This window comes from Cygnus olor, chromosome 7 (genome assembly GCF_009769625.2).
Source record: "Cygnus olor isolate bCygOlo1 chromosome 7, bCygOlo1.pri.v2, whole genome shotgun sequence".
Classification (NCBI taxonomy): Eukaryota; Metazoa; Chordata; class Aves; order Anseriformes; family Anatidae; genus Cygnus; species Cygnus olor.
Genome location: NC_049175.1, coordinates 18,151,590 through 18,214,511, shown reverse-complemented (window position 1 = coordinate 18,214,511; position 62,922 = coordinate 18,151,590). Strand labels below are relative to the sequence as shown.

Below are 62,922 nucleotides of genomic sequence, written 5' to 3'. Positions count from 1 at the left end.
GATGTATGTAGTTATAGTTCTGGAGACTACAACACAGCCACTTACTCATCTGTTTATCACAAGGAGAGCTGACCAGTTCCCTCCACCTCCACCCCTACCATGACAGGAAAGGGTTTGCTCTCTTGGATGCAGCCTCAGGCAAGCTCAAACTGTGGTGCAGCTGTGAGAAGAAAAGGAGGTGAGAGGGGAGCAGATAGGGGCCCAAGTGCCCATTTCAGAGGTGACACACTAAAGACACTCAGCAGTCTGTACGTGTGTCTCAGTTATAAAATATCCCCTTCATCTCAGGGCTACTTTGATGGGGGTGGGAATTCAGACCTAGGGCAAGCTGAGGTCCCACCAGAGCAAGAGTATTCATGCCAAGCAAGAATCTGGCAGTTCAAAAACTGAAAAAAAAATATCTTGGCCTATTCTCAGGAAAAGCTGAAACACTTCTACTCCAGACACAAGCCACCAGCTGTATGCACAAAGTTCCTGTTAACACAAGGACCTTGCCCCAGGTCTCCCTTGCATCTCTGGCAGCAGTTCCTCCACCACCTTGCCCTGCTCCCTGGGGTGGGGACACATCCTTGGGCAGGAAAGCAAAGAGCTGCAGAGAGCCTGTCACCTAGCAGAGGAAAGCTCCAGCACAGGCTAGCTTGAGGACAACCGCAAGGCAGAGGACAGCTTCTACCCGCTGTCCCTCTGTGCTCCCCCACTCCACAGCCAGCTTCAAAAGCAAGAAAAGGGGAAGCTGTGGAAGCTGTTTCCTTCCCTCCCCTGCGTGTGCTATTGCCCCACACAAGTGCCCTGTGAAGACTGTGGCGCAGGCCAGGATGCGCCCACCGGGCAGGGTGATGCCTGTTGGCGAAGGGGAACAGCGTCCCCATCCTTCCCCAGGCCTGCTGGAGCGAGGGGGCACACAGGGAGCATTAGTAGCAGGGGCCCCACCGCCGCATGCTTCTTTCTCTGGGACAAAATGGCGACACCGCAGCTGCAAAATGTGCTGACCTCAGCAGCGGGTCGGGGCCCGGAGGGGTCCCCCTCCCCAGCAAAAGCAGCCCTAGGCAGTAAAGGCACTGCTGCCATTGTGTGGCAGGATTGGATGCTTCCATGTATTCATTTCGCTTTAATGAAGGCGCATTCCTCAGAGGAGAAATATTTACATTCAGCTTCCCAGGTGGTCACCTTCGCCCAGATGACACACAAACAGGCAGCCCCCCTCTCCCTTTTCCAATCCAAACCTCTTTAGACGGCTCAAGGAGGAGGGGAGCAAGGGGAGGGGGGCTGCTGGGGGAGCAGAAAAGAGAAGGGAACAAAATGCTAATAAATCAGCCAGCCAGCCCTATTCCCCTCCCCTCTGTGGAGTCAATGGAAAGTGTCATTTCACATGCTAATCCCCCTCCGCTCTCTTCACAACACCTTTTCCGAAAAGTGTTTGGGAAAAGTCCTTGTGGCCCGTTTACAGCTCCCTGCCGCTTCGGATTCCTTCTTGTCTAAGGCCGCGGCCCCCGTGTGGGTCTCTCCCTCCAGCAGGGCTCCTTACAAAAAAAATCTCAACAAAGACTTTGGAGTTCATCAGCCTCCCACTGAAATTCACAGCTGCTGAACAAACTAATCCCCTCTCTTGGCCTTTCTTCCTTTCAATGGGTTCTTGGCTTCAAAGACACTTTGGGAAAGGACTTTGTGGGGACTCACACTGCTCCCTCAATAGAAGTTAGTGCAAGCATTATCTTCAGAGCAAGTGGCTTTACAAACAAATACTGCCTAACAATCTCTGCCCCTCCAGCTCCCCCAAACACACACAAGCCTAGCCTACAGACATGATGTTATCTGCAACGGGATTAGAGCTCTGTTCTCCATGCCCAGGGATCCCTTCCTCCTGCCCCCCAGTTCTTTGTCAAACCGAAGGCCTTCTCACCCAACAGAAACAGCAGCGCAGGGATGCTGCAGCAGCATGTGCCCACATGGGAGGAGGCACGGCCGACGGGCTGCTGTCTGTAAACCAGAAGCTGTTAGCAGCCAGACAGTGCCGTACCTGGAGCAGTGCTTTCCAACTGCACCTCCGAGGCAGCAAACAGCACTAGGGCCACAGAGACTGAGGCCTGGCCTCCAGCCTCTCCGAGCCCCTCGAGTAGGTCCCCTCACTACCACCTGCTTGGTTTCCATACCAAGAGTTTTAGGGACAGTGCTCACTGGAATAAACCTGAAACAGAACTGAGCAACGGGGGGACAAAGGGGACAAGCAGGAAGGACTTAGAGCAAAAGCATGGTAAGTAGGCAGTCTCTGCATGAACCCAGGGATAGCAGGTGCAGTGCGTGCTGGAGGAAACTGAAGTCAAACGCATCTGAGAAATAGATGGAAAAAATCCTCATTTCTCAGTGGTACAAGTGGCCTGAGTTAAAGCAAATAGGCTGGACTGCACAGGGTACCACAACTAGATCCAGAAAAGCAGAATCCAAGGGTCACAACACAAATGCAACCCTTGAAGATCAGCTTGCATCTCCCCCGATGAAGCAGAGCTGGGAGGCCACAGTGGTTGCTAACTGCTCGCACAGCACTGCAAGGCTCCCCTACACCTGGCATTTGCCCCTGCAAGCAGAATTTAAAAAGGCTGTTTTTCCCTGAATGTGTGTATTGTGTCCCTAATAGCCCAGAACCCTCATAAACCATGGTCCCTTCCCAACAGTGGCCAAATCTTCCCCCAACCAACCAGTGTTTCTCAACCTTTATTTCCTCCCAAGTCATCCCAATCCCAAGACAGGTAATACAGTCTTTCGTACTTCAGTTTCATGTCTTCTGACTGGCTGGCCTGTACAAACATAATAGCTAGCCAGCTGGCAACAATTTTTTATTTTGTTTTTGATTCTTCCCTCTTTATCTCAGTACCGTCCCACCTCAGCCTTCCTACCTTCTTAAAAACTTAGGTGAAATCAGCTAACAGATTGAGAAGTTATTAACTGATGGCAAGAACTGCCAATTCAACGGTATAAATTTGATTTCCACAAAGAAGGTCAGATCCTCCTGCTAGTTCAAGTGGCATAACATTGGCTTCTAACAGAAAAGGATCTCATCAAGGGCTCTCTTTACTTCCTTCCTTCCAACTTCTGATGCCAAGTGTAAAATCCCCAACACCACTGTGATTCCCTAGGGGAACCCCAGCATCCCAGGGACCTTCTTGTATGTGATGCGGAAGGATAGTAACAACTGAGGAAGGTGTCTTGAAGAACAGTTCTCTGATCCTGCAGCCTGGTGGAGCAGGTAAGACCTGAAGTCTCAAACCAGGATGCTTGCTGCCCACACCTGCAGAGCCCATGATCTGGTTTGCCATCATTTTTTGAGCTGAGAACTCAGTGGTAGGCCCTGAAGACTGAGAGAAGTCCCCCTGTAACCAGACATGACAGGCAACTGTCTTTAGGCCCAAGCCTATGAAAAACGCTGGAAGCATCACAAAACACAGCTTTTATTTCACTGTTCTGTAATCTCTCAGTGCATCAAAGTGCAGCAATAGAAACAGAACACAGCAGCAACAAGGAGGCACTTTGACCTGGAAAGGAGAGGATGAGACATATCCTCTCCCTCCCTTCTCTGATTCCCCTCCCTCCTAAGTCCCATGGTAGAGCAGGCTGATCCGTGTAAGTCACTGAACCACAGACCCACGATGGCATTACCACTCAAGCAGCAAGCAGAGGAAAGCAGGGGCTGGCTGCAGCCAAACATTGGGAAGAAGCCTCGCTCCCATCTAGGGTCCAAGGATTGCGCTGCCCAGCTAGCATGAAAGAGGATGAGAGAGGAAGACAAGGGAGGAGGAACAGAGGGAAAGACACAAATGTGCCCTAAAATTCCATCTACCTTCCCAGATTTCTTCTGCAGGACAGATATGCTTCATTCATTTATTTTACCCCCAGAGGAAATGCCACAGTGAGGAGAAGCTTCAGTACAGCCACGTCCTTGGGACCTGACAATGCCTCCTCCTGCAGCACATTTCTACCAGCATGGTGCCAAGAGGCCTTTGAGAACAACCTTCACAAATACCCATTGCCAGAGGCAGAATGAACACACCACGCTTGGAACAACGAGCTGTCTCCTCCTGCTTGCATTTGGGTCAGTCTGAGTAGCTCAAGGGGATACTTAAAGGGACCTGTACAACCCCTGCTGCTTCTAAAGCCCTTAGACTGCCCAGAAATCCCAATGTAGGAAGCCTTTAGATAACACCAGCTGGCAACAAGCCAACCGTGCCAGCATAAAGGAAGTGAAAAAGGCCAGCCAGCCAGTGCAGCTTTTAGCCCAGACACACAATGCTGCTGGCTCAGGGGAGGAGCACACAGGGCAGCCCAACTTGTCAGCATTCCTGAATGGGAGTCCCAGGAGCTGGAAGGGTGAAACCAGTCCTGGGTCTGAAACAAAGGCTCAAGCCTACAGCTTAAGGGGGGAAAAGGGATACTGGATAGTGTGGGGACAGTTGGGTTTCCTGTTTACCCTCTAGAAGAGAGGGCTGGGTGAAGAAGAAAGAGAGAACCAAAGCTAGCCCAGAGCAGGCTTGTAGTAAGCCGTAGTTGTAGCAGGTATGGGAACAGAGGGGCAAGAGGTAAGTCAAAGATTAGAATGAAGTTAAAGGAGGAACCAGAGGAGAGATCCTGACTGCAGCCCAATGGAGCAGGGACACCACAGCTTATGTCCCAAGGGAGCCCAGCTGTCACTGAGGCAGCAGGGAATAGAGCCCGAGGTTGCCAGCCCTGTTTGTTTCTTATTGAAAAGCAGCGCCAACCTGGGAAGGAGGAAGTTTCCCCTTCGTGCTGGGGGAACAGGGAAGAGGAGACTACACAGAGCAGTTCTGGGGGGAATCTGTGTAACCTGGAAAACCTGAAATTGAGAGCCCTGGGTTGGAAAGTAGCTTTGGGGGAATAGCAGGGAGAGAACAGCCTCCAGGAGACCCACAGTCCAGTGGGCTGTCTGGAGAGCAAATGGGGCCAGGCATGCTGGCTCAGCACAGTTCCAGGCGCTGGCACAGACTTATTTCTCCAGAGTCAGAAGGAGAGTCCACAACCTGCAGCACATCGACAGGTGAGGGAGTCCACCAGCTCTCATTGTGCACTGCACCAGCTGCTTCGCACCTTATACATTCAGCTTGCCAGCAATGGTCATGAGGACTTTCAGGATGGGCATGAAACCAGACACCTCACTGAAACTGCTGCTGCTCACCACCTGGGTGTGAACCAGGAGACCCTGTTGGTAGTTCCTAGCTTCAATGCAGTGGGCAATCTCATGGAGACCCATGAGGATGGTTGGAGAGAGCTGTGGGAAGGGAGTAGAAATGAGTCAGAATGCCCAACACTGTTACACAGGCCCCCACCTCCCTCCATACCCTTCCCTCCTGCTCTCTACCTAATCCTCGCGAAACGCAGCACCTACACAGCCAAGCACAGGCAGGAGGAATAGCCTGCTCCCTCCCTCAGTTTCCCAGCCCATAACAAACATTAAACCAATACCCAGGCTGGGTTACAGTGAATGCAAGTCCTAAGTAATGACATTTCAGCATTAACTGAATATCTGATGTATTTGTGGAGGTCAAAGGTCCATCTAGCACAGAATCCTGTCTCTGTTCAGGCATAATATGGACACTCAGGGAAAGAATATATGTTATATGGATTCTTCCCTTGACTGATAACCCTCCAGCAATTGGCATCAGCTGTTTCAGTTTTTCAAGCTGGAGGTTACACTAGATTCACACTTAATAACCACCGCCAAAACATTCCTTTACAACTGCCCATTCCCATCTGGAACCTGTCTATTTATCAGTATACTTCCTGAGGGAAAAGCACCCTGCAAATACCTCCCCAGCTTTTCCTTACATTATCTCTGGGCCACGGTTGAGGAAAAAAAATGTATAAAGCAGGCTGGATTAAAGGAACATTGTAAGGTTCGGCAACCCCTAGCTTTCTTAAGAGGATATGTGCTGGAAATACTGAGGCGGACACCAAGGCCCACAGCCCAGTACAGAGGTGGGATCAGGAAACCAATTCAATCACAGGGAATGGTGGCACCTACTTACCGCCTGCTCGCGGAGCTTCTCGTACAAAGTCTCCAGCCGCTGCAATGCATCCTCCAGCTTTCTTCGAGTTTTCTAAAGTGAAATAGGCAATGCTAGCTCTGCCAGGGATTAAAACCCACTGCTTCCAGTATCAGTTTGCTCTTACTCAGCCCTCCCCTCTATTCTTCGTACAGCACCTTGCATTTCAGCAGCATCACAACCTCTGCCAGACAGATCACAGCCAGAGACTTTGATACAACCAGCCACGACCTCACTGTGCACATATTTATGCACATGTTCTCTTTCCAAGACAGGAATTTGTTCCCATTTCTCATCTCCCAGCCTAGACATTTCTCCCTTTTAACAGTGTTTGCAGACTACAGGACAGAGCAACTATTAGAAAGGAGGGAATATACTTTCTACTCCAGGCAGCCACCAACAAAAGGATCTGAGTACTGACAAGAGTACTGAAGATCTGGTGGGACTGACCACACTGGGGTCTCACCGTGGATAATCCACTCACAGGTACGTTATCATTATACTGTGGATAGAAATACCTGTCTCTGGGCAATGCTGGGACAGGCCTGGCACGCTTAGGAGCTCAGGTGCATTGTATTGCTGTACCAATCCAGCCACACAACTTCCATGTCAACTTAGAGCTAGAGAATATTAAGCCCAAACCACAGGTCTTTCCATCCCTACAGGGAACCTTTAGGTTATCTCCCAGAAATTGCTACACACACTGCACTCCCAGGATGCACACAGCAAACATGCTGAAACTACTGTTACACACAAGCTGTCTGACTCCAGGGCAGTTTGATAGTCAGGGCTCAGTGCTTTTCCCAACACCTACTAAGTAAAGTCACCTGGAAGGCTTCACGGTAGCCCCAAGGTCTGGGAAGACCTTACAGCCTAACATAACATGATGTGTTAAACACTGTTTTGCTTCTGAACACAGCCTGGCCTGACACATTCATGCTATGCAGCACACGTGCCAACAGCCTTCCAGGAGCTGGGATGGAGAAATTTCAGTGACTCAGACACAAAGATTGTCTGGCTTTCTCTCTCAGCCAGGATATCTCAGCCTTTCCCTTTAAGCTCTGAGGATGGCTGGCAATACCAGCTCTGCAGAAACTATCTGCAGATCAAGCCAGTGAAAAAGGAAGCTGAATTAGCTGGGTCATTCCTTCTGCTTTCCTCAGAGAAAAGAGCCAGGAGGACAGAACCATTGTTCCAAAGAGGCAATGAGAAGTACTGGATAAACACTAGAGAATACATCTCAGATCCCATGAGATGGACAATCCTATGGCCTAAGTGAAGGAGGCAGATAGAGATTAACTGGCTAAATGGAAAAGACTCTCCCTCTCTTACTGTGACCAAAGAAGAAAGTACATAGCAGTCAAACGTCAGTGAGGACAAAAAAACCGAAGGCCAGAAAAGGGAGGACTTACTGGATCAGTGGCAACAGCCGAGCAGCGTTGCACCAGCCCTTCAAAGGTGGTCTTCAGTCCCTGGTGCTCAGGAGGCAACTCCTTCCTCTCAACTCTCTCCGCAGGTAGCTGGTGATACTGCCAGAGACAGAAGCAGCTGAATGAATACAACAGGAGCATGAAAGGCTGGAGCAGACAGATTCCCCTTCTGCAACTATGAACAAAAAGGATTTCACCCCTTGGCAAATCCAGAGAATACCTGGAAGCACTGAGTTATATCATCATCTTCAGACTGCAGTGCAACTTCAGGCCCCTGAGGATTCCCAACTCTCAGCAGGCTGACAGCCTGTCTGGCCTCCCTCCCTCCCAGCCATACCCAGGTGTCATTTTCCACCCTGGCAGCAATTCTAACTATTCCTCTAACACTCAGGCAGAGATACGTTACAAGGACAAAGGAGCAAGCATAAGCCCTGCAGCTGCCAAGCAACAAGAATCTCAAAAGCCAAGTTGCTTTTCTACTTGACAAGGAGCTGGTGGCTGGGGAACACCACGCTTTCCCTGGATACCTGCAGGCTGCCTTCCTTCGGTGCTCCTGGAGGTGACTGGCCAGATTCCTGCAACCTGGAGAGCGAAGGATGGATCCCTTGGGGCTCAGTGGGAAGGCTCATTACTGGAGCTGTGATGGGGGCTGGAGGAGTAAATTTCTCAGGCAACTGTCAGCAAAAAAAGAAAGATTAAAAAAGAAAGAAAAAAAATCACACAAAAAAACAAATCCAAGGAAGAAGGGTTGATTACACTCTCAACAGTCAAATTCAACATCCTTTCTAACTTGCAGAGAGCCCAGTTCTCAAGATGTGTAACACATCCCTGTTCTTTCAAGCCCCCGACTCAAGAGCATGGGGCCCTTCCTCTTGCATCCTAGATGAACAGCCAAAGCAACAGCAAGAAAACCCCTCTGGAATTGTTCAATCAAAGAGATCCGTTGCCCCTGAAAGCACTGGTCCTCAGAAAGCCGCCTTGGCTCTGCGATGGCACGAGTCCTGAATGTAGAGATTAGCAGCAGTAAAGTGTCCAACAGAGCAAGTGTTGAAGAAAATCCCACGACATGGGGGGAGAATCCTCTTGCAAACACTTCATCATGCCCCTGCTAAGCCAGAGAGTCAGGATAGATTCACTCTGACAGGGCTAGATCAAAAGGAGATGGCTTTAACTAGAGGCTAATCCTGTTGTAGTGAGCACAGCCTGAAGCAGGTTCCCAGCTATGCTGCCAGAAAAAGGGCGAGAAGTCTCTTCCAAGCTAAAGAAGAGGAGTGGGGGGCGGGAATGGTGCCAAAGAAGCTTCTCATTGCACCTGCCAGCAGGCAGCAGTAATAGAAATGGGGTATTGAGAGCATTTGTTGCAAAATAGCTCAGCTTGCATTCACTACAAGGTGGAGAGCAGCAAGGCAAACGTGGCACACAGCTCAAAGCTACACCTGTCCCAATTTCTTTCAGAAGGTGCCATCTCAGCACCTAAGGAAATTCACTGTGGGTCTCACCATGCTGAGGGGGAATGCTGCCCCCAACAGTCAGGTGTTAATTTAGCATGATCTTTCAAGCTGCATCAAAAAAGGTGTGTGGGCAAGGGGATATGATTAAATCTGTATTTCTAGCAACAGGTGACTGTAGTCAGCCTGGGAAGTACTGAGAGAAGATGCAGCACCACAGACAACATAATCATGCTACTAAACAGCCACCCTGGATAATGGTATGTGATTTTGGATGGCAAAGAGTCAAGGTGATTTAGACTGCAATCCGAGTACTGCGTATCGTGCAGGACTGGGCAGATCAACATGGAATGAGAGGTGCTGAGTGTGACAAGGAGCAGTTATAGGAATGCATCTTTTGCATGCAGCTCCCTGGCTAAAAGACAACCAACACACATTCTAGTTGAAAGCTTACCTTTTTCTTCTGAAGGCCTCCTCTTACAGATGGATCGGTCCAAGATTCCTGAGCTGTCAAGAGAGAACAATACACAGATGTCACACTTGGAGAAGATGGCCACAGCTGCAATTCATGGTTCGGAACTCCCATCAGCAAAGGGCCCATGTCTCTAACTCCCCCATCACTGCACCTTCAGACCATTTCAGCTGAGGTATTTGAGGTTCAGCTCACAGACCCAAGAACTGCTCTGGATTTCCTTTTGCTTTCTTAATGACATTCTGAGCATCTGAATATGTGCACAGGCTTCATGAGGTGACATCTGATCAGATTGTCCTGGTACACCTCTACACCCACACAGAAAGCCTTTTCTTCAACTACCTGAAGACTTCCACATTCTGCATAGGCTGCAGAAGTCAGCCTCAGAGTCAGGGCTGGACGTTGGTCAGGACCAGCATGTGGGATCAGGGATTTCCTGGGGTTCCCCAAACAGAGAATCTAGTGCTGTGGTTATGTAGCAAAGGCTACTCTATGGGTGAAAGGGTTTCTCATGAACACTTACAGGAGTGCCTCACTGTGGAAGTCCACAGTGGTGCAGGTTACTGCGATAGGGGAAGACTTTAGAGGTGGGTTGAAATTTTCCCTTTCCAAAAGGATACACAGAAACACAGCTTACCAAAATTTGCTGGCTTCCCACCTAGAAAGGAACAGACTTGGCCAGCAAATTTTTTGGGAGCAGAAGGGTGTCTCAGCAGAGAGTCAGTGGTACCTAGCCCTGAACCTCACACTAGGTGATTAGAAATCCATCATACCACACAACATCAGAAGACCTTCAACCACGCTTCATTTTGCTACAGCCAAATTCCAACTACCTTGTCTATGGCTGTCTTGTAAGGGTACCTGGATCTCTAGACAAAACCCCAGTGCTTCTTTTGTCACACCAGTATTAATAACCTCAGGCCCACAAGACGGGAAGAACCTGTGAGAAAGTGGCATAATTCTATGGGGCAATATCAAAATTGCTGGAGCTCAGTGCCACGCTTAATGAGCCACTGATCCTCAACTGAGCTTTAAAAAAATCACAGGGGAAAGATGCAAAAGGTGCTTCATTACTTTAATTACCTTTATTATTAAAACTCTGGCAGCCTCTTTTTGCCCTCCCTTTTCCCATGATTTCAAGACTCACTCTCTGATGAGTTTGGATCAGTAGTTTAATTAAGTTGGCACTTATTTCTAGCTTGGGGATTCTGTGCCCTAGAACTCTGCTGGCCCCCACCGAGCTTGTGGCCTAGCAGTCCCTGGCACTATGCCAGCCCAGTGGCACTTTGAATCCTCACAGGAAACAGCTATTTAAATTATAGTCTTTAAGCCAGGCACTTAATCATCAGACACGAGACAACAGGAACCTGCTGCATTTTGGTGGGATAAAACCCTGGCTATCTTGCCTCTGCTACTTGTGAAAGACAATTTCTCAGCAACCCTGAAAAGAACACTCCATAGCAGCAGTCTCCAGCAATGCCTGTCCTAGAAAAAAAACAACTGTCACAAGATGAAGTCAGGGATTATCCTAGCCAGACAGGAGATCAGCCAACACGTTACTGTCCTTCACCCTGCCCTTGATGCTCACCGAGAGCATGGGATTTCTACAAGCAAAGATCTCTCTTCACTGTGCTAGTGAGAATTTCTCGACAAGCTTATGTTCAGGAGTTTCCAAATGAAGTAAGTCTGGCTAGATTGAGTGATCCTACAGTCCCTTTCCAGGCTAAAACCAGTACCCATCAAAACCAGGGCAATAGCAGGCAGGAAAGCACTCTCAGGGAAGCCTATTTGCACTGATGATCCAGGCACGCCATATACTCCTCATGAAAACTAACTGAGGCTAAACGGTGCCAGGAGAAGCAAACTTCCCAGCAGTGCATTCCCACAGGGCATCTTCAGCCTGAGGAAGTGTTTGATATCCTTGCCTTGGAATATGCTTTAACAAGCATTGAGGCCTTTTGTTTCCCTGCTGAATGGACAACTCCCTTTCTGGAGTCCTATTCTACACAGTGAGGCTTGCTAGGTGGTAGAAGTGGGTACCCAGTATTCAGATTTCCTAAACAAAGCTGAGACTCCCTGGGTACTATTTTGTGCCTGGCAGATGGTCTTTGGCACAAGCAGCCACTGTGCAGAGCCACCCCACTAAGACATCAAGCCTTACCCACTGACAGCACAGACTGGCAGATGCCTATTTTCTGCCATCAGTGAACCCCAAGGAGATACATCAGTACAAAGCACCAGTCTGAAAAGCTCTACGGTCCAACTTCTCCCCAGAAGATGGTGATTGACACTCAAACCTTGTCCTGTAACAAAAGCCAAGAGGACTTTCTATTTCCCCTTGGAATAGAGCCCCCAGATTCTGCTTGGGAAACTCTGTTCCATCACTGCCCATGTGGGAGCCTCACCTCTTCCAGCCTACCTGGGGAGAGCACAAGCACAAGTAAAGCCATGCACAAGGCTGGGAGTGTAACAGGGAAAAAACATGAGATGAGTTACAGCCACTGGCTTGTTCCTTGTCCAAAGAAGCAAGAAAAGAGCAGGGGCTGCTCCCCTATCCTGCTGGCCCAGCAGCTGTGCAAAGGGACACAGAGACTGAGAATACTCTAATCCTTCCAGGACTGGAGGCAAGTAGAGAAGGAAGAAGTCTCTGTCTTCTGTACCCAAACTCATCGGTAATAGCACAGTGTTTTCATTTCACTTGCAACATCCTCAACTGTCACTAGTCCTCAGGACAAGTATATCCACTACCCTAGTTGCACAGCTCTCCAGACATGCAAGGAAACAACAAACAGCAAGGAGCAGGCATGCATGCATGCATACTAAACATGCACACACACCCCACATTTCACTGGAAGCAGCAACATTGCCTCCCCCACAGCTCTGGAGGCTTCTCTGTGTACTACCTGCATGATCCATGCGGGGATCTAGCCAAGGGAAGAAACCTGAAAATCAAGGCAGGGTGGGAGTCATCATCACCAACAGCTTTTACTCAGCAAGTAACATCCCTGGACTACTATCCCTGATAGCTTTTCAGAAGGAACTTGCACAGCCTTAGTACACTGTAGAGAGGAAACCAGAAGAGATTCCCTGGCAAACATTTTATCGCAACAGGAAACAATGAGGAGAATCAGAGCGCAGCACACAGGAATTTTATCTTGAAGCTAGGCAAGCGGCATCCTATGGACAAAGAAGAACCGCCTTGCTACCCCAGCATTTCAAATGTACTTTTCATTTAAGTTACATAAGCAAGGATAAGATCGACAAGCCTTCCGCCAATAATTCCCCAGGAACTACCACCCTTTCAGTCAGATCAGATGCCTCTAGAGTGAATGATGACTCAAGGCTGCACTGGGAACCTGAAGAGACAGCATCTTGTAACCACAACCTGGGGGACAGAGAAGCTGAACAGCCTGACTGAAACTGTCATCACTGCTGTATTCCACCACCACCGCAATCCTCAGCACAATGAGCCTGTAAGGTTAGCCTGAGAGAATCCCACATCTAGCCTTTAAGGCAACAGACCAGAGCTCAGAAGGCCTGTGTCCATTATGTACCACAAACTGCCTCCAGGAGTGTTCTGGACACGCAAGTCACCCAAGCAGTACTTACCTGTGGGAGGAGGAGGAAGGCTGGCTGCTGGCAGGGGCTTAGTAGATGGAGCTCCAGGACCACCCTGAGGGTAACCCATGTTCATGGGGCAGCTGAACGGTGCTGAAGAGAAACCTAGAGGAGACTGGCTTGCCACAGGGAAAGGAGAAGCTGCAGGAAGCTGAGACGATGGGACCGAGGCTGGAGTGAAGAGGGCAGGTCCAGGTGGTAGAACACCAGGAGGTGTCATGGGCATGGACTGTCCTGACAGAGGAGGCTGGCTGGGGAAGGAAACAGGACCACCAGGTCTGGCTGCCGCTGGGCTGTATGGCTGAGACTGTGACAGAGCTACAAATAAGAAAGAGTGCATCAGCATCACTCGTTCCGTGTTCAGTCTACTCCTGGTGCTCTCCTTCATCCTAGTAAGTCTTCCCTTCTCCAAGCCATGCCCTAGTGTATCCCCCATAACCCAGGCTACATCAGTAAAACCCTGCCAAAAAGTTAGCAGTGGCTCCTGGATCCCTATATATGCTTAACAACAGTGGCAGTGCAGCAACAGTTACTAGAACTAGGTACGCCAGAAGCACTGAGAAGCTTCTCTGACAGCTGACTTGTTCTTTTTAAATACAACAGACCTGTGAGAAAGAGGTAAAGCAGCCATCTCTGCTGAAGGTTTTGGTCTATGAAAGTCTACAGAACACCTGGAGAACAGACACAACTATCAGACAATGCTTACCTGGCCCTGAAGCTGTCGCTGGAACCATGCCCAAGTTGTACTGTGGGTACGGGGGCCCTCTGGAATAGACTCCTGTTTGCAGACCAGCGCTGGCCTGGGGGGCGGCAGCATGATGAGGTGTCACGGACAACGCTGGCACTGGCTGAGGCGCGAAGAGGGAAGGCACTGAAGGCTGAGGAGGTGCCGAAGGGGTAAGTGACTGATAGCTGGGCTGCAGTTACAAAACAAAGGACTTTGAAATGGCTAAAGGACATATAGGACACATACATAAAACAGATGTACTTTCTATCCCTGTCACTTCTCAGGCAAGAGATGCTGTTGCTTCTGTTAGTGCTCTGGATGGACTGGATCAAAGGCCTGACTGCTACCTGGACCACAAAGGACCTCCCTCAAACCGTCACTGTGTTTGGCAGGAGAAGGCAAAGAGCACAAGTCTGGGTGCTTCCTTCTCTGCCGGCACACGACTTGATGACCCTCTCTTCCTTTCCCATCACATAGCTTGCTCTGGAAGCTGGGAAACACACTCTTCAGAGTATTCCCAGGCTTTCACAAGGATTTGCCCTCGGGAACCAACTTCCACATAGTCACTTCCTGGAAGCAAAACCAGAGGAAATAATGAAGAAATAATGAAGTAAAGGAAACTGGATGCAAAACTTCTTGAACACAGTTTTCTTGAGCAAGGAACTGAGACGAAGCCATACTGCACTAATTTTACTGACATCTGAGGGTGAGGTGGCACAGGAGAGTGAATGACAGCCCTGTTTTCCCTCAGTATGTGAGATCTCAGACTCCATTAGAAGTTGCAGTGGATCACTGCACTTGTAGCAGTCTCCCTCAGTGACTAGATGTGGGTCAGGACTTTGTGAAAAGAAGCCATACAGCCCACTTTTGCATTATCAAAGAGCCTGTGTTTGCTTCAGGGAAGAATATCACTGATGAGATCCTCAACGCCTGCAGTCTGCACCATCTCATATTACTTCACATGCCTTCGCCAACCCAGCAGCCTTCCTCCCTCTCCCCAAGCCATGAGCACTTGAATTTAAGGCCTACCTTCTCTGGATGTTTGGGACCTGTTTTGCGGGCCACTCCTTCAGGGGTGGAACCCCTCTTGGCTGCTGGAGATGTTTGTTTAATGACACCTACATTGACACGAGTGTAGGGGAAAGGGGGTGGCTGCTGATCACCCACATTCCCTCCTTGAGCGTGGAAGAGACGGTCTCGGAGCTGTTCGATCAGGAGCTGGAACAAACTATGCATTAGGAGAAGTGCCTTTAGAGCCTCAAATGGAAGCTACTGGGGTGGTATTCAAAGCAGACCCTGATCCAAAGCACTGAGCATCAGCCTGCAAAGCTAGCCATTTCCACAGTAGCCACCAGGAAAAAAACCCGCAAGTGACAAATTCTGGGACTTATCCCCTCACAGATGAGGTCTCCCTGTTCCTTCTCACAATCTTTAGGGTGTTCTCTCCCCAACCCCCACTCTCATTTGACCACTGGACAGATTTGCTTCAAACTACAAGCTGGCCTCCCCATTCCCTTCTACCAGCTAGTATCAGAAATAGACACAGCTTCCCTGGAAAGCTACTTCCCACCAGTGCTCTCCAGGAACCTTATTACATTTTTTAAGTTTCCTTCCTTTTCCCCAAATCAAAGGCACTACAAAGAAACAAACAAAAGATGTCAAATGCCATGGTCTTAGACAAAAAAACAAAAAAAAACAAACCTCTACTGTCAAGTTACCATAATGAAGGTAAAACCCTAAGTCCTGATGCAAGCCAAACCCCAAAGCTCTCTTGTGGAAAGTATCATTTTTCCCCTTATAGTAACCTTTCACACAACCTGTTTCTCACTTACCTCTTTAGAGCTGTTGGGTAGGTAATCCATTGCGGCTGCCAAGCATCCTTGTGACGCCAGAAGACTTGCATACTGGGTGATTCGCTCTGCCAAGACAGGGCCTGGCGCTGGTCCTGCTGTGCCTCGGAGCATCTCAATGGACCTGCTCAGCACCATCACCTTCTCCACGAGATCCTGAACAGGCAGGGGGAGGGGGAGAAATGGACCATTCAGAATCCGGTTTGCTTTACTGGCCATTTCACACTGAGACAATGCCAGATGGCTCTTCCCTTTCAGCTGAAATCGGGTCCAACATGAACAGAAATTACTCCGTTTGGCACCAGACACTACCACTGATGACCATTTCTTCAGGTGCACTTTATGGAGAAAAACACGATCCAGAACACAAATCCTGACACAGCTACTTTTACAGTAAGGGAAAAAAGAAAATCAGAAACCACAAGGAAGTTCCAATCAGCTGTGATCTTTTTACTAAGAAATTATTCCTGTAACTCTAGGAGTTACGAGATATCAGCTTGGAAGAGAAAGGATTAAAACCATACCAGAAGAAATTCACTAGAAAAAACTACTACTGCTGACAAACAGACCAGAATGTTTTCAGTTATTCAAAGCTCCTCCAACTCCTAGAAATCAAAGTAATGGTTGTATCTATACAAGGATATATGCATTGCTGGCTGATGACTGGGAGGAGCCAGCTACTTCTTTCGGAAGCCAGCTACTCCGCACTTGATGTGATGATGCAAACAGATTAGGGTTACCAGACTGGCCTAGAGAGAAGTCAAACCAACATCATAGCACCTGTACCTGCAGGGCAAGGGGTGACGAAGTCTCATGGTTTTTTACCCAGCATTCCACCAACCTCTCCACATTTCCTGATGAGATATAGCAGAGGCAGGCATCATTGGACAGGGCTGCATCTCCCTCTGACTCTAGGCGGGCACCCAGCATGTCTACAAAGGAAGAAACACAGCCAACATTTAACACTTAGTTTTTGAAGAGCTCATAAACACCAAGGCTCCTCTCTTACTCTGGCTTGGCATGAAAAGACGTTGCCAGCTTTTGATCTGAACCTAATTCTGGGTTAACACAGAAAAATTGGCATCATTAAGGAATACCAAAGTCAATTGGTTTGAAAAGAGAAGTTATTTCTTATACATCTATCAATTCTTGTATGTCTGAGCTATAAAAGGGAAAACCCTTAAAAATAACAGATTAAATTGCCAAATCTCCAACGCTCTTTTTCCAGTAAGGTGTGGATAACTCCCAGCAAGAGTTGTGTCCAGTATCAGAGACCACAAGTAATCTGTTAGTTATCAATGTTCAGCAAAAGCTAGGAGATAAGGGTGATCTGGAGCTATCTCACTATCGCCACTGCCAGGGCAACTTTCCTGCCCTATACTTTGGTCTGTACTAGATGACCTGTTTTCTTGCATTTCAAGTTATGTCATCTTACTCGTATGAAGTGCTGGCACTTCTCCAACAGAGCTTAGCCATTCCTGTCAGCCAGGTGCTAGTTGCCAGCTAAGTAACATTTCTTCAGGTTCAGTCACTAGATTGCCCCTTAACTTTACCTTATCAGAACAACCCGCTGCTGAGCATGTTTGGCTTTTAACAGGTTTGAGAAAACTACTGAAGCTGTCAGTCATTAACCCATCTCTGAGCTTAAAAGGGATGGGAACCTGCTGGACAGAAAAACCCCTTCCAGATGGAGTGAAGCCACCTGACCTTCTACTGTCAAGGAAACCCCTGTCTCCACAGAATAAAATAATAAATATGACGCTCTTAGTAACTCAGTCTGTTGCCTGTTCTGTTTTTTTTCCAAGTTATGGATTGAGGTGACAGGAAATACCAGCACGTATCATTTTAAACCATGACTGTCAGCTACAGTGTACATAATTCATTCTTCTAACTTAACAGTCCACACTTTAGACTTCCAGCTAGTTGTAATGAGTAAGAAGTGCTTTCCTTCCTCAAACGTGTCTGCTTCTTACGGTAAGCAGTCCAGAAATGCCTTCCCCTAAGGAATGTCTTATCAAAAGATAGCAACACTGCATACCACAGAGCTGGGTATAGTCCTCATGCTTTGCGTATGTTAACAAGATGGCCAGTGCCTCCTTCCAGCTCTGTAGATCACACGTGCAAACGATATCTTGCCACTTCTGCTGCACAATGGAGGACAGCAGCTGTGAGGAAAAAAGAAGGCCTGTCAGTGACTGAAGACCAAGATATACTGACTGCTCAAACAAGTGTATTCACAGGGATAATTCACTTCCAGACACACTTCCCAGTATGCAGCAACCACCTCACTGCACATTAAGTTCCACCAATCCCAGCACTCCAGTGTTAACAGAAATTGATACCTGATGCCTCCAAAGAAAGAAAAAAGCCCAACAAAGCACTGAAGATGAAAGCATTCACACTAGGCAAGACTAAAGATCTGCATGCCCTGTTTCAGAGCAGCTAGTATTGATGATTGGGAATACAGTGCTGGACTTTGGCAACCCTTATTACTCCTTTTCCAATCCCATTAGGCTATTAATAAGCCAGGACTCTCCTAGCTGAGCTAGGGGAGTAAAGGGGCAATATGCTCAACAGGTTACAGGCATGGGGAGCTGAGGCAGAAACTGGTAAATGAAAAGAAAGGAACAGAGAACAGACATTCTAGGTGGGTAACAAGACAATGTCATAAAAACTATCGAGAGATCAGAGTAAATGTCTAGCCAAGAGGAGATAAACAGATTCTGCTGACATTCCACTTCCTGCCAAAGCATTTCCATATATATTCAGACAAACATCTGCCACAGTATCACACACCTTCCCCTGCTCAGTGGGTAAACAAAACTGTCACTAACCAGGGAGAGTTTTGTCTTCCGCTTGGCAAAATAGCGCTTCTGGGTCTCCTTTAGGAGGTTCTCCCCACCAGCTATAGCTAAGATGATGGCGTCAGCAAAGCGCTCTGCCCGCATGCACAGCTCAACCGCACCCTCAAAGTTCCCCAACAAAAGAGCTTGGCTGATGAGTCCATCTGTATCTACAGAGGCGAGAAAGCAGAGTCAACCCACAGGGGCACCATCCAGATGAATTGATCATGCATTTTAAAGAGCAGACAGTAAAAAACAATAAAACATATGGAAGTCCAGCTAAAGGAAGATCTGGAAACACAAATCAGGTTTTGCAGTTAAACAAACAAACAGACCCACTGACTTGACAGTAACTCTTCCATCATCTAGACAATTCTCCTCCACTTTTAACAGGTCTCTTATCTGTGAAAAGTATTTGTTTGCACAATGCTGAGAGATGTTGCATGACAGTAGGGCGCATCATGTGTTTTAAAGGTATCCATCTGCTGGAGTGGACCAAATTCTTCCTGGTCCCTAGAGAATTTTATGGTTTACCCTCCTCCCATTATCTAAAGACAGCAGAAAAAAACCTTCATATAGTATACCTTCTGTGACAGGAATCTCCAATGCGCTCATATTCTGTGGGATGAGGTTGTCAAAAAAGGCTGAAGAGGAGGAAACAGCAGCTACATCATCACCGGTATTTATCAAAAGCTGTGCGAAGAGTGCAAGAGGTTACTTTATTCACTGAACACAGATTCTGCCCAAAACATTTTAATGGTTTACAGGGTGGGGTGGGGCTGCTCTTCATTTGGTTGACAACGCTCATATAAATCTGATTTCAACTTGGAAATCCTTCATGCCTCCTGTCAATGCACTACCAACAGGCACAGTTTCACTGAGGTAGCAACAAGAGAAGCGTGGCTATTGACAAAGCTTAGAAGACTTGATAGTGTAAGACAAGCAATGACAACAGTATTGCTGGCCAGCATTCGTCTACTCAACTGCCAGCAAGCTGTACAATTTTACATGGAGCAGGGACAAGCCCAACAAGGGACACCTGTAATTAATAGGCAGGATCACAGACATGCTTGGTGCTTGATGGGAATGCATGATACAAGTGTTACCACTAGAATACTTCAACAAGTGTTTAAGGCTTGTGAAGACTACTAATTTGAGGATAGCAGCTTTAGATTCCTTAGAAGAACAAAATTACAGAAGATGCTGAACCAGGCCTCGGAAGGCATGTGAAGCTGGACATCCCGAAATCATGAAAATACATTTCAAAGGATAGAGGTGAAAAGGAAAGAAATGCAAAAGAAATACCACAGCAGAAGCTTCACAGAGGAAATCCAGAACTGTAGCATGAAGTTAAGCTGGGCTGAGGCTAAGTCTATCACTGAAGAAATCAGCACTGGTGAAGCAAGCCTTCTTGCAGGGTTAACAGCCGGGAGTCCGTCTTCATCATTCGCTGATTTGTTTTAAAGCCAGAAGGGACCACTATGATCGCTTAGTCTGACCCTGTGAGGGTCAGACAGGCCTGTGAACTGCCCTCTGCGATTCCTGCATTGAGCCCAACAACTTGTGGTTGGAATTAAACTTTCCTGTTCATTCTGCCCTCCGCTGCTCTCCAAGACTGGCAAGATGTACAGGACATACCTGATCTGACTGTGCAGTGTTTGCCTCATCGGCCTCAGGAAGGGGCTGTTTTTCTGGGATCCCATTGCTCAAACATGAGGCGATCTAGAAAAGTAACAGACATTCACTGGGTGAAGCCCCTGTAAAAGTTAAAATGAGTAGCAAAGCCACCAAGTGACTGACAAGTCCCAGACAACTCCCCTGGCTCTTTCACCTGTTTGAAACGTTCCACCTCTCCCTATTCCTCGCTGGCCACCCAGCAGAGGTCATTTATCCTTTTCAGAGCATTGCCCGTGGTGCTGCAAGAGTCACCCCCTGCAGTTCCAACAGCACTATGCCAGACTATCTTCATTTGTCATCTTCTTTCTGGCTGAGGAACTCTGAGACGCAGAGAGCTGGATACTAGAAGCAGCTCTCACAACTGTGCTGCTGTTATACGCTCCTTTGAGCACCAGTGACTGGCAGTAAGATAACAGGGCTCAAGATCCCTTTGGTCTGATCCAGTGAAGCTACTGTTATACTCTTACAAGTTCCCACATTCACTTTTTAATGGGGACTTCAGGTGCCCCTCAGCTGAAATTTCATACATTTTGGTTCTTTGTGTGCTGCGAGAGCACTCACTCAGTTCCAGCAGTGACCCTACAACCTTCCTGAAGCAGCTTTAGTCCTGTAAAGGTTTCTCTGTATTGAAAGACTCCCTTACCTTTTTTTGCAGATCCTCTTTACTGTAGCCCAGCAGCTTGAGGAGTTTAGTCCTGGATTCCTGCTCCAGGTTCACCTGAGTCACAAAGGACAAAGAAAAACGCAAGGAAAAAGTGTAAAATCCGAGACATCTACACACTGCCAATGGTTGGCTACTTCTAGCAGCAAAGTCTACAGCTCAGTTTATAGATAAAGAACTCAACTATGACAAGTACACCCAGTGAATACCGTGAGCAAGTCTATAGAATTTAAGGTGACAAAAAGGGTGAAATTCAAGTTCTGTCATGTAGTTACAGTTAGGTGCAACCAAGAGTCAGGGCTATGCCTTTGCGCATATTTAGTACACTTTGTCATTAATTCTCTGGATGGTCCAGGATTTGCTAGGCTAATCTCTGTGCAGAGTCAACGGACTGATCTGAGTCTTGATGAAACTGAGTGGTTGCCTGAACTCCTAGCTGGCTTCACACAAAAAAAAGTAGTTAACTATTTGTTACAGAAGGTCTCTGGGTGGGGATTTCAGACAGTCCCAGAGTTACCCACAAGCTGTACACAGCCCGCTTCATACACACTACTTGTATGCTTTAATGAGTGATTAATGTCTTGTAAGAACCTGGCTGTTTCATTAAGTCTTCCAGGCAGTTCCTACTATAGAACTGAACAATCTGCACATAGATAAGACACTTGTAAACAGTTGGTAGAAACTGTTCCTGCAGATGCAGAAATGTTCACGCAGGACAATCTTTTGTACAGAATTAAGGTGTTTTGTTTGTAGTTTAAGAAACTCAATAGCAGTGGGTCTTGCCTGTCCTGGAATTGTCTCGTAGGACCACGGGCATTCTGAATTATAAGAATTCAGCAGAATGACGGTTTGAGGTCTCTCATCCAATGCTGATGAAGACATTGTTGGAAAGACCCTTGCGACCACCTAAACAGCAACTGCACCCCCTATTCAAGGGCCCAGATTCTCCATCCAAATGTTATGCTATGGAAAAGATCCCAGTATTTCCACAAAGACAAGCAGGCTGCCTGTGAGTGTCTGTAAAAAAAACTACTAAGGATAAGCCCAGCCTCTCTAGAAAGATGGTAATTCCTCACCACCAAACTCTTTCATAAGTAAGAAATTGCCAATGAAACCATCATCCTATGTAGTGCTACAGGTAGTCCTCATGCTGCCACAGATCTTTGCCTCATTACTGGGGAATATCATTACCCATCTGGACTTTGCCTTGAGAAATAGTAATGGTAGAACCCCACGAGTAGTAGATATAACTTGGACTTGGGTCGAGACGAGAAAATTCTGTTTAGCATCTTGACAAGAAGCCCAAACCAATCCACTGAAAAGACCATTCCTACGGGAAAATAATGCAACCTACAAAACCTCAACTGCCAAAATTTCTTTTAGACAAGTAATTAACTAGCCAATTCAGTTTGATTTTATATCTTAAAGAACAGGAATATAAAAGACTAGAGAGGAGCATAACCAGCACATTTCACCGAAGGAATGTGGAAGAAATAACCTCTGTGCTTCACCCACAGTCATTCTACCTTCAAGAAGTTCCATAGGTTCTCATCAAACTGCAACTTTGCTGTCTGGATCTTGCCCTTGCAGTAATCAAGGAGATTTCCTGACTGCAGAGCCATCTGCAGTTCTCTGGATCGGAGCAGGAATTCAGTTTCAGTAGTGACTTGACTGATGAAAACCTGGTGTGGGTAAGTCTGCTGCATTTGCTGCCCAGGAGCTTTGGTAAGACCAAAGGTAATCAGTTTTCCTCCAAACTGAGAAAGAGAGACAGACAAAGTAAATTTTTTATAAACAAAGGTAAAAACACCTCTCTTAGCTCTTCATTTAGCAAGGCAGACTCAAACTCCAGCTGTGATCACAGGAACCCAAAGTTTCACTTGCATAGATAGCAGGAACACAGAGGGAGTTCCCATCAGAAGCCCTTCAAGCTGAAGAAGCCGTAGTTCCCACTGATAATGAAGACACTTGTGTATGTGCTGTCAGGCACAGCCAATTGCAAATGCCAGAAAGGCAGAGGAAAAAGTACAATTTGGAACTGTTTGTTCTTTTCTGACATGGAGAGGCAGGCTGCAATGATGAAAGCCATCATGCAAATAGCACGTACTAGACGGACAGAAAACAAGTAAAGACAGGCTAAAAGAAAAATCCAGAGTTTTGAGGGGAGAGGGGAAGAAAATTAAATACTTGGATAGAGAGGAGAAAGACAGGAGAATGGAAATGTATGCCACAGCTTATAAGGCCAGTATGAGTCTCTTAGCTCTGTTAACTCCTCCTTATAACCTCGCATTCTCTGCTACAGGACTCTTTCATGTTGGATATGTACCTGAATGTTGAGCAAAAAAGCTCCCCTATATGGGAAACCACACAGTGCCTCAAACAGGCATTAAAACAACTAGCAGCAGGAAGATCACAAGTTTTCACAGAGAAAGAAAGGGACTGCATTACTAGAAGACAGTCTATTGCACTTTCAGCTAAGCATGTTCTATTCACTTACTGCAAATGAAACACCCACAGGTCTGCGAATCCACTTTGGTGGCTTTTTTAATGGTGGAATCAAAGTGGTCTGAGCTACTTGCTCAGGCACCTGCAAAGGAGGAAGGATCTGTCCTGTGCCAAAGGGATCCAGGTTGTTGAAGGAGGAAGAGATCTAGAATCAGATGGAGAAAGTGATAAGATACAATTCAATTCTGGTCTGTATGGAGCAAGCACAAAAAAATACTGCTAATAGTTACGCACCATGCTGATGAAGAAAGAGACTATTACAGCATCTCTTCCTGAAATATTACCAAGCCCAATGTAAGACAACGGAATTTCCAAACAGTCCTAGAAATGATTTCTCAAGAAAACTTCACCTTGAGAGACTTTCAAGCAAGTTTCCTTAGCAAGACAAAAATTCCCTAACAAATAGTGCTTGGCTTAGCACTCAACTCATAAAAACAGGAATTACAAAATTACTTGTTTTATGCAAGACAGTGACAAAATATGGTCAAAAGTTGTCAACTTATTTCTTGTATTGCTCATAAAGGAATGCTGACTCCTTTTCTGTTGCTTGAATCTTTCAAATTAGTTAGTTTTAAGGACTGTCTCAAGCTTTTATAGGACTTTAGTGAGGCTGGTGAAATAACCTCTCCAGACTTTATTGCCTAGACAAGAGTATGTCAGAAGTAGCCTCTGATCTGGATTTCTGATGTTTAGGGAGTTGGTGAGCATATACACAATGCTGTTCACAAGCATTCTTTATTTTTAACATTATTGGCATAGATTTGGTGTTAGCCAAGGATAACCCTGTTCAAGCTTGACAGGATCACATGGCATAGCTCCAAAAGACCTCTGACTGGCATACCTGAAAGGAAGCAACACAAGGCTGGGCTAGCTAAGGTTGCCAAACAAAGCATCCCATGCAAGACCTACATGTTTTGTCTTTTAAGTCAAAACGTGAAACTAATTCCAAAGAAAAAGTATTTCCTGAGAGAACAGCCTAAACTTACAGATCAATCATCCTAAACCTTAAAACAAACAAGCCAACCACACCACAAAACTAACAAGGTACTAGTACCATCAACCTCCAGGTCTTCAGAGTTTCTGCCCTGATACCATGGAATCCAGAGGAAAAATACCACCTCTTAGTCGTGAACTTCCAGCCTCCATAACTATCATCATCTCCTACTTTTGTTCATCTATGAGTTATGCTACCCTACTATTCTCCAATTGTGAAGTGTGGAAGTGTGATGCATGCACATGGAAAATGCACAGAAAGAAAATTTGCCATGGGTTAAATAAACCCTTAATCTCCTACTGCTGTTGCTTTGTAAAGTATTCTTTGCTTCTTGCAAATCCTATGAAACTGAACTCAATCGGCTGTAAATGACTATATAAATAAAATTAATCCAGCTCATAGGTATTCTCTTAAAACCTGTATTGCAATGAATTTGTTGGCTGGGAGAGAGGGTGGGAATTGAAAGACTAGACACCAGATTAAAAATAAAATTTCAGGCTACTGACATTTAATTCGTTCAGAGTTTGCCCATCAATTCAATGTCTAAATAACGGGTTTCAGTATCAAAACATTAACCTGCTCCATGTTATAGTTAATTGACTTAAGGAGAGTTGCTAACTGTGGTTTAAAAGCCACTTTTAGAAATTCTCTTATGAACTAATAAAGAATAATGTTCTGTATTAATTAGTATCAATGTATTTAATTTTAACCTAGTGACAAGCTTGTTGCTCTAACAGTTGTGCTGATTTTTATTCTAGCAATAATAATCATTATATATATATATATATATATATATATATAACATCAAAACTATATTTGATCTTTGTTTTCTTTACACACTAATGAATTTTACTAGACACACTGAGATACCTCTTTGTCAGAAGGCAACACAGTCCATTTGTGTCTAGGTGGGTATTAAATCCTCATAACAGGCAGCTTCTGATTCCCATACCATACAGCTATATGTCCCAGTGGGTGTGACTGACTGCATTCCTTAAAAATCATACTGTTACAATGGTGTGCTTCTAATGCTCTCAGAAGTCAGGAGAGTAACTGCCAATCCCTCAAGACAAAATACATTCACGGGACTTTACCTTGTCAGCCTGTGTCTTCTGCTGAGCTTCTAAGCTCCCACCCATAACAGAATAAATGTTGATCCATCCATCAAAAGTGGCAGCAGAGAAGATTGAAGGATTCCTAGGACACCACTGGACATCAAAGCACCACTGACTCTGAATAGGTAACTCATAAACCATCTATCACAAAAAGAGAAGACAGAAACACACAATATAAGAATAGCCCTCTGCTTTCCCCAAATTACTTGCCCACAACAAGCATGTTAGACTTATTTACATACCACCATTGTATACAAGTCTTATATTTTAGCTTGAAGGATGCATTTGCAACAGAGTTGTAACGCACAGAGCCCAAACAACAGAAGGCCCCAGAAAGCTGCTGAACAATAGGGTTCTAATTGTAGAGCAAAACTGACTTGTTACATTGGGATTTTGTTCTGCTTTTTAAGTACTACTGTATCAGAGTGCAACAGCATTGTCGCACCTGCTGTTAACCACAGGAGACACACCAGAAAACAATGCAAGAAAACCAGAAGCCAATAGGCAAGAAGGTGTCGTGATCAAGAATGTGTAAACAGAAAGGATGGTCTAGAAGAACACATTTGACAGGGAAAATAAAAGCCTACAGAAAAGAAGTAGAATGAAAAAAAGAGGGCTGTAATAGCTACAGACAAACTATGAAGGCTATTGCAGACAAATCAAACACTCAAAAATCTGAAGTTCAATTCATGGCCAGTCACAGACTTTTTGCCTGATTTGGGGCAGCTCACTAACACAACCTTGACTTTGAGCCTCCAGTTTGTAAAACGAATAGATTTGCTTTATGCCTCACAGGCACAATGCTTTCCAGCACACAGAATCACTGCTTCATTCTGTGTGAGAACATGATCTGCTCTCTATTCCTAGGTATAAAACCTTGCATTTACCTCTAATAAAACGTATGTATTTATTTTTAAGCAGTTTAACAAATAATCCTCCCCAAAAGAAAATCTCCTCCAAACCAAACCATTCCCCCCAAATTACCAGATCAGCATTGTAAATGCCCTTTTGTTACTATTGAAAACTCTCCTAAGTCTTGTATCACTTGAAAATTTTCTAATCACTGGCACTAAGTCAAGAAAACCTCCTAAAAATAATACGTGCATAGATGCCCAACTTGAATTTGAACTCTGCAAATCTACATCAGCATGCATAAAGATAAACCAGCTGCAGTAAATTTGGCTTTTAAATTCTTCCTCTAAAATATAGTGAAAAGGCTTTAGTAAAAATCAGTCATCAGGAACATTTCAGAGTCTGATTCTCTTCTAACCACTACACATTTGTACACAGTGAGCTTCAAATCCCCTGAAACCACAACAGCATTTCATGTCTTTTACAAAAATAGTTTAATTTACTTTCTTTTTTTGTCTCCAAGGCAAAGGTGGTCAGCTAGGCAAATTGCCCCATAAGATGAATCCAGCCTGGGAGTCACAGCTGGACTTTGCTCCGTATGGTAAGAGTACTTTCCCTGTGCTATCATCAAGATCAACACAGTGAAATTTGTTCAAAGTTCAAAATTCAGTTTTATACAGAAACTCGTAATTGAACAAGTAGGTGTGCAGAGAAATTTTTACATAGTCCCATTTGAAATGTTTAAAACCATTGTGATATTTACGTATTTCAAAGATGGTAACTTTGAGATATGTGACTATGTAAGCAACTACATGTGAAAACACTGTACTACAAATAAAGTTTGCAGGCATATTGTTCTCCTCTCAATGACTCTAACAAATGATCCTCATTCTCATTCAAGTTGGACCCCCACTACTTTTTTTTCAGTACTCTACGAGGAAGAGGAAGAAGAGACAAAAACAGAGAACACTACATGGGTGAACACAGAGGGAGTAATTATAATTAGTTGAAACTAAGTTTATAGTTAAAGCTTTCTTCCTTGTACAACTTCTGCACGCAGATATGTCAGAGGAAATCTCTGCTCATCCCTGTTGTTTTTAGTCTCATTAAGCCTCTCACAACATTCTCATTTTCTCCAGACAGAAAGAATGCAGAAGACATACTACAAAAATGATATTGACACTCCACATGGATACAAAAAAGGGACACACACGTAGCATAGCACACAGCTCTGTATAAAGCAGATAACGTGTACTTATAGCTGCTGTTATGTACCTCCCCTGTACTGGGGTTCCAGCACAAGATCCGGTTGTCTTTGGCACTGCTCAACAGCAATTCAGGGTCAGCCTGGCACCAAGAGACGGACAGAACTCCCCTAAAACAGATGAGAAAGAAAACAGATTTCACGCCCTGCTCTCTCTCTCACCCTATCAACAAGAGGTGCTGGTACACGCTGCTTTAAGTTCAGAACACTGGTTTTCATCCCAGCTAAAACCAGAGTCAACTGTGAAACAAAACAGCCTGAAATAAATAAATAGTTGTAGTTCTCTAAATTCCAGCCTCCCAGATGTTGGCCTTTTAAAAATGGAGATCCTTGAAAATGCAACATGACAAGCGGGTCCTCACCTAGCGTGCCCTTCCAGCTGGCTCAGAGGCGAGGTAGCAAAACGTAAGTCCCATATTTGGATCACTGGCAAGCGGTCGTCCTCAGAGGAAAGGACTAGCTGGGTTGCAACTTCTGGGTGCCAGGCCATTCCTGAGCAATGCATCTAGGGACAAAAATAGCACAGAATGAAAATTCAGCAATGCAACCTTGCAACGATGCAAATGGCCCGGAGCCACATCATTCTGTAATTAACTTGCTTAGAATACTTGACACAAAGCAAGCATAGCAATGTCTTGCTGTGGAAAGCAAGTATTTCTACCTTCTCTACACAGCCAAAAAACTCTAACCATACAGAAGTTGAAGGACTCGTTCAAAGTTGATCTAGGAAGACAGGATTAAAACACAGGAGGCTTCTCATAAATGAGCTGTGAAGACAGAAATGTAAAACAAGGGTGCCCTGTACTTTAGGAATAGGTAAGGGTATTGTTTTTGCAATTCATTAAGAAAAAAAAAAAAAAAGAGAGATGTTTTGATGCTGTAGCTCCAAGAAAACCAGTCACAACAGCTCCCACACTATGAGCATTTGATCTCAAGAGCCTGTGCCACTGCTTTGCATTTATGGTGGCGGCATGTCGTAAGCAAGTCAGAATGATGGTCTTCACTCACTCTGTTGCTGTGGTCACTGACTTTGATGATAGGCTCATTCTTCCTGAGGTCCCAAACCACGGCCTTGCCACTGGGGTGAGCAGAGGACAGGATATGCTGCACTTGTCGATTCCAGGACACCACACTGATGTCTTCATGAGGCTGCCAAGATAGGAAAGGCCATAGTTCCATTATCCCTGTGTTGAGGAAAACACCGATCACAGGATTCTGACATTAGCTTGACTAACGTCAGGGATTTGAGAATATATAGATTCCTCTCTTCCATCACTGATCAAGCAACTGTAAATATTAGCAGCACAGTCCAGAATCACTAGGGAGCAGGCAAAGTTCTTTCCACAGAGAGTACAGTGGAAAATCAAACTCTGTGGGGGAATGTCACTCGGAAAAGCACCTTTGCATTTTGGGAGCAGGTGCTGGATTCTGTATTGGCCGTGTGTATCATAAATCATGGGTCCAATAAGCGTCCTTAATCCATCACACATGCCACAGCTGGATCACGAGATAAACTGGTCAGGTATTTGATTCAAATCCTCAAAGATCTTACCCATCCACACAATGTGCATTCTACTGCAACTTGCCAGCCTATCTTCCCTCCCTCCCCTTACAACTCTCTTTCCATATCCCAGAATGAAACCCATCATTCAGTTATGTTTCATCTTTCTCCTGACAAAAGTCAAGATCGTTCTCTCTTCAGGGTGTTTAGACCAGGATGACTCCACACACTCACACCTTTTGCTTTGCCTACTGATATATTAAAACTGCATGGGTATTGCCTGGAAGAAAACTCAATTTACCTGTGATTTAGCCCCTGGAGTCATAGGCACGCTGAAGTTATTCAAGTCCCAGATGAAAATTTCAGAATCATTGGCTCCAGAAGCCAAGAGATTATTCTGCAGGAAAAACAGAAGCTCAGCTGAAACTCCTACTTACTGGGAAAGAGGACAGATTTCTTAAAAATAAATGTAAGTTTAAAAAAAACCCAAAGCTTCCAAAGTCAGATAAGACCTGCATTTCACAGCCAATGCTAAGAAGATACTAACAGGATTATAAACCGAGCATGTTTCTGGCCTCCCATGTCTTCAGCTGTGCCATGGCAGAAACCTGTTTAAAATCTGTCTAGCAAGCTAGATTTGTCATCAGCTAGTGTTACTCATCATGAAACTCTACCACAGGTCTGAAAGCCAGCCTCTGGCTATTTGAGCCTTTGCCCTGCATCCTGGCATCAAGAACATTCCTTTTGAGAAGGTACAGGCTTCCCAAAAGGGTCCATGGACAAATTCTAATTTGCCTTTGTTTTACCATAAGAAATTGTGTTCTGTTCACTTCTTGCTTATTCTGTAGTCCCTTCAAGTGTGATCAGAAACCCACTGAACTGGACACCAACTGAAGAAATAAACAAAGGTGTTCTGATTTCTAACAGTTCATGGTCTAATGTATAACAGCATTACAAGTCGTGTTTTACGGTGAAGTAAGGTGACTTGATCCAGGTCACAGGGGAATTCAGTGGCAAAGTTGTCAACAGAGCCCAAATCAGAGTTCTAAGTCAGTCTTGTGTCACAGCTACCACGCCTCTTTCAGGTTAAAAGCTGCGTATTCAGTTAATAAATCTCTATACACAAGGGGAATAGCTCATGGGGGTTAAATTTCATTTGTTTATAAGTATCTTTACGTTGCATACCTGAAAAGGGTTAAAGTCAAGAGCTCGAACAGGCCCTGAATGCTTCTCTGTCTGCCCAATTACAGGCTCGCTCTTCGAAGCCAAGATCCGATGTGCACTGTACATTGTCAGTACCCCATTATCGCCTCCGCCAATGATCACTCCAGAGGACTCTGGGGACCCATTTCCAAAGTTACCCCAGATCAGCTTATGGAACCTAAAGAAGAAGAAAATAAAGCTGGCATAGGCCACAATATTTGGTGGAAGACTAGACATTCTGCATTACCAAACACCCAGCATGACTTGTATAAAGCCAAAAACAGTCAGTCCTCGAAGATAGCGGTAAACTGATTCAAAGTTCACTTTACACCCTGAAAACACTCTCCCCCCCCTCTTCTTTTCTTGTACCAGAAAAGCCCTTTTCAGTTCCACTAATCGATATGTTAGTATGAGACACTAATACCTGTTTGAGGCAGGAAGTGTTCCTTTCTGCTTCATGTCCAGGGAGGGATCCCGGAAATCAACCTCAAATATTTCCAAGGTGGCATTTGTACTGAAGGATGCATCCAGTTGCTGGGCAGATGTTCCTAGCAGAAGTACAAGGGTAATACTTAGAATTGGGCACTGTTTTCAAGAGCACAAGATATAAATAGAGCAAGGCACTGGTAACCAACCTACCCTTGAGAGTCAACGCAACATTGATACTGTGCCCATTCAGAGACAGTGTATGAATGAATACCTCAGAATCAGGAACCAACTATTATGACAAAGGCTTTGAAAGAAATTAGAACGTCAAGAAATTCTGGGCACCAGGGTCGCTGCTGTACAAACACCTTCCCCTCTTGGGATAGATATAATTCCTATACATTATCCAAACAGCCCAATCTTCTGATATTAAGCCTTTACCTAAATTACAAATACAGCTGCATCATGAAACCCAGAAACAATTATGATCCCACATACTTCTGTATACTGTTCCCTCAACCTTGACCCGAGGTCACGATCATAACTTCTAAACCTAGTCTATGCCAAAAGTTCTTCAACCTTAGCCAACCAAACATTCCTTGATGACCCACAGAGATCTGGCAGCCAAATAGTGATGGCTTCCTTCCTTCTCCCTAGCTTACAGAATAAAAGCTAAAAATAGACCTAACGTTGCCTAATGGAACACTGCCATACAAATAGTCACCCAGCTGCCACAGGGATGCTTTGCAACTGGCTATGGCAGGAGAAGTGCCCAAGAGACTATAAAAAAGCAGTACAAATAACGAAACAATGCAGCCTCTGATCTAAGGCAGATCAAAGCCAAGGCATTTGGTCCAACCAAAACTGTGGCCTTATTAGAGAAACACAAAATAGCCTATCTATCCCAAAAGTGGTAATGTTGTTTTTAAGGCCACAGCTGAACTTTAGTCACTTTTTTGACAGTCACTCCCCCAAAAAAAAAACAACAAAAAAAACCAAAACAGAACAATATGGCAGCCCTGCAAAACCCAGACAAGAGACAGGCCTGATTACTTCTTGTGCTGGGTAGACAACCCAAGCTGACAGTTCCACATGAGCACTAAATTCACCTACTGCCAACTCAGTGAACAGGCTGACTTCATGTTTCAGGAAATAATCTGATTATAAAAGTAGCGAATAATGATTAATACAAGAAATGGAAATTAAAGGTTTTGAAAATGTTGAAAATTGAATGTAAATCAAAACGGGCAATATTAGGAAGAAGAAAATTTTATTCTTTGGCTGCCAAGCTACACGATGATCACTGAAAACCATCGAAGTGAAAGTAAGCTGAAATGAATATGATAAAAGTGAACTTTGTGACATTCCAAGTAAGTAACCTTATTTTGTTTTATTTTTTACAGCAAGCAGGTATTGGAGGTCATACAAACTTAAATAGAAATTAAATTTAAAAAAAAAACGTGTATTCACCCTTTGAAAAATCACAGCCCTTTAAGTTGTCAAAGCTAGGCATGAAAGTAATCCTCTGGAGGTCAAAAAAAAAAAACAGAAAACACTGTAATGTTTTCAGCATGTTGCTTGTAAGCTTTCCAGAGGTTATTAAAGTGGGAATTGTTGAAAGTTAAAGCCAATACAACTGTACATAACAGTCTCTCTGTGACTCATACTTTAATTTTATTGAATTTGAAAAACTTTACCTGTTGCTAGATAAATGGGGTGGTTGTTTGCTGGACTCCATGCCTGGACAGCTGTTCGCTCAATCTCCTTTAGCTTCATTTTCTGGGCTCTAGAAGTAATTTCACATAGCAGTTAGCCAACATGAAAATAATCATACCAGTAACAAAATATCCCCCTTACTATGGTACCAAGAGAACAAATTGTTCTCAGAGAGACGTTACTTACTACTTCCTGAGTTGGTGAATACAGTTTTACAGGGATGAATTTGGGTATTTCAGAAATCATGAAAAAAACAAAAACACAATACAACAATCCCAGCTATCTGATCCCTGATTTTCTTTCCTACATAGCTCTTTTTCATATACCCCAGTTACATGCAAGTTTCAGTTAAAGGAAGGGGATCTAAATTAAACAATATACTCAAGCCTTCAGTCCAGGCTGGTTTAAATCAGCTGCAGAAATTCAGTTAAATGTATTTGCAAAGCACTAGTTGCCCCCTCTGAACAAGACGATGTCAGTGTATGCATATGAAAAAATTGAGCCAAAGGAATCTCAGGACAGGCTAAATTCCAAGCAGCAAAGTGATGTGGCAACAGAAAACAAAGTGCAATGCTATCATGTGCCAATTCAGTTAACGTACTTTGTTCTCACTCCTCTGAGAAGCCAAAGGAAAAAATCATTTGCCTTTCTGCTTCACTTTGTAAATGGCAGGTGAAGGTGAGAGGACGTGATCCATAAGTTAACCATTGGGTTTCAAGCCCAGCTCTGACAATAATTCTTTTTATCGACTCTGGATAGATCAGCTAACACCTGTAAAACGGCAACACAACTTCCCCATGTCACCAAAGAAAGACTAGTTGGGCAATAATTTGGCAGGATAACTGAAAGACAAACATAAACAGTACACAGCCAGGAGGCTGCAACACACTGAATATAAATACAAACAAATTGTTGTTCAATGTAGGATCCCGTTCTACATGAAAAGAAAGAACCCAGCACCTCTCAATCCCAGGCTATGTCCGTCCCAGGCCTTTTAGGCATGTCAATGACATAAATAATGAGTGGAGATATCATTCACAAGCTAGCAGCATCACTCTTGTGAGCAGTTCCTAAACCTTTTGAGCTTAGCTGCAGTACAATTTTTAATTCTAGCTAAGCAAAGCTGCTAACTATGCACTCGGATGATACCAATGATATCATGCTGAATAATATATGACTGGAAGCAGGCAGCACAGCAAAACACTCCGCATCTCACCAGCTTGCTGGGATTAACCTCTCCTGGCTATTTGGCACTGTTTGCGTTAGCCAGGCTGGCAGTTAAACCACAGCCTGCGTTCACATGCTCCCTCTGTCCAGATGCAGGCTATAACTGCCAGTGATCGAGAGTTTGGCCTTACTTAGACCAAAACATGGCTGTTCATTCCTAGCCAAGTTCACAGAGGTAGCTTGCTGTGGCCAGCACACTGCCTGGCCAAACCATATTAAAAAATAGTTTTGAAAAAGTCTTCCATCATCTTGCGGCTTGTATGAAGCTACAGTCTCCAATTACCAGCAGCCCACACACGGGGAAATCCAGTCAGCATTGCTTCTTGGACTTGGACCTCCTGCCTAGTAACTCCACACCCTATTTAGTTTCTTCTCTACCACCAATCAGAAGGTAAGGGCACACTCTCTCTCCCCCATGTACTGTCAGGACATGCTGTTTAATGAGAATTGGATGTTTTCTAGCATTAGCCTGCAGCAGTGTCTCCCAAAGCTCAAAGTACCTGCTGTTCTCACATTAACCTTATCCCAGCTTAGCTGAGGCCCAGATGAAGCTGAACAGAACTCTTGCACAATAAAACAAGTGCAACTGTTTCCTCTTGCAGCCCAGGAACAAAGGTGGAAAGCCACATCCCCCTCATCACCATAACAGACCTCTAAAGCTTATTTTCCTATCTTCCAGTATGCTTTACCTAGTACTCATTTGGGCTCCATCACACCCCTTCTGCCAAGTCCCAGCTCCCACTTGTCTGTGTCCCACACTAGCACAGAAACATTGTCCCGGTCTGCTCCCTTTATCAGGGGTGGGGAATGAAAATATCCCCAGAAGGAGTCGCAGGGACCTGCTAGCACGGGCCTACTGCACAAAGCGCTGCCTGACTCCACTGATGTGGGGGAGCAGGACAGCTGGTACGTTCCCTACCTTCCCTTCCTGCCTCTTCCTCCTCCACTTGCAATCCATCAGTTGTAGGCTGGCTGTTGCCGGCTGTACATCCAGGCCTCCCTGCCGCTTGACTTTTGAGAAGACAGCTCCCCGATTAGCCCATCATTATTAGAGAATGGCCAAGAGACCTCCTCCCTCTGGTAAGGGAGCAATGAAGCCTGCAGCCATCACAAGCTCGGGCAGGTGAATGGTACAAGCTCCCACCTCTTACCCTCTGTGCTTCTACCAGTCCAGCTCCACTGCAGCTGAGGTTTTGCTTCAGTGCAGCAGCACCTCTTTAAATCACTAGGCTCTGAGTTTGGAAGGAAAAAACGCCAGAGTCTTGAGAATAGAGAAGAGTCTTACTCTTCTATACGATGAATATGTCTATATCCAGGATTCGACTCATAATGCTGGGGGGGGGGGGGGGGGGGCGGAAAAAGAAAAAAAAGCAGCTTTTTAGCAACCTCTTGTGGCTGCCTGAGAGAAATGCACAATATTGGATTCTTCCATAAGATGTTTAGGGAGAGATTGCCACCTGCTGTCATCTCTCCAAAATAGCATCTAAGACTTCCGAGAAAGCTCATGCTTTTCTCAGGAGCTCTAATTAATTAATCATGACAACTCCTCCTCCAAACATCCGATCACGGATCTCACGTATTAGCGAATCGCAGCCCCGGTGGGAGCCCCAGGACGGGAGCAGCGATTCCCCAAAGCCTCTCCCCAAGCCGTGTTTTCCTGCACGGTGCCCTTAAAAGGTAACAGTGCACAGCAAAACCCGGCTGTGCCAGCTCTCCTCGTGCCGGGGAGCACGCAGCAAGCAGCGACAAGTGAGGGCACACGCTCTGGAACCACCACGGATTACGCTGACAGAGGCAGGACTCCTCACCTACGCTAACTTGAAGCGCTTGTGGCTTGGAGTACTTTGTAAAAGACCTGCCACGATAACTAACCCTGGTATCACTCTGGTAAGGCCTCCTCTCTCTTCCACCACCCCAATTCTGCCAATACAGCCCTAACTCTTCCAGTCCTCCCCCAGCCGGGCACCCAACCTCTGAAGGGTTCCTGCTGCCCCCAGCCTTCCAGCACAGCAGGCAGAGGAAGCTGAGGGCCTGATCTGATCCCCTCAGCTAAGGGTGAAGCGTGGGCAGCAGAACAGGAGAGACTCGTCCAAGGTCACCCAGGAGGAAAGCAGCCACCCTAAGGGCTGAGAAGGGCCTTTCAGCCACGACACGAGGGTTAAGGTGCAGACTGCCCTACGTTCTCCACACCCCAGCATCGATTAAAACCTTTGCACTGCCCCTTCCTTTCGCGACGGCCTGGCACCCTCCTTTCCCAATCCCCCAGCTCCCCAGCACCCCAGCCAGCTCCCCTAAACACTCGCTACAAGCCCGGTTACAGGAGGCAGAAGGCGCAGCGCTAATCCCAGCTGATCACGCGAGGCGGGGCTGGCGCGGGGCAGAGCTCAGCACATTCCTCCCTGACAGCCACCGGGGCACGGAAACCAGCTCCTCACGCCCCAGGGCTGCCCCAAGCGCCCGAGCACGACGCGTGTGGGGGACAAACGGCTCCGCACCGAGCGTTATGGTGCCCGACAGGGCTGGGGTGTCCCCCGGCTACCCCACAGCCCCCCCGCCGCCCAGAAACCGGGGCGGGGCCGGGGACACGGGACCGGGGCAGGGCAGCGAAGCCGGCAGCGGGGCCGGGGGCAGCCGCTCGGCCCCAGCCCGAGCGGGGCGGGGGCGGAGCAGGGGGGGGGGGTCAGGGAGGGGCGGCCGCGGCCCTTACCGGCTGCCGGGCCCTCCCCGGCTCCCGGCCGTCCCCGCCGAGCTGAGCACTCGCGCCGGTGGCCGCCGGGAGCCCAACAGGCGCCGCCCCCGCCCCGCCGCCCGCAGGAGCGGCCCCGCCCGCCCCGCCCCGCCGCGCCTGCGCGGCCCCGGCCCGGCCCCTTCACTGGAGCTTTTTTTCCTTTAAATAATATAGTTTCCTTTAAATACGCGCTTCCCTTAGAGCACCGAACTGAGTCACGACAGGGTGTTGGGAGCAAAGCACAGCATGGGGTTCATAGGAAGCACTCCAAGCCCTTAGCCTCCTGTGATCACCTGCTCCTGTAGCCAAAGAGCAGGGTCTCAGACACAGCAACAGGGGAACTGAATTTTCACCATAAATCAGTGCTGAAGGTATCGCCCCCTCCAGCAACAGAAGGGAAAAGCTTATGGAAAAGGAAGGGTGGCACTAGAAAATCTAGGAGCTTGATCAAACGTAACTATGCATAGCTTTCGCAATCAAACTGCAGATAAAGCCGGAGGAGGCTGTGGTCTGCAGCCAGACGGGCACACTTTGTGGGTCAGGCTAACCCTAAACCTGGTGGCAGAGCTCAGGTCACGTAGCAACCAACTGCGGCATCAGTGCTCTTGGACCTGTCATTTCACGTGACATGACTGCGCTGCAGTTCAGTTCCAAGCAGCACTTGCAGTAAGCCACTTCATAACAGGCAACACCTCCTACACAAACAGGCTTAGCAAAGGGTGATTTTTGCATGAGGTAAGTAAACCTAGCAGCAGTCCTAGGACTGCTCTCAGAACTTAGCCCCATATAGTAGCCTGCCTAGAAAAACGACAGGCATCATTTAATTTTATTGGTCATTGCTTAACCTTCTCAAATTGATAAAAGACAACTAGCACAACAGGTATTATTGATATATTTCACTGCAGTTAGTGGTCAAACGAACAACCATTAACGTATGTCACAGTGATCACTAAAGATGCCACGCCCTGCAGAGCTGATGCAGGAGAAACACTTCCAGCAGCTTTCAGATTTTCCAGCAGCTTTCAGATTTCATAGTGCGTCACCACCGGTGCCTCTTTATTGGGGTCTCCTCCTCTCTCCAGATACAGGTCATTGAACGGATACTGCTTCGGTCCCTATAAAAACAGAAAAATAGCAGCAAATATATGACACTCAAATAATCAACTTAAGGGGTAAGGAGAAAACGTCCCATCCAGTTCCCATCAATCTCCCCTGCTTCCTCCCTTACCTCCCCCAAAAAAGGCTTGTCAGTTACAACTTAAATTCATATTTAAGTGCTTCAGTAGGAACATTCCAGACTTTCCTTGTACTCTAATATTCAGACTGTTGTTTTTTTTTATTATAAATCTATGTCCTTTAACAGAAACATCAAACATTTTATCAACCAACAGCTCATCTCTGTATGTTTAGACTTATTTATCAAAAGTATTCAAATGATGCAGATCATGATGTAACTTAAACATAGGGCAAAAGAAGAGGAAAAAGCATCTCATGCACACACACGCAGAGGAGAATGCCCAGACCAAAGGAAGGATCCTGTAAGAAAATTAAGAAATAGTTCCCCAAGAATGGGAACTGCTCACTGAGACAATCTGTGAGTTGAGCCAAGCCAGCTAACAGAATAACTCAGACTGAACAAGGCCTCCCTGCTGCCAGCAGGGTTTCACACGCACACTCACTCAGCTTCGGCAAAAACACCCTTTTGGCCATCAGCAGTGACGAGCAAGAGCTACTGTTCCGCCCTTTACCCAAGGGTGTAACTCACCACAGGCCTGTAGGATGGGTAGAACCCTCCGATGCCAAACATGATCAGCATGGTACTCAAAAAAATGAAGAAGTGTTTGCGCATAGTATGCCATGGAATTTGAGTGGGGGATGTATCAAAACGGTTCCGAATATACATGTCAAAGTCCCAGTGCATCTAAAGAACAAAGGAAAAAGACTACACGTTTACCAGCAGTACTCAAGCTGCTCTTACCTAGGAGAGAAGTATTTACAGCATTCTCATTCACAAAGCTGCCAGAAGCTGTGTTTCATGTTTCACAGAGGCAATACGTCACCTATAGTCATGGCAAGTTGTTGATTACAGTAAAAGTCAAGACTCCAAATACCATGTTTATACCTATATGTTTATACCAGGCACGCATGCTTAATTATAACATACCAGCAGCTGTTATTTATCTGCATAATCACTCTACCTTAGATTTGCTCCCCAGTGCTGTTGAGAAAGCATGGCACAAATTGGCACCCTTGTTTATGGAAGATCAGTCACAAACCTCAGCAGAAGTAGCACTTATTTCAAGCAAAGAAGCAACTACCTGCCATTTGGAAGCTGGCTCTTCAAAACAGGTAGAGCACCTGCTGCTGCTGCTGCTTCATGACAAGAGCAGGGGCAGTAGCAAGCTAATGCCCTTCTTGACTGAAACAGAAGGGCATTCAGACTTCTGCCTCAAAACATACATAGGGAAGTCCTATGCACGTTCTGCCTAGGCTCCTATCACATTATGGAAAGCAGAGAACTCATTCATTTGCAGCTCAAGTACTGCCTCTAGATCCCCTACTTTTAAATTTTCATACACAGCCATTCTGCTGTCAACCCCCGAGAGGCAGACTGAACAGAATTCAGCTGCCTAGACAGAAGCATCTGCCAACACCTACAACGTGCCAGTATATTCCACTAGGCCCCCAGCTGCCAACTCCACGTGGAAATTTCAGACCCCCTCAGGTATTGAAAAGGCACGGAAATCTGAGATTAAGCAACTGAATCCTGCCCTGAGCGTTACGGTGCCATCCCTAAAAAGCAATGAGATATTAAGGACAATGTTTGGGGCAGGAGGCCTTGTTTTCAAGCACTTGTTCAAACCTAAATTACAGCTATGAATTATAAGCAAGAGTCAGTTCTTACAAGTAAAGATCTTATCCCACCTCAAGGGCACAAGTAACTATACAAGCATTCCTGTTCCAAGCAGCACAGAATCACTGCAAGGTCTTCCATGTAATTGCTTCTGCAGTCACTACAACATAGACTTAAAATTTTACTGTGGTACACACGATAGGGTGCTCTTGCATGCTTATACTATGACATATGACATACACGTGCTTACATAATTTCTAATTGTAATAAAAAGTATTCAAGTCAATTACCAGATTCAGTAATCACAGCTGGATTTCAGTCCTTCACAGAAAGACCATGTATTAACCGAAAGCTACTCCTGGCAAGGAGCTTGAAGAACTTAGATTTTGCAAGTTAATGTACATGTTCTGTCTGCTCATTTCTCTTAAGGCTGTCTTGCACACTTTCTTCAGAGAAAGCCTCCTTATTTCTATTTTATCCCAAAAGAATCCTGGAGTAATAAAACAGCGATAGCTGCTTCCATTGGACTAGACTGACCTCTACACAAATGAGGGCTTCTTAGCTAGAGGAACCTGAACTAAGTTCCGATACCAAGACAGATCAGGCAAAGAAAATGGAGAAGCCTTTCCCATTGCTACAGAGAAAGTTTAATTTGTAAAGTTATTCTTATAGGTAATGAGATGTTAACGTTCCTCAGCACTTCCACAGCAATTGTTTAGCCTGATGACCACAGCCTAAATTCACTTTTAATTGACTGTCCCTGTGTTACGCATAGGCAACACACCCCTGCACTCCGGGATGCAATTGGACAAAGAATTACAAAGAAAGCACTAAGTAGACATATGTCTTAGTATTTAGTAACAGCAGCATTAACGGCATGAAAACTGCTACTGGCATTCTCACCGGCTCTCCCCAGTTATGCCTGGTATCTGGCTGGTCCCACTGGTACCAGGGGTCTCTCTCATGAGCAGAGCGTTTAGGGAGCATGGGATAGTCACCATACCTGTGAGAAACAGGCGCACAGAAAACAAACAGCCAAGAGAACTGTATTAAGTTTTGATATACATATTGTGTAAGACTTTATAAAATAGATGTATGAAAATGGAAGAACACTTTCTTGTTTCTATAGGTTCTGAACTATACATATATGCTTTTCTTTAAAGAAGAATCGTGCAACTCACATGCAACTTGCACAATCGTCACCCTGATAGAAGTTGTTATTATATCAAACGGCATACGTCAAAGCATGCTTGTCAGGCTATGGTACAGGGAAGAAAATGTAAACTTCACTGAAATACAGAACCTTTCTTGTCTGGTATTTGGCATGTCTGAATATTCCCCAGAATTTAAACTTCTCCTGAAATATTTATTCCATAAATGGAATTTATAGAGTTTATCCCTCTCATTACAACAGCATACAAAGTCTCTCAGACAGTATTATATTTACACAGGCCTCCCATTCATTCTATTTGCTTCTGTTTTGCTTCTGTTTTGAGCATTTATTTCCAAGCTGTAAGCTCACAGCACGGCATCCAGCAGCACGCAACAGAGGAGACTTTGAGGCCTCGGCAGCCCCAGGGGCACAAAACCCCCCAAGCTCACCCTAAGCCGTCGTCGGGGTAGGGCTGGTAGTCCTCCACCCTCATGTTGTACTTCTTGGCAGCAGCCGCCCGCTCCTCCGGCGTCCGCGGGTAGGGCCCAGGCAGCAGCTCCGAGGACAGACCCGAAGCTGCGGGACAGCACCGAGGCGGGGTGGGTGCAAGCCAAGGGGGGGCCGCGCTGCCCTCCCAGCCCCACACCACCACCCCGCAGCCCTCAGGGACACCTCCCGCCTCACCACGGCTCCCCCCCGAGCTCCCGCGTACCCGCCCGGGCTCCCAGCGGCGCTGCCACCCTCAGCGCCCGCAGGCGGGCGGCCGCCCGCTGCCAGAGGACACCGCCGAGCCCGGCCGCCGCCATCATCCCCCCTCCCAGCGCGCAGGCGCCGCCGACGGCGGCCGGCGGGGCCAGAAAGGCTCGGGGCGGAGGTTGCGCGGCGTGGGTGTAGCGGTGTGGGTTTGCAGACGCGAGCGGCGCCTTGCCGTGCACAACGCCACTGTGAGCGCGAGCAGGCTTTGCAGTCCGCTCCGCTATGTGAACCCGGCGCGGCTGGGCCCGTCCCCCCCGGTTATTCCCACGATGGGCAGCGTCCCTGTGACGACCTCCGCGAGGAGCCTCAGCGGATCGAAACCCATCGCGGCCCAGCCCTCGTTCAGGCCGCCGGTGCTGGGAGCAGCGCTAATCGCGGGCCCGCTGACGGGACGAGGGCAGCGGCGCTCCCTCCGCTGCCCCCGCGCGGAGCCGGCCGCCGAGGCGCTGACGAGGGCAGGCCCCGGGCTCCATGAGCCGGGCCCGGCCCGGCCCTGCCCGCCTGGGGTCGCTGCCCGCCGCCGCCGCCGCTCCCTCCGCCCGTCTCCATGGTGCCCGTGCCCTCGCTTCCGGCGTTGCTAGGGGCGGGCGACTTCCGCTTCCGGCGGCCGTCCAGTTCCGGGTTTCCCGGTGGGAGGCGGCGATGGCGGCGGCCTCGTCCTCGTCGTCGGCGGCGGCGGGGTGCCGGGAGGGCCCGGCGGCGGGGCCCGGCTGGAGCGAGGCCCAGCTCCGCCGCTACTCCTTCGAGACGCGGCCCATCCCGCGGCTCAGCCACAGCGACCCCCGCGCCGAGGAGCTCATCGAGAACGAGGTGCGGCGGGGCCCGGGGGGCCCGTCCCGTCCCGTCCCGTCCCGTCCCGTCCCCCTCAGCTATAACGAGCGTTTCGCCGCCGCTTCGGCAGCGCTGGGTTGTGAGAGCTGCGGGAAACGTGCGCTTCGCGTTCTTTTCTCTTTGGGTGGAAGTCAGGGAAGCGTTAGGTAGAGCTGCGGGCTGCCGTCTGCGCTTTTTGAAGTGAGAGCGGCCGCAGGTGTGGAGTTTGTACGGCGGTAACTGCGCTTCTGGTGGCTCCGGAGGACAAACGCAGTCTGGTTTTGGTAAGGCTGGCAGGTTTTGGGGAGACAAACCTGCGAGAAGGGAGGTTGTGAGTGTACAGCTTGGGAGCAGAGCAGCTGTTGTTCTTTTTTACTTCTCAGTGTGTACACACGAGGAGGCAGGTGGCTACTTTTGTGTAAAAAAAGTGGTTCTTGTTTTAATGTAGGAGCGATGAGAAAACTTCCGATTTTGGTGGCTGTGGGTTATCTGTGATTCTCTAGGAACAGAGATGAGCGCTGTCTCCTTTTCCATCTTCAAAAACATCTTTTTGCCAATGTTTACCACTTTGTAGCTGAAAGTGACCAGGCAGAATTTACGATGTCTCCTTGCTACGTGGCAGGACCAAACAGCCCTAAAACGGTTCCCAGACGGTGTTTGTCTAACCTCGCGTGTCAGAGATGAGCCAAGTAGGTAGCGGAACCTGTCCCATTGCTACTAGGAGCCTGCTGCAGGAGCAGGCCACCACTTTCTTAAAACTTCCTAGCATATTTTGCGTTTTTCTATCCGGTTAAAGGATCTCATCACACTAAATGCCTTTTCCAATTGCCCACATTCAAAGAGAATTTTTGGGGTTGCGGTAACAAATACAATCGTTCTCGAGTTCAAAAGGTCTTTGAATTGATAAACTTCCTGTTTTTCTCCAGGAGCCAGTGGTGCTGACAGATACAAATCTGGTTTATCCTGCTCTCAAGTGGGACCTGGACTACCTCCAGGAAAACATTGGCAATGGGGACTTCTCGGTGTACAGTGCCAGCACACACAAGTTTTTGTACTATGATGAGAAGAAGATGGCCAACTTTAAGAATTTCAAACCCAAGTCGAGCAGGGAAGAGATGAAGTTTGCTGAGTTCGTGGACAGACTTCAGGAAATACAACAAAAAGGGAGTGCTGAGAGGTAAGTGATATGTGGAAGTTTCTCCATTTCTGCGGGTCTATGTACTGGGTATGTTCCTCTTCAGTGACTGTTGATTAAAACCTCTCAAACTTTTCATTTGTATAAGCTTTTCCTGCATAGCTGCTACAACTGTATTATCCAATTAAAGAAAGCCATGCACTTAAATAATCAAAACTGTTCAAATTGTATATTTACAGAGATTCTTCTCTGTCCATGGCAGGGTTTGGATAGAGAAGGCTCTACACATCCCTTGGTTTTGGCAGACTATGCTATTGGTAGAGGAGCTTAGTTACAGATCGAAAGGCTTGATGGAAACATGCTGTGTTTCCTGAGCGCTTTTTTGCCCTCACACGCTTGTGGTAGATGAGGTAACTCATTGCAGGGGACTGGAAGCGGTGACATTTATCTGGGGATCATTCGTGAGTGTTTTTGATACTGGATAGTGGCAAGTCTGGTAAGGGATTCCTCCTCTTGCACCGTGAGGTGGTGTTCTTGATCTAAAATTCTGATTTTTTTTTTTTCCCCAGTGATTGTTCATGTGGGGTTGTGTTCTGTTCCATTTTGTACCAGAGAATCATTTGGCAAACCTTGTGGACTTCTGGAAGCTCTTCCTTCCCACAGCTGTTTATGGTGCTGATAGAACAGAATCTCTAGAAGTTCTCTCTCTCTGTTTTTAAAGTCTCTCTGAAGAGATGCATCTTTATGTTCATTACAATGCTTAACATTTGATTCTTGCCTTCCTCTGGGGAAATATAGGCTATATCTGCAGCAAACCCTGAATGACACAGTTGGAAGGAAGATTGTGGTGGATTTCCTTGGCTTCAACTGGAACTGGATTAACAAACAGCAAGGGAAACGTGGCTGGGGTCAACTGACTTCTAACTTGCTTCTTATTGGCATGGAAGGTAAGTGGCTTCCTGTTACTAGAGAAGGGGAGAAAGTTTGTCTTTAAAGTTAATTTCGCACTAGTTTCTAAATGTTCCTTCCAAGCAAGCAGTTTAAAGCTTTTGGCTGGAAGGGTACTGTTGCCACAATTCAACGCGCGTTGAAAAGAGAAGAACCCCAAAGGAATAGCCTGCTTGCTGAGAATGCCTGGAGGTAATCTCCTGCTCCTGGAAAGGCTCTGCGTGATGCTCTCGGGGCTGGCTTTTCAGTGATAGCTGATCGTACTTTGAAACCTGTTTTTCGGTTGGACAGTTCAGATACAGTAGATTTTAAATGCCTGGAGTCGGAGTTTACAAATTGAGCAAAGTTAGCCTTCCGGGCCTTTCTTAGGAGTGACCAGTTACCCCAACGAGATTTTCTCCACCGGAGGAAACATTGGTTCTTCCATGCGGTATTTGCTCTAAATTGAGTTGGTGCACCATGCTAAAAAGGAATTCTCCGTCAATTCAGAACTGAATAGAGGGCGCTGGAGAACTTGAAGATGGATAAACCCTAATATAACTGGATAAAGTAGAGTTCCAAATCCCTGTGGAGACTCATTCGTAGGCAGGTGCCTTGGGAGATAGAGGTACTACTGCACTTGACAAGGAGAGCATTCCAGTAGAAAGTAATCTCAACAATTGCGCCAGGAATGCACACAGTTTTGTGGAGTGGGCTGGCCTATAATCCATGTGGCCGTCACATCCGTATGTCCAGTTATAATTACCCTGCAATTCGTGGCTGTTCAGTTCTGACTGCAGGTATTTTTTCCCCTCTGCATTAGGTCATATTCAGCTTGCAGCAGTTTGTCTTTAACACGTGCTTTTCTAGCTGAGAAGAGAGAACCTCATTTAAAAGTACTGCATCAACACTTCCATGTAGGTCATAATATGATCAACAAAAATCCTATTATCAGCAGGTTCTGCACAAAAAAAAAAACAAGGGATTGTTGTGAACCAGTGTGTACTAGTGATCTATTTAATGAAGTTATGGGGTTAACCGTTATCTTAATTCTAAAATATATCTTAATTGAAAACACATGTAAAAAAAAAAAAGCCAAATGAGCAATATCTGAATTGGCAAACAGCCTGAAAACAATAGAGGGGTGTGAAATGACTCGCTGTATTTTAAGATTTGATTAAACTTAACGTCTAGTGGTGATAGTCAAGCTTCATAATCAGTGCCTTAGGCTGAGCAGGGACAGTTGTGTTATGAAGCCACAACGACTGGATTTGTTTACTCTTTTTTTTTTTTTGCAAAACTACTGGGACATTTTTCAAAATCAGACTATTAGACTCCTCTAGACTAATAATAATTTTATAAAGTCCATTCCACAGCTTATCTGCTAAACATTGTTTTATGAAAAAACTTCTCATCAACATTTGCCATCTGCTGTTCATGGAGACAAGCTGGAAATCCTAGTCCTGCGGAGCACAAGTTGCTGAATATGGATTTAGAATGGCAATTGTTAAGTGGGGTAGCAACTGCTCAATAAAGGCTGACTGATGCCATGTTCAGTTTGTAACATTTCTGGGGTCATTTTCATTGCTTAGTTTTCTTGATATATGGAAGTATATTTACTGTCTTCACTCTACCAAGGAATATAACTTGGTTCAGTCTCTTATAACTGCATGAGTGTCTTGTTTTGATTATCCTCTGCCCTTTCTGTGTAGGGAATGTGACGCCAGCTCATTACGACGAGCAGCAGAACTTCTTTGCTCAGATTAAGGGTTACAAGAGGTGTATCCTTTTCCCTCCTGATCAGTTTGAATGCCTCTACCCTTATCCTGTGCACCATCCGTGTGACAGACAGAGCCAGGTGAGAGTAGCAGATTTGTTCTCGGCTTCATCAGGGGAAAAAAGGGCATTTATGAAGATGCTAGGTGGGAAGAAGCTATGCTAGAATTAAAGCTGCATACCACTTCTGAACTTTGGCAACACCAGAGTTCAGATCTGTTAACATTGAGAACAGATGGAAGAACTGGAGGAGTTTCTGTTTGTTTCAGTTCCTAACCTGCAAGCATTAGGATTATAAATGTCTCCTACTGATTAAAAAAAACAAAACAAAACAACAAAAACAAACAACAAAAAAAAAACCTAGTATGCAGCTGCTGCTTCCTCTGTTCTGGTTCATTGATCACTTGGTCAAAGACAGATTTGCTTGTAGACAAATTTCAGGACTCCTTTTGAGGTGGTGGCACTTTGAGGATACTGCAGGCGCTTGCTATGGAATTAAGAAAAATGGGGATGTAAAAACCATAAAGGAAAGATCAGGAGGATTTCATACTGAGACCTAATAAGGAGGGCTCTCACTGCAGGAAGTTTTTCCTGAGTTTCTTACTCTTTTCTTGTGTTAGGTGGACTTTGACAATCCTGACTACGAGAAGTTTCCAAATTTCCGGAGCGTGGTTGGCTATGAGACGGTGGTGGGGCCGGGGGATGTACTATACATACCTATGTACTGGTAAGAAGGATGGTGGGAACAGTGCTGTGACCAGCAAACAGATTTAACAGAGGTTCTTCTCTTTAAACTCTTGGTATGGCTCTTAAGAAAATTTTGCCATTCCAGCAAGTATGATGTTTTCTGTGACAACTTGGGCCAATCTGCTTCCTATCTTTAGGATGGGAGTGGTAATTCTCCCTGATACTACATTGTTGTGTGTGTGCTCTACTGACATGCAAGAAGAGGGTCTGTATTTAAATAAGGAGAGTTCTCCAGAAGTTCTGTGGCCTTTGTGGTGGATGTATAGGGCCAGGATTGTCCAATGCAGTTTGAACACATAATGTTTGCTAAATATTTGCCTATAAGCTGTAGCAATAGGTGTTTTTTTTTTTTTTTTTTTTCCCTGCTATGTCTGTGCAGGTGGCACCATATTGAGTCTCTCCTGAATGGCGGGATTACCATCACTGTGAACTTCTGGTACAAGGTGAGTGCAAGCACCTTCCTGTGCAGCTTGGGTAGATCTGTTCCAGTGTACTTTTTCAAATAGCGCTGTATTGGCGCATGTTGTCATTGCAATAACTTAATTGCTCCAAATCCCGTGCTTGAAAGTTGAAAGCTACTTTCTGTATTTCCTGTGGTATGCAAAGAGCTGGGTGTCTGGGAGAAGGTGGAATAACCTGTCAATTCAGTAAGCATGCAATGAGTTGCTTTTGGTATTTCAGGGTGCCCCAACCCCAAAGAGAATTGAATATCCATTAAAGGCTCATCAGAAAGTGGCGATAATGAGGAACATTGAGAAGATGTTGGGAGAAGCCTTAGGAAATCCGCAAGAGGTACAAAAGAGAACTAAATAGTCGCTGCTGTTGAAACGGTTGTAGGTTAGTGCAAAGCTCAAGATGCCTGCTTATTTGGCTCTGCAGGCATTGTCACAGCGTGGGTAGGAGAAAGCAGTGTTCCTCTTTTGCTGTGACTGGTTCTTCATGCTGTATTCAGAATGTCCTTTGGCTAGAAAAAAAGCAAACTCCTTAACTTGAAATTCTGAAAAACTACAGGCAGTGGAATAACTGTTTTCGTATATGGGGGAAGGTGTATTTTTGCTTTGGGCGCTGCCAGTGAAGTGTTGCTCTCAAACGGTCAAAAGTCTCCTATGCTGCAGCGATGCCCAGTATTTGAGGAAAATTAAAACCATTTTACCTGTTGAATCCAAATCTGTTGAATTGGAAAACAGCTTCTCAGTAAAGTCATGTGCTTCCCCCTTAACACATCCCAGTCATCTCTGCGTTTTCTGCAATTTTAACCAACTGGTATTTCAGAAAAACAGTACGCTGCAGTACTAATACATGCTTTTGAAGATCTCATGTTATTCTGAAAGTGGAAATACTGGATGTGAATAGAAATGCTTTTGTGGTCTATTTCCCTTACCACTGTGCAGGAACTATTCTTTAGTTCAGTAGCATGAGGTCAGGCCTTTCCTCCGCAGTTATCTTACCACCATAGCATGCTGAAGTTCTTCCTTCAGGCAGTGCTGAGAAATAGGAGTGGTCTTGGCTGGAAACAAAACCTTGCAAATCTGTCAGTACTAACCTTCATTCCAGGTGACCCCAAAGACCAGAGAGGATTCAGTGGGTAAGAATATTCCTTCTTTCACCTGCAAAAAGCAACCGATGCCTACTGGCTCCTTTTAGTAGCATCTACTGAGAAATCATAAATCTGTGCTGGGAAGTGAAAACATTTCAAACCAATGCTACGCACGCGATGTTTGGTGGCAACTGAAGTTGAGTGTTGACTGAGAACTCTGGGTGCCCTACTGTGTTATCTAGAAGATACCTAGAAACCGATTCGGTGTACCTTAGGATCAGTTTGCATACTGACATCCTCTGCCCTGGGCCATTCAGCTCGTAAGCTGTCTTGATGTGGGAGAAGCAGGCTGTGCAATTGCCACTTGTAACTGTTCTGGCTAACAGTGTGTTTTTGCTTTGAACAGGTCGGTCCCTTGTTGAATATGATGATTAAAGGACGGTATGACTAATGCCTGGCTGCCCCGGGTGACTGATGTTGGAGCTGCTTTGTTCACAAGCAATGGAAGATACTGAGCGCTAGTATTGCACGCAGCACTTAACAGACTGATGGGTTTCCTGGCCCATCCCTGTCCCTGCCCCACTACAACGAAGGGGGCTACTGGAACTGCAAAACCATTAGTACCCCATTCATCCTTCACTGTCATCTAACAGAACCTCCCAAGAACGAGTCTGCACTTATTGGAAGCTGGATTCATGCTCACTAACTTGTTTTTTTTTTTCCCTTCCTCTGCCCTGTTTGCCACAACAAGGAGCACGGCTTCTGGCACTCGGGTGTGTTGCTTCAGGATTTTCAGGCATTTGAAGAAGAGCTTGGAGGGGAAATGAGATTGATCTTGTTTCCTCAGCCTCATGAGTTTTGGGCCTCCTGGCTGGGTTTATGTGTTGGTGCCTGCAGTGGATATAAGATGGAAAGTGATAGGTTTCACAGTTCTCTGTTATTAGAGGACCTAGCCATGCTCAACTCTGGCACCTTTTTCTATAGTGGAAACGAAAATGTGAGCTGGCCTGTGCATGATGAGCAACTGGACAAATGATTCGATTTCTTCAACGCAAGACTTTCGTGCTTGGGACTTTGCACAGGGTAGAGAGAGAGAAGTGAATTCATCTAGTATGTGAGCACCAGATCCCGTGCTCTCCAAATGTCTGTGTTGTAGGAGTCTAGATAAACCTCCTTCATTCTGACAGCAGTTTTGGGGAGTGAAGGCTTCTCTCCTACTCTTGTGGAGCTGTAGTGTGGTTAAAAGGGGACGAAGCATTATGAAGGGAGATGCATAAATGCCAGGCCAAATTTCAAGTCGTGAATGATTAAGCCACATCTTTTTAAAAAAAAAAATCTCTAGGGGCACAGAGAGAGACTGTCAAGACAATGTCAGACAGGTACAGAGCCTCCCTTCTCCCCACCAGGGGTGCTGGCTCCTCAGACTAACGTGGGAAGTGCCCTTTTTACTGAAACTGCAAGAACTCGAGTGTGTGTGGCTGCGCACTTGTGCGCATGTTTGTGTGATGTTGTATGACTCCTGTCCATCAGTTTAATCCATGACAGTGTGTGGTTCCCTTCCTTGTACAGTCACTTGAAAGAGGTCAGGGCTTTCTGTTTTAATGTGGTTAAGTTTATCTTGATCCTTCTTGTGTTCTGGGGCTTGATGTGGCAGGCTGGGAAGTGGCAAGACCAGGGCACAGGAACAAGAGGAGCTTCTGGTTGAGTCCTTGGCAATCATCCTAAAAAATTATTTTGCTTTCTTCCACCTCTGCCGCTAGAAGCCCTAGGCTCATATGGAGGCTGGCTTTTTATTCCCCATGGTCCACTGCACTGCTCTTCCCGGTTTGGGGCAGTGTAATGGACTTGAATATTTGATGCAGTTGTAATGGGTCCCAAGAGCTAGAGGTGGAAGAAGCTGTTGTATTTTACTGCAGAGAATAGCAAACATTCTATTGAGACTTCCCATTATTTTCCCTTTTTTTTTCCTGACATGGTATTCTGATAAGTGTTGAGAAGATGGTGCTCAAGAAGTGCTCTGCCTTTGGCTTCAGGCTCCATCTTTTTCTGGGACAGCTCATGCACCTCTTGCCGTGAGCTTCTCTCGCGCAAAGGTGAAGGACTTCTTGAACAGGAAGTCCTGGGGGATAGTTTTATGGCTGCTTACAGGTCAGAACAAATTAAGTGTAATTGGCAGCTACAGGGCCCTTGATTAAGAAATATGTCCATGTCACCGAGTAGTCTGACTGCCGTGTTATTTGTTGCAGACTATCCAGAGCTGTGGTTAGATCCAAACGAAGGTCACTCAGCTGGATGCTTATCAACGCTCAGCCTTTGGGCATGTGGGGAAGAAAGTCAGGCTGTTGACTGGCCAAAAGCAAGAGCTTCCCAGGAATCCTGGGTATACGTGCGGTCTCTGGCCTTGGTTGAAAGATGCTCAAATGAAATCCCGTCTCTGTGCTATTTATTCAGCACACAGTAGTCTCCAGTACTACTTGTTAGGCACCATCAACTCTTGAAGCTCAGGGTGGGAGTTCACATCCCATGTGGAGAGAGAATGGTACTTACAGAACTTTAGGATCCTTTTTATCTTTATTTGCCAAAGGTCTAACTTTTTAAGTGTCTGAACAGTTTTTGCTGCACTTGACTTCGTGAAAGCTCATTTACAATGCACTGATGGACTGACTCTCCCCTTCCGTTTTCACCTTGTGCTTTCAATGCCCCTTGCCATGGTATTGGGAAGCTGTGTGTGTTCTCTGCTAGGGGTGTGTGTGTGCAGGGGGTGGGGTGTGACAAACACACGGTACCTTCTGAAGTGTAGTTCTTAAATACAACCAATGTTGAACAACAGAACTGTGTGGCTTCTGTTTTGTGAGTGGCTGTATAGGAGAGCAGTATAAGGAGATGTGTGTATGGAGATACTTTTCAGCCTAACTTCACTTTGTTATTCGCTGTTGAAGGCTGCTGGTCTCCAAAGCTGCCTTCAAAACAGCAATACTAACTGCATTACTGTGTCTTCATGATTTTTTTCCCCATACTACTCCCATCAGCCTGAAAGGAAAGCTGGGAATAAAATGATATCTTTGAACTTTGTAAATGACAAATGTTAGGTAAGGAACAAATTCTTCTCCCTGCTGACTTGAATGCTGTCACTATGCTCTGGTTGCTGATGAAACCAATGGAGCGAACTACATGGTCAGGTCTAATGAGTTCCATCAGTTGTTTCTCCTTTGGAATATCTCATCCTTTGTTTGATCCTTTATCTGATTCATGCTTTAGTCAAGGCGATTTTGGTGGGAGGTTTCCTGTTTGTGTAACTCTGCTCCCTGTTAGCAGCCTTGGGTGGTGGAGTCCTCTCTACAAACCAAAGACATAGATCATGTTATGCTGGTGATAACTACAGCAATTTTAGCATCTAACCGTCAGTGAAACATCGTTGGCAAAATCAGCCCAAATTTCTAATGTGTTGTAAAATGGGGAGAAGTTGAACAGAGGATACGGATGTTGGGGGTGGTGGTGAGACAGACAGCTGTCTGACCCTGGGGTACCGTGACTGGCAGTCTCCTCACATCCTCAAGGGATAGTTTGAATGTGGAGGGAGTAGGAAAGACAAGTGGTAAGACTTCTGTGGCCATGGGCATTCACCCTTCCCTGCCGTGCCTGCTGGGATCATCATCTCTTTGACACACAATTGCTTCTGTTATTCTGAGCTTAGTTGCCTGAATGTGTCTGATTCTGTAGTCTTTTTTGTACATGTCCCTCTTGAGTAGCATGCATGGCTGGTACCACAAAGCTCAGAAGTGTCTTGGGTCGTGGAGAGAAAGAGAGGAAACAGGTATGCAAACTGCGGCATTTAATGGGTCCAAGGTGAAGCCTTGACAGGGTCAGGGTCAGAAATGAGAAGGAATAGGACCAGGTGCAGAGGGACCAGGTGCAGAAATAGTTGTGATGCTGGGGCAGTGTAACACGGGGGGGAGGGGTGAGACCTTCAGCTTTAAAGCAGCCCTTGAGGGAAATAAAGGCAGGCCTTGGGCAAAGCTACTGCTGCTTTTCTTTAGGGCAGTTCTTAGCAAGGAGCAAGCTGACCTTGAACACAGCCAGCTACTCAGCTCTAAAGCCCTGGAATGGGGACAGCACACTCCAGCCTTGGCACTCCTTTCTGCCACATGTGCACGAGGGGTTTCCTTGCACTGTTTTATGGTCCTCATCTTCTCATCCTGTTTGGGAGACAGCACCTCTGCTGTCAGTGTCCCAGGAAGTTCTGAAGGCACCAACATCCCTGGGTGATTTTCTGTATTGGTGCTGTGAAGAAGGAGTTCCTGTTCAAGGAAAGGAAAAGAGACGTTACTGTGACAAACACATGCAAAGTAAGTTCTAATTACTGCCTTGCAAAGTCAAATATTTGTTGCAAGCAGAGGACTAATTGTGGGGGGAGGGAGCGGAAGTAGAGGCTCGTGGAGTGTAAGTGGAACAGATGCCCGGACGCCTTGGGGAAACGCAGCTTTCCTCTACAAATCAGAGCTTTAAATTACAAGGCTTTTACCAAAGAGAACAGTTGTGAGAAGTCGTCTGCTCTCATTTGCGTAATGGCTTCTGTCACTGGTGATTAGACACAGGATGAAGGAAAAGAAATTTGACAATTAGGAATGAGCGATCATTAATCAGAATCTTTGTTAGAAGGAGGGAAGGGGGGGAGAATATCCCTCAAACAATGGAGGCAGCCACAAGAGCCACAGTGAAGTCCATGAGATGCATAACTGAGTGCTACCGTTGCTCCACAGAGCCCCCTCCGCCTAGATGTGGAGCAGCAGCAAGGGTCTCAGCTCTGATGAAAGGCTTGTGGAGGAAGGCAGCTGGGCAAAATCTTCCCCATGCTGCTCAGTAAGTGTCACCTGTATGCTTAGTAAGGGAGATGTATCTTGGAGCCCTCTCCTTGCCCCATCAACGCCTTGTGCTTCCTTCTCAGTGCCTGCCCGCACACTGCCAGCAGAAGGCACAGAATCAACTTGTTAAACTTTTCGGACTCCTTTCCCCCAGCCTTACAGGCAGCCTTGCAGATTCTGGTGTAGAGCAGAGCTGGAATGGGCCTTGACTGGCACATGGAAAGAGTAGGATGAGCAACATGAAAGCAGTTCCAGCTCTTCTGATAATGCCATTGCCCACAAGAGCAAGGAGGAACCTGATGGGCTGCATGGCAGATAAATAAAAGAAGGTACTTGTGACCTCTCTTTGTTTGTCATTTGCTGGCTTAGCTCATCAGACAGCTATGCACAATAAAGTATATGTATTTGGTTTTTGCTTCTTTGTTACCTGTTTTTCCTACAGCTGTCATCCTTGAAGGTGTCCTGTGTGACTGCTACTGCAGGGAGGCACAAACAGAGGTATAGTGGACAGAATAGCACCTACCTCACACTGAGCAGATGCCTACCCCTCAGATGAAGGCTTATAGTCTTGTTCAAGCAAGGTGTCACTGAAGGGATAGTTGAGGTGCAGTGCTTATGCTGAACGGATCTGTAGGGGTATGGCATCTTCGTAAAACCCCATACTTTCACTAGAACAGCACTTAGAGCACTACATACTGAGCACGTATTGGGGTCTCTCCTTACTGAACACAAAGCTATGCCTCTCTAGCAGCCACTAAGTATTTTAGTTTTGGTAGGCTAGACTTTACAAGCAGGTTGTAATCAGTTTACCTAATGCTCAACTTGATCAGTAAGCCAGTGGCCAGCAAGGCACAGAGGGATGTTCAACCCAAAAGCTAGTTTGCCTTCAGAATTATAGACCAGACTGTTCCATCAACTCTGTCACAATAGCTTGCACCTGTTTGAAACTTTCAATCTATTGGGAAATATATGGAGAAAAGGGAAAAATGGGCATTTGAGTTCTCCAAACAGAAATAGTTGTGCATTATATATAAATATATATATAGACTTATTGCATTATATATATATATATATCAGTATCTCCACCTATAGCTCCACAACCATTTCCTGGTTCCACCAAACACTGTCACACAGAGAAAATCACCTTAAATGTACACAACTTGTAGAACCATGGCAGTAACTTGCGCCTGGGTAGAGAAAACTAAGTGTCTTTACTGGGTGTGATTGCAAGGAAAAATCACCACTCAGCAGCTGGAAAAAGCAGTAGCTAGTTGATCGCATACGTACATGCACAGAGTGTTTGCCCAGGCAAACAGCAGGGTGAAGGTTAAGCACAGGAAGGGTATTTAGGAGTGAGTGGCTGGCTGGCTAGCTAAAATCAAAGGACATGAGGATATCATGGTGTTACAGCAGATGTTGGGAGCTTTAGGCATATTGCAGTAGGGGTAGGGTTCATGTGAGCTGAAGTGGGTGTTATTGCAGTGGAAAGCTGCAGTTCTCATTCTCAGTTCTCTAAAAATTGACATGTTGTATATGTATTTCAAAGTCTTGTCATGTTAGATATTTTAGTGTGGTTTATAGGAAGAGGCACTGCATCTGATTAGATCAACAAATACAACTTGGGAGGGAGGATGACAGACCATTTGTGGGGCAAACAAGGTTGCTTGGTGTATCTTATCAAGACTGGAGCTTACTGGATTCATTGATTTCAGTGACAGCTTCTGTCTTTGCAAGGCTGGGTCATTCCCTTGAGGCAGAGGTCTCCATCAGGGTGATTATTCTTTCTGTGACTGGAAATCAAAGCAGATGTTTCCAAAGGGGAGAGCTGAATCTATTTCACCCCACTCCTAGCTGACTCCAAGTTCAGACAAATGATAGCACTTGGATTTTCAACCTCTTCTTTTCATCCTCACGTTTTTTGCAGATGGTAAGGTAGCTTGTGGTGATGTGGGACTGCTGTCGGAATACCTCACAAACATGCCGTAAGCCCTGAGAACGCCCAGGCTTTGACATGACAAGGTATTGCCCTTGCTGTAAGAGGTGTCACTGAATTGGGTGGCCAGAGCCTTAGGTGTGATTTTCATCTCAGAGTTTCAGCTGTGTTTTTTCCTGAACAGTCAGCATTGGCCATTGAATGCTTTGACAAGTAGGACCTTTGGGTTTGGCTTTGTAACCCTTTGAAGAGCCAGGAAAGAGGGAATGCTATCCTGTGCTGAGGTAAGCTGTGTTATGAGATCTGCTGCACTCCCTAAGCTGCTGAAGCCCCCCTGGCCTCATGTGGGGACCTGTGTCAGGGCTCTAGCTGAGCTGAAAGCAGCTGGAGGAGTGAGGTCAAATTGTTGATTTGCATTGACAGACAGTCCTGGTGCCTGCAGGGAGGGCACGTGGGGTGGGTAGCAGCATCCAAGGGGGTGGATGCTGTGGGAGGGCTTAGTGCCAGGGGTTCTGGACTGATTGTCCCCAGATTGTTGAACATCCTCTTCAAGGACTCATGTCTTTGGCAGTCTCTCAGAAGTTACCCTTACCCATCTCTTTCACTGGGGTAAAATGCTTCTAGCAGCAAAAAACTAGTGGTACTGGTGGGTGGTTAGGTCAAATGCCAGCCACTACTAGCTGTGGGGCTGGAGGGTGTAGGGTCAGTAAGGCCTTCCTTGGCATTTGAGGCAGCAAGCTCCTGTGAACTGCAGATGCTTGTGGAGCTGGGGAGTTGCAGAGCCGTGTCACTTGGTCTGTCGGGTCTGACACTGCTCTGGCAGAGCAGCCCTTAGGGGCTGTATTTGGGGTGGTGCAAGTCTGAAGGGTGAGCAGGGACGGGAAACTCCAAGTGGAGTTTAGGGCTCTGAAGGACCAATTTTTTTTGCCACCAAGCCACTCCAAGCACAGCCCTTGCTTCTACCTCTTCCCCGGCACAGAGGCAATCCTGTGTCTCCTGCTTTTGCTGTTTGTTTATAGCTCTCCCCATCCCATCTGTCTTTCTCTCCTCCTTCCTCCCATTCCTTCTCCCTCCCTCTCCCTCCTCCCCCTCATTCCCTGTAAGCGATTAATCATTTTGACAGGCTCAGCGATGGCCTTTATTTCCTTGAGGCAGCCAAGAAATGTCTGTGAGCACCTTCCCTGACACCCCTCGTGTTCTCTCGCCAATCAGATCAGCCACTTCTCCTGGAGTGACACCACCAGAAATGTGGGGAGGAGACCGGGGAGGGAGGAAACTCCAGCGGATCCAGCTGGGAAAGCGGGCAGTGGGGCAGGATCCAGTTGGGGTGCCATGTGGGCTCCCATTAGCTGTGATGGATATGTCATTTCACTATAGCTTGAACGTGTCATGCTTTCCTTCCTCCCTCTCCCCAGGCTTCCCTTCAAATCTTGGTTTCATTGCAAAGGCAGTTGGGAAGAAATCAGGCTGCTCGGAAAAATATCACCCTCCAACAGAGAGGCTGGAGGGAAAAGCTGTTGGAGAAGAAAGATTAGTAGGCTGGGATTATCAAGGGAAAACAAATGGGAATGATTTTGTAGAGGGCCTTCCCGGGGAACTTGCCTCTGTCTGGTCCAGGAAGTGGCATCTGTATCTCTGCCTTGGTTCACCTGCACCCGTGTGTTGTCATGAGGGGAAGGTCTTGGGCCACTCTACTTGCTATTGCAAATGCTCTGCCACCTACCTAGAATGAAGAAGGGGTGGATCAGGCTCCCTAAAAGATTTTTTAATCTACTATAATCAAGCTTTACAGCATCCTCCATCCCCTCAGCATGGAACCAAGGAATGCCATACTTCTAGAGTTATTTTTTCTCCTCTTAGCATGAAAGTAAATACCCTCCACAGCAGGAAGGAGCAGCCCACAAATGACCACTCTGCCTAGGACTTCTGGGGAGGTCTAAAGACCCTTTGTGCAAAGCAAAGCGTTGAAATGAGCTTTTACACAAGCACAGGAGGTAGTGAAGGAGAAAAACTAGTAGTCAGATGAAATGTGATGTAAAGATCTTGCATAAAGGGGTCATGTATCATAAGGCAGGAGACTAGATATAGTGACCTAAGGGATCCTCTCTAGTCTCGTGTTCCTGTTAGACAAGTAATAAGGCCTGAGCTGAGCCCAGAAGACTGTGAACAAACTCCTGGTGGATGAAAGGTCCTAGACTAAGACTGTCCCAACTTTTCAAGAAGGGTAACCAACTCTTCAAGAAGAATAAAGAGCAGGACAGATGGAAGGAGGTGTCTGTGCTTGGAAGCCGCCACCTTTTGCTCAAAACCACCCCTAGCTCAATGTAGCTATGCCTCTGGGAGGAGTAGTCAGGCAAATAATAGCTCCCCAGAGTCAAATGGAAGCTCACACCCTCTTATGAAGCATTGATACCCACTATTCACCACGTGAGCTTGGGTCTTTGTCGTACATGATAGGCATAAGTCAGCAGGGCCCACTAGTATCAGGCTGGATGGCTTTAGAGAAGTTGCTGAGGGAAAACCACAACCTCACTCCAACACCTCCCTGTTATTTGGTTCCTCCTTATAAAAAGCTTGCCTTTGAGGTACAGGCCTAAGAGCTGATACAGCCCAAGTCCAAAAGGAGTGCAGTGAACTCACCTGGAATAAAATGTCTTTGCTCCTTACTGGCTGACTGCATCAGATCTCTAGAAGGTAAGAAGACTGGAGCAGAAGAAGAGTTAACAGGCACTTTCCAGCAGATGAAAAGGCAGTGAGCACTCCATGTGACAGACATGCTGCCCCATGTCTTGGGAGTGACCTCTGCCAAAGTCAATGCTGAGTTTCTCCAAACCAGCATTCTTAAGGAAATATTGATTTTGTGCTGGTGATGCTAAGCAGTGGTGTTGAGCAAAAGGCTATAAATGCTTAGCAGAGCAGTGGTGGCCAGGCCAGTTGATCTGGCTTTCTTTCCACTGGCTCGTGCTCATGTATCCATGGTGAGGAACACTGGCTTTGTGAGCCCAGGCTAGTTACTACTAATGGCTTCAGTGCCTCTTCTCTGGTGCAGGGTAGTTGTGTGCTCCCTTGTGAGCAGTCAGGGGTGGGAGTTGTTTTGTAGTAGGGCTTTATTTTTCCAGCAGAAAATAGCCAGGACTGTTTATATCCATTAATAGGAAGTAATGTTTCTTTATTGAATGTAGCATAAGAAGGACGCATGGTGAAGGTCTTAAACAGTTTATCTCAGTTGGAGTTATCTCGGAGTTTTCAGAGAGAATGCAGGAGATCAGCAGAAATGAAGTCTAACCAATGTAGCTAATGCTGGTTATTCTAGAAAGACTGTTTTAAATCACGAACAGCCCAGATAGTATCTAGGTCTTTCAGGGTTCCTGCCTGTTGCGTGCACTCAAGATTTTGAATCACATTGCATTGCAGTGACAAAACGTGTGTCTTTGCCTTCTCACGCCATCAGCAGCAAAACACAATACTGTGTCTCTTGGCAGAGTTCACCAGTAGGACAGGCTCAGGTGGATGATACTTGATAGAGAGCTTTTAATCATCACATGGCAGATTCTTGTCAGCTCCCCCAGTGAGTGTCCATACCATGCACCAGAGAGGATGGGATGAGGTAGGGTGAAGGCAGAGCTGTTTGCAGACCTAAAGCAGCATTGCCACATCAGCACGATGCTGAGGGCTGGCTCAGTACCGTAGAAGGCTGAGACAGTTCAATAAATGAGCTTGTATGGGGATATCAGTGCCGCTGTGTAGATGAATCCGTTGCTTGTTCTCTGCTGGAAGGCTGCGGCCTGGCACTGCCATGGCCCTAAGCCAACTGGAGTGAATTGTACCCTGTCCTCAGGCAGGGGCTGACCTTCCTGCCAGGGTGCTGTGTGCTGCAATGGGGTGGCAAAGTGACCTTCCAGCTGCAGATGGGAAGGTGTTGCAGCTGGGAGCCGTGATGCACACTGTGGACAAGCTGGACAGTGTCCAGGTAGCTGGAGGCTGAAGGAGAAATTGCCCCTGCCTTCAGGGGTGCAGAATCCAACTTCAGAACATGTCCGTGCTGCAGGGAGGGGAGAATGATCAAAATCCCTTCACATGCTGCACTGTTGCTGTGTCTATGAATTTCTGCAGGTTCACATGCTAAATATCCTTATAGTGGCCTGGGTCATCCCATGTCTCCTGGAAAATCTGAGATATACTCAGTTATTGGCAACCATCTCCACGTTATGCAGCTGTTCCAGACATCTGAGCGGTACCCGATGCTTGATGGGAAAGCTGGAGCATGAGGCTAACTTGGCGTGCTCCTTTTAGGTGGCAGAGGTGCTTGTGCCCTTGGGGTCTTTGCAACTGGATGTTGGGTCAGCTGCACCTAGGAATCTAAAATTTTGAGGTGCCCCGGCCAGTGTGGAGACATTCATGTTTGGGCTCTGTCTATCTGGGCTGCTCTGAATGTTATGGATGTGTTGCTGCTGTCTTTGCGGAGTGGATGAAAGTGTTTGTGGTAAAATGTAATCAAGTGGAAAATTGCAGTGCATATAAACACATATGGCACTCAATGACTGGGCATTAGGCACAGTGACTGCAGGCAAAAAAAATTATCTGTAAACGTTTCGCAGCAAGTTTCGAAATCTTAAAGAACAATAAGATATTAGCAATTTAATGGGGTGATTCAGCGAGGCAGCGATCCTTGGGTTGGGAGAACGAGGATGCATGCAGCTGCAGTGACGGGAGCGGCTGGGATTACTCAGCCAAGCTCAACAAGCCCTGTCTGTCAGCACAAGACAGCTGCCAAAGGTTTCCTTCACATGGCAAGGTGGCTGTGCTTGGAGAGAAGAGAGCCAGGAGGTGGCCTGTGAACCTTACCAGTGCCACCTTCCAGCCTCTTCCAAGAGCCTGCTGTTTACAGCAGTGTTTGGAAGAGGCTGTGTGCAGTCAATGAGGCAGAACTGATGGGCGAGGTGGATCAGGCCTGGCTCAGGTTGGGAGCTGTGGAGTCACTGCAGGTTAACGGCTGGCTTGGCCTCCCAGAAAGGGAGCACCAGGTCCCGTTCACCTTCTGTGCTTCCAGGCTCCGTCTGTTGTGCTGCCTGGGGTATCACATTCTCAGCCACTGCAGAGCCTGCAGCAGTTCATATCCTTCCTGGGAGCAAGCATTTTTCATCCTGCCAAGGAGCCGTGTCATCTACTGGAACTGAACTTGGGTCTTTCACACATAACACCGTGGGATCCATCCTGGATCTGGTGGCCAGACTTGCTCGGCAGTTAATGAGGGAACAGCTTTGGAAGGAGGGAGGCTGCCAAAAATGGAAATCCCAAGGGTATTAGCAGCCTGGTCCAGCAAGGCCTGGTTGATTCCAGCCCTGTCTGGTGTGAAGCCTTCCTGGACTAACCTAAATGAAATAACACTCTGGATAGAATTGGTGAGAATAGTGATGGGAGAAGCTTTTAATGAATTGCTGTTAAATGATGTTTATTTTCATTATATCTTTTTAGCCATTTAAGAAATTCCTGTTTTTAATCTTATCTCTTTAAACATGGTATAGTAGAAAGAAAGATTATATTTATTGCCTTGTGTTGCTTGCTGATTTGGGCACTCATAGTGTTTACTTCTATAAGGATGCTTGCTCTTCTTGCTCTTCTTCTACCATGGAGAAATTGTTGTCCTACTAGCAAATCAAGCTGAGACATTCCTACCTCTAATGAGTACAGACACATTTTCCTACAGAATTCCTCTCTTACTTTAACCTTCAAACAAAGGCAACCCTCAAAGGACACCCCCCTTAAAAAAAAAAAAATTCTTCTGTGGTGTCAACTTAAAATTTGAAGTTCTTCTCAAGACTTGTCCCTTTCAAAGGGCTCTGCATTTGCTTGAACTAGCTTCCTCCTTACTTCATTCTCTACTTTACTTTCCGTGATCTGTATTTTTTTTTTTACCTTTTTTTCATCTTTTCTTTTAATATTACTGTGCTACTGCAGCAGTAAATCCAGGTGGTTTGAGTTTCACTCCCTTACATTAAAAAAGGGGGGTGAATGAGGCTCCTTGCTTGCTCGATCCCACCTGTCCTTTTCTCTGTCCATTGTATAACTCCTCTTGTGAGCCTACGTAAAAATTCACACTCGGGACCTTCTTCAGACTTTCCACTGTGATCTACATTTGCTCCAAGTGTCACGGATTTTGAATACTTTAGAGGTGAGTGACTTCACTCACCCTGCCCTAGAGCTGGAGTTGGCTCACTGTTTGGTGGGAAGCCTCCATGTCAAGGGAGCCGAGCTGTGGTTTGGTTTTGAAGGGATTCAAGTGGAAGTAAACATGTGAGGGCTGGATTTTCTTGGAGGTGTGTTTGTGTGAGGCATGCATTGGCCTAGCTAAAGGTCTGGAATATCTGGGGTCCTAGCATAATTCTGTGTGAGCTCTCAGTTATGGCATGAGTGGATGGACAGGAAGGGCCTCTGGAGGATGACACGTGTGTTTTCCTTCTGGCTTATCACCGGGTTAAGAATAGAAACATACTCCTCTTGCTTACAGTAGCAGGTGGATTGACCCTAAGGCAAACTGGAAATGGTGGGGCTGATGAAGCACACATGCAGGCTGTTCCTGCAACAGATTATGAAGCCACCTGAGTCCCTGTCCCACTGTCCCCACCCACATGGAGGCTATCATACTGGAGGCAGGTCTGCCTGTCACACCTGAAAGAGCTGTACAACTCAAGCACAGCTAGGGAGAGATTTTAAGTCAAGAAGCAGCTGTTCAGTCACTCAGTGTAAGCTCATGGGTAACTAGGGGAATTCTCCTGGTTTCTTTTGTCTAAACCCTCCTTCCCAAAGGGCCTCCTGTCATGGTTTGAAGGCACTGGGACAGAAAATCCACCACTGCTCTGAGGAATTTGCTCCAGAGGTGAAAGGCCCCCATTGCTTCATGTAAAGCCCATCACGGGATCTCATTTTTGCCTGGTCTGCTTTTTCTGTTTCTGCAGGTTCTTCTCTTTCTCTGTCAGCATCAAGAACCTGTTTGGAAATGGGCCTGCTCCCCTGCCCCCCAGCAATCAAGCTGATGTTGAATTCTGGGTTCACTTGGCCTGCAGCTGCCCCTGCTGAAGAAGAACCAGACCTTCCTGGTCAGCATGGCCCAGTGTGAGGATTTGCCATCGGGCTGGAGCCGCTGGTGACGACCCACCTTTCCCAAAGTGGCTCTCCATTTCTGTGACAGTCCCTCTGCTCCTCAGGAGCAGCTGTGATGAGATGTTCCCCATGGTGTGGCTGGCCAAAGACTTGCTGTCACCTCTGGCAGTTGCTGTACAGCTGTCAGACCCTCAGTCCTTCTGGAGCAGAGCTGCTGATGCTGGAATTGCCTTGTGCACCCATGAGGCTGGACTGTTGTCACTGGTTTATTACATGCTGCCCTTCTTTTAGAAGAGCACCTTGCTGCCACCTCGCAGTGGCCTTGCACACTGGGCACAATGAGAGAGTCCGTGCCAGGCAGTTTTGAGGCACTGGGGCAAACGCATCCATGAGGTGGATGATGCTGGATGTATTCACAAGTACCTATGCACAGTGGGGCAGCAAAACAGCAGGTGACATGGGTGAGAAAATTCACATGGTAATCCCTGGCCTCAGGTTATGGTCTTGTGTGAGGGTTACAATTAAAGGTGGTGGCTGTGGAATTTTATTTTTAATGCATTTTAAAACCAATTTAAAATGCTTAAACGCATCCTGGTAGTTGGGCTAAAATTCAGGGCTTGGGTAAGCAAAGGGGGAGCTGTCCTGTGGGCCCAGGAGAGGAGAGCTCAGAGTGAATTTTGACGTGAATGGGCTGTGGTGTGTGGTTTGGGGACACCACAGTTGACAAAGGCGGAGGTGCCTGAGTCGAGGAGGAGAGCAATAAAAAACTCTCCGAAGAGGAACGCAGGGACAGAAGCATCGTCCTTTATAACAAAGCAACCGAGAAAAGGGGGTGCATGGAGGGTCCTGGCGGGGAGGGGGCTGGCAGGGGCCGGTCCCGTCCCGCAGCCGCCTGTGCTGCTTCTTTCTGGCCACGGCGTGGAGCCCGCGGTCCGTGCCCAGCTCCGCGGGGCGCCCACGGGGGGGGCAGCGGGCAGGGCTGCCACGGGGACTGGCGCTCCCGGCGCCCCCACATCCCGCTCCC

General features: G+C 46.5%; 3 protein-coding genes across 7 annotated transcripts; 1 reads left to right on the top strand and 2 right to left on the bottom strand.

The window, feature by feature from the left end:
- Positions 1-3,427: 3,427 nt before the first annotated feature.
- Positions 3,428-36,400, bottom strand: SEC31B (SEC31 homolog B, COPII coat complex component). 5 transcript variants are annotated; one of them, XM_040562742.1, is made up of 28 exons: positions 36,287-36,400; positions 34,731-34,911; positions 32,334-32,422; positions 30,635-30,758; positions 30,193-30,388; positions 29,309-29,404; positions 28,515-28,655; positions 27,869-28,011; positions 27,518-27,617; positions 25,370-25,531; positions 23,274-23,426; positions 22,303-22,533; positions 20,759-20,833; positions 20,077-20,160; positions 19,023-19,131; positions 18,430-18,608; positions 17,634-17,760; positions 16,382-16,527; positions 15,578-15,751; positions 14,775-14,963; positions 13,725-13,935; positions 13,010-13,336; positions 12,304-12,342; positions 9,383-9,435; positions 8,008-8,154; positions 7,463-7,579; positions 6,033-6,104; positions 3,428-5,275 (listed from the first exon to the last, which is right to left on the bottom strand). In XM_040562742.1, exons 3-28 carry the CDS (start codon positions 32,410-32,412, stop codon positions 5,096-5,098), a joined length of 3,654 nt encoding a protein of 1,217 aa, XP_040418676.1. In that variant the 5' UTR covers positions 32,413-32,422; positions 34,731-34,911; positions 36,287-36,400; the 3' UTR covers positions 3,428-5,095. The 5 variants fall into 5 exon arrangements, with proteins under 5 accessions (XP_040418676.1, XP_040418675.1, XP_040418674.1 ...); XM_040562741.1 differs by lacking the exon at positions 34,731-34,911 and having other exon boundaries at positions 36,287-36,385; XM_040562740.1 differs by lacking the exons at positions 34,731-34,911; positions 36,287-36,400 and adding an exon at positions 34,499-34,719.
- Positions 36,401-37,183: 783 nt separating this feature from the next.
- On the bottom strand, positions 37,184-41,221 carry NDUFB8 (NADH:ubiquinone oxidoreductase subunit B8). The gene is made up of 5 exons (XM_040562738.1): positions 41,027-41,221; positions 40,764-40,890; positions 40,065-40,164; positions 38,073-38,228; positions 37,184-37,422 (listed from the first exon to the last, which is right to left on the bottom strand). The coding sequence occupies exons 1-5, from the start codon at positions 41,121-41,123 to the stop codon at positions 37,330-37,332; spliced, it is 573 nt and encodes a 190-aa protein (XP_040418672.1). The 5' UTR covers positions 41,124-41,221; the 3' UTR covers positions 37,184-37,329.
- Positions 41,222-41,667: 446 nt separating this feature from the next.
- Positions 41,668-50,831, top strand: HIF1AN (hypoxia inducible factor 1 subunit alpha inhibitor). Its single transcript, XM_040562737.1, has 8 exons — positions 41,668-41,880; positions 42,807-43,057; positions 43,814-43,962; positions 45,655-45,800; positions 46,339-46,445; positions 46,845-46,908; positions 47,147-47,257; positions 48,409-50,831. Exons 1-8 carry the CDS (start codon positions 41,713-41,715, stop codon positions 48,451-48,453), a joined length of 1,041 nt encoding a protein of 346 aa, XP_040418671.1. The 5' UTR covers positions 41,668-41,712; the 3' UTR covers positions 48,454-50,831.
- The last annotated feature ends 12,091 nt before the right edge of the window (positions 50,832-62,922 follow it).

Coding starts and splice junctions, on each gene's coding strand:
- SEC31B (XM_040562742.1), bottom strand. CDS start 32,412: ATGAAGCTAAAGGAGATTGAGCGAACAGCTGTCCAGGCATGGAGTCCA. Junction 27,618..27,868: donor CAGCTGGAAGGGCACGCTAG/GTGAGGACCCGC, acceptor CATCTGTTTTAG/GGGAGTTCTGTCCGTCTCTT. Junction 19,132..20,076: donor ACACTGCACAGTCAGATCAG/GTATGTCCTGTA, acceptor CTCTTCGCACAG/CTTTTGATAAATACCGGTGA.
- HIF1AN (XM_040562737.1), top strand. CDS start 41,713: ATGGCGGCGGCCTCGTCCTCGTCGTCGGCGGCGGCGGGGTGCCGGGAG. Junction 41,881..42,806: donor AGGAGCTCATCGAGAACGAG/GTGCGGCGGGGC, acceptor GTTTTTCTCCAG/GAGCCAGTGGTGCTGACAGA. Junction 46,446..46,844: donor CTATACATACCTATGTACTG/GTAAGAAGGATG, acceptor ATGTCTGTGCAG/GTGGCACCATATTGAGTCTC.
- NDUFB8 (XM_040562738.1), bottom strand. CDS start 41,123: ATGATGGCGGCGGCCGGGCTCGGCGGTGTCCTCTGGCAGCGGGCGGCC. Junction 40,891..41,026: donor GCCGCTGGGAGCCCGGGCGG/GTACGCGGGAGC, acceptor GCTGTCCCGCAG/CTTCGGGTCTGTCCTCGGAG. Junction 38,229..40,064: donor GGCATAACTGGGGAGAGCCG/GTGAGAATGCCA, acceptor TTTGTTCTTTAG/ATGCACTGGGACTTTGACAT.